Here is a 56,692-nt window from a genome sequence, read left to right on the forward strand (position 1 = left end):
TTCTCTTATAAACCTCATTTTTAATCTTTCTAAAAGTGGAGAGATTGAGAGAGAAAAGAAATCACTATTTTCATAATACTAATTTTGTCCCTATAAAAATAAAAAAAATAAAATGATTGAAAATATAAAAAGGTTATTATGGTAATATAACATAAAATAATTTCTTTTCTTTTCTTTTCTTTTCTCTTAATGAAATCTAACCAAATAAGAATGAGAGAAATCACAATCATTTCTTTTCTTTTTTTTCTTCCTTATCCAAACAAAAAGGAGAGAAATCACAATCATTTCTTCTTTTTTTTTTTTTCTTTTCTCTTATTACTTAAGTAATCATTTCTTTTCTTTTCTCTCATAAGTTTCCAAACATAGTGTTAGTTTTGTTTGTCCCTTTCATGCTCTTTACATTTGAAGAGCCATTGAAAGCTCTCAAAACTCCAACAAAATTCTTATCTCCTTTCCCATGGTCTCTAATTCTAATGTAGCTTGTCATAAACGAATATTTTATATTTAGTTTTGATGAAGAGGGGTAATGCTATACGAACAAAACTTCTATATAGAAATTTCTTACAAAATGATATGGTTTTCTATGATTATTATTATTATTATTATTATTATTATTTTATTTATTTATTTTTCAAGTCAATATACACATCATTAAAAATGTCACATTATTCTGGACGTGTTTTTATGTATAAATTTTCAGTTCATATATCATTAGCACCAAAGGTTTCATATCTTTTTGCTCCTTATACATAGAAACACAAGCAAGTTGGACCAGAGGTCTATTGAAGAATTAAGCAAGAAAATTCTCCTCATGATTTAATTCTTAACATCGGCCCTGTTTGGTGGATTTTTTTAAAGTTAAAAACTGATATTCAAAAAGCAAAAAGCTAAAAGCACCCAACCCCAGCTTTCAAATAATTAATTTTTTTCAGCTTATGTAAGTTATTTCTGCCTAACAAGTTATAAGTAGAAGTTACACTAAACAATTTAGTACAGATTTTTAAATCAAAATAAGTTATAATCACCTTCCAAAACCTGTAACAAATAGTCCCATCATCTTTTTGAGAACATCAAGGCCGGTTTGACAAAACTTATCTGTATCTTATTTAGCTTAAAATTTGAAATTCAGTACTTAAGCAGTTGTAATATGAAAAAGTTGGATGTTTGGTAAAACTTTTCAAATTTTGTAACTCATTTATTTTTTCATCTTAAAAACTTCAAAATAAGCTCTAAAAAATTTAATTTGATTTGATTTTTTTTTTTCCTTTTTTAAAACTGTAAATAGAACCCATTAATTCCAAATTTCCAAATGAGGTATATGGGTTGTTTAGTGCAGCTTAAATGAATTGCTTGTAGCTTATTTTAATTTGAAAATTTATACTAGATTGTTTCGTGCAACTTATACTTATAATTTATTAGGCAGAAATAACTTAAATAAATTGTGAAAAAAAAAAATTAATTATTTAAAATCTGGAGGACAATTGCTGTTGACTTCTATTTTCTGATTATCAATTTTTTTATTTATAATAAGTTGCACTAAAGTTGTTTAGATTGGAATTTGTTGGTGTCATTTTTTCATATGTCAGAGTATTGCGTAAGCAAAAGACTTGTTAGAAGATATTCTTCTTCAATTTCTCCTTATAAGCTTTCTTTCTACACATTTTTTTGTTTTTTTTTTTGTTTTTAAGAGCTTTCACATACTGTGTTTATCATTGCTTCCATTAAAGTTGAATTGTTCTTGGCTTATTCTCTCATTCATGCCTTTTTGTACTTTATTTATTCTGTCTAAACAAGCTCTTCAGATTTTGGAATAATGTCTTGTTCTTTTCAAACTCACTCTATTTTAATGGAAGTCTGATACAGTAGGTCATATTATATATATTTCATTTGTATTTTATTAAATTTTTATGCTTCTAAGTGTATGAAGAAAGTTGTTTTAGCTGAAAATTAGGAAGTGAAAGCAACGGAGGGACACAGTAAAAAATTTCAATTTTGTTACATCACATTTTCTCTCATAAAAAAATACTCTCAATTCCAAAATAATAGTTCATTTTGAGAAATTTAATTTTTTTTGGCAATATAATTATTGCACTTTAAAAAAATTAATTTTTCAAAATTACTCTTTGATAGTACATTTTTTTTGAAAAAGATCAATTGTCATAATTGTATTTTTTGTATTGTTAATTAATGACTTTAAAAGAATGGTAAAATAAGAAATTCATATTATTTTAGTTTTTAATTTTTAAAAATGGACTAATATTTTAGGAAAACTTATTTATAAGTCCTATTTTGGACACTTATGCTATGTTAAGTCCTGTGTAATTTCTTATAGAGTTTCAAGTCCTATTCTGAGTTGTAAATAAATGGTATTAATATACTATTATACACTATAATGGCAAAATTATATATAAAAAATTGAGTGTTATCATAAATCATATCTACATGAATTTGAATTTCAAAATACACGAACAAATAACATTTTCACATTCAATTTAAAAAATCAAAAACCTAGTAATTTTGCGAAACGTAATGTGACACGTTACGTTACGTTTATGCGGTGTCACGTTACGTTTATGTAGGTGTCACGTTACGTTACGTTTATGTAATTCAATTTAAAATATAAAAAAATCTAGTAAATTTGTGAAACGTTACGTTTATATAGGTGTTACATTACGTTTATGTAGGTGTCACGTTACGTTTCGCAAACTTAATCTATGGTAACATTCAATTTCCTATATATGATTTTACCATTATTTATGATATTAACAACTAATAATATTGATGGTATATGTATCAACAAACTTCACACAGGACTTATGGGAACATAAATTTTTTAGTAGGACTATATGTAGTATAAATCTTCCTAATAAGACTTATAAATAATTTTTCTAATATTTTAAGATAATAAAAAATAGAATAAGTAATTAATATTTTAAGAGAGAATGAGTATTTATTTTCCTTTATCTTTTCTCTCTCTCATTTCCTTTCTTCGTCGTTTTTTTCTTGCGAATATACGAAATAAATGGCAATTGGGGAAACTACTCTCAATTCATTAGAAAGTTTTCTAGAATTTCAACATTCTTGAGAAAAAAATATTCAAAACCATTGGTCCCCTACTCTTCCTAGACCCTTCCTCTACCCCACACAACCTCCCCCCGAAACCCTAGCCACCAAAACTCTCTGCAAAAATTAAAGTTTTAGATATTAAAATTTAAGAATAAAATTATTTTTCAGAAATTAAATATTTTTGTTGTAAAAAATATCGTTATTATATTTTTAGCAACGTAAATTAGATATTAGTAATGAATTATTATCCTTTTGGGATAAATTTTTTTGTTTAAAAAAATAAACTATTTTAAGACCAAATTATTGTTCCTAAAAGTCTATTTATTAGTGATATTTTTAAAATTATTGCTAAAAATCTTATTTTTAATTTTTCGGGACGATCTTTTAACGACTATTCTTATGGCAATAGAAATTAGTCCCTAACGCTGTGTTTGGTTGGGGGTTTTGGGAAGGGAAATGGAAAGGGAAATGGAAATGAAAGGAAAAGGAGAAAGAATTAATAGAATTCCAAATCCCAACTATGTTTGGTTGTGTTGGTTATAAAATAGAATTGATGTCCTAAAAGGTATCCTATTTTTTTATTTATTTCTCACCCCCTTTCTTTTCCCATATATTTTTTATTATAACCAAACATAAATAGGATTACATTTCTCATTCCTTTTCCAAATCCCACCTCAAAAACTCCAACCAAACACAGCATAAATGTCTTTTGTAACAAAATTTTGACTTTTAAAAATCAAAATATTTGGTCTCTAAAACTCTTATATGTTGTAGTGACTATCCCCCTAGTCCCTTCCCCTCGTGACCTTACACCCCCTGGCTAGTAAGTGAGAACTCTGGCCCCGTTTGTTTTGGGGTTAAATAGATAGGAGGGGATTAGGATGGAGGTGAGGTTATTTAGTGTTGTGTTTGTTTGTAGAGTTGGGGAGGGGATTAGGATGGAGAAGGTGATATAGATGGAGGTTGGACGGGGGATTGAGATGGAGGAGGTAGAGATGGTATTAGAAAAATAGTGAGGGGATTAGAAATTTTTTTATTTTTTATATATTGAGAATTTTTTTAAAAATATTAATGGTTAATTTTTTTATATATTTTTATTTGTTTTATTATTTTATATAAAAATAATTTAACAATTCTTACACTAACAACTATTATCAAAACAAATATAATTTTACTTGATCCCCTCACTATAAATTTTCTCCATTCTACCTCTGAAAACATACTGGGCCACTGCAGATGTCACATTGTCACTAAAACCGTGCCTGTTTTGAGTGAAAATTTGTCTTTTTTCACAGTTTTCATTTTCACTTTCACTTTCACTTGACAAAGGGGCTTGGGGGTGGAAGGGAAGCTATCAAGGGAGGTAGGAAAGATGGGGAATGATGGGGGTGCGGGTGACGGTGGTAGGGAAGGTTAAGGAGGGGCTTGGGATAGGCTGTGGAGGGTGGGGAGGTGGGGGTAGGTAGGTGTCCGTGGGGAGGGACACTTTTTGTATCCCATACCCGATTTTCGTGGGTTTGAAATTTTTTTCCATTCATGCCATGTATGTTGAAATTTTTGTGAAACTTACAACTGAATCGATAATAGTTTTCCTATCAAAAGAGTAGCAATTATATATATTAAACAAGAAAGTGTATCACAAAGGCACTCAATTTTCACAAAGTAATGCTACACAACCTCTATCATCTAAACATACTTAGCACTAATCATAAACTTCTTCGAACAATCTATTTTATAAACTGGTTTATTTTGACCATAATATAACAGTAGCAGGGAAAGATCACAGCTACATCAGTACATTACATGACCACGACGAGGCGGGGGAGGAAATATTTTTGGAGAAAGTGTTGATCCTTCACTTGAATCATACCGGTACTTGTCATGTACCCTTTTAATATATTTTGAAGCATCCCCATCGATGCCATTCTCTTCATGAATCACATGTAGAGAAGATCCATCATTTCCTTCAAATGGCTCAGTCACATAAGAGACAGGCATTGAGCTGTTACTTGGCTCTCTCGCCATTTGGGTCCCGGGAAGCTGAGACAGTGGTGATGGTGGTGGTGGAGTTGTTTTGAGAGAGGGTGTTCCTCCAAGAGTCATCTTGGCACTAGAGAAAGATGATAGTTTGAGAATGTTTGACACCATTTTCATTGACTTCTCATAGAGAGACTTCTTGTTGTTGCTTCTTCTGCTGCCCTTGTTGTTGTTGTTGTTCATGGTGTCTCTCTTTTTAACTGTTTATAACTGCTTGACAGTATAATTATCACGAAAGAAGATGAGATGAGTGCAGGTAACACTAGCAAACCATAAGGGTATATATAGGCAATGTAAAAAGATTAGGTAATGCACAAAATCTCACTTTGTCCTATCATTTTTCAATTGTGACAGTTAAATCCCTATACTTTTAATGAAATGCCATTGTCCTCTTCCTTCCAAATCTGTTAAATAAACTGACGAAAATTGCCACATGTCAATATCAAAATTAGTTGAAGACTAAGGAATTGTTCTAATGGATAAAATGTTCTTTTACCAGCGAGATATCTGAGTTTGAGTCTTACTATTGTGTTAGGCAATTTTTCCTTTCTCTATTCCCCTCATACTGATTGTGTATAATATATAATAAATAAATAAATGAAACCAATTACTATTTATTGAAAGGTGAAGAAATATAGTGAAATTAGATGTAAAAAAATGTAGCGGTGCAAATGTAATTTACCCATTTTTTCCTCCTGTCCTCCCTGAGGTCTAATCTCTTGTTTGGGTAATGCATAAGTGGAACCTTCTTTATTACAGCCAAAGTAATAATGGCTTTATTTGTGTGAATGATCCCTTCCTCACACTGCTTGACTTTCCTACTTTTATAGAGACTACATGTTATAAGGAGAATCTATCCTCTCTACATATCTATGCTTCACACGTACCACACTATCTTCAACAATAATGTTGCTGTTTTTAAAGGTAACTCTTTATTGCATGTACCACTAAGGGCGGTAACTTAGGAGCTCACTTTTAGTAAGGAGCGATACGATTTTTATTCATCTTTGCTTTTGGCTTTTCTGTTTGTTAGGATTTTAATGGAGTTGGGGTCAAGTTATGACTTAATTTCGTCTTAAAAAAAAATCTATAATTCCTCGTGTTTGATATCTTAATTTTGTCAGGCTTATCTAGGCTCTCTTGTTAGGTTTTACAATAGATAGAGATTCTTTTGATCACGCACAAAGAAGATTACTATGATTAGTTGTCCATTCCTTATTTATTTTTGGGAGAAAAATGAAAAAAAAAAAAAAGTTCTTTTTATTACATGTGTTCCTCCATATGCCCAGTACTTTGGGATTCAAATATGATTAATCTAATTCATAAAAAAGATGTTGGATATTACTGTACTGTGCCTATAGAAAATTCAGCAAAAGAATGTGTTTGTTCAATTACAATTAGACATTGAAAACACATCAATGGACAACATTTTTAGTGATTTATTGATAAAGCCCATTTCTTAAAAATCTTATTCATCCAATTATTTTGTGTTCAAATTCTGTGTCGCTACACTTGCTATTTAACTAATATGAGGTGATATAGCTAAAACACATGACATTGAGGTAGTATAGGATGTGTGTGTAACGTATATATAAGCCTTGTTTGGGATATTATTTTTTTAATTAAAATAGTTAATAACAACAAAATAGATTAAAATAGTCAATAAGACAAAATGTCATATTCAAACTATAATTATTTTACTTTTTTCACTCACAACTATAATCAATTATCATTCCAAACATAACTTTTTGAATCAAGTTTCCAAACGGGGCCATAGTAAGTTGTATAGCTTAAAATTAAGAAAGTTGGAACAAGATTCTTCACTAAATGCTTCTTCCATTACTATGTGGTAGCTAAGCTAACCACATGATTAATGTACGTAGTTGTTTACAAGTACATAATAATGTGTTACTACTACCTAGTTTAAACTAAAGTTTAGTTTTAGAACAAGATTCTTATCTACCACTAGCAGCTTAGCTCGCTCTCTCTCTCCTTCCCACCACTAATCATTTTTTTTTTACTTCTTGTTTCTCTTTATGCTGTGTTTGGTTGGGGGATTTGGGAAGGGAAATGGAAAGGGAAATGGAAATGAAAGGAAAAGGAGAAAGAATTAATAGAATTCCAAATCCCAACTATGTTTGGTTGTGTTGGGAATCCAAGGAGGTAAAGAAATCATTTCTCATGAACTCTCTCATTGTCCTTCACACACAGAATTGTAGTCATGAATTGCAATAGCAAAAAATAAGGTTGCACATGATCAAAGTGCTATTTGTTTTTTAGAAAAAAAAAAACAAAATTAATTAATTTTTTTTAAAAAATAAAAAATCAATCAAAATAAAAAATTAATTTATTATATTTTGATAAAAATAAATATATATATATATATATTAATTTGATAAAAAATTAATCAATCAAAATAAAAAATCAATCAAAATAAAAAATAAAAAAATAAAAAATTAATTTGATAAAAATAAAAAATCATAACTAAACAAAACTTTATTATATTTTCTCGACAAATATATATATATATATATATATGTTATTTTCTTCTAATGTTTCTAATCCAACCAAAAATGTACGAGAACATAACAACCACATCAATCACTAGAGCACAGAACAAGTGAAAACATATAGTCAAACACTAAAATTACATAGATCATCTTTTTTTTTGACAATAATATAAAAGCATTTATGTCACGACCCAAACCCGGCCCTATGGGTTTAGCACCGTAACCGGCCAGTAATCCGAGATTACCGAAGGCCTGCAGAACAGTAATACAGTAAAATAGAGTACAGGGCCTGGCGGAAGCCAATACAGTAAATAAATAGTGTCCACTGAGCTGTGACATTCTGTATGCAAAAAGGCTTTTCATACATTTATACATAAACAGTACAGAACAGTATACACAATATTTACAATCATTCAGACTAGGGACTCGACCCTATATAACAGTACAGTAACACTCAGTCTAAACAGAACAGTAAAACAGTACAGAAGGGGGAATTGTAAAAGACCCCTAAGCCTTAACAGATAGGCTCGGAACCTCGCAGTGAGGCACAAAGGCTGGCTTGACAAAACTGGAGTCTAACCCACGCTCCTAGCTCCGATCTGGTGGCTGAGCACCTACATATATATATATATAAACAGTGAGCTAAAGCCCAGTGAATAACACAATGCGTAAAGGGGTTTAGAATGAATGTCCTTACAGTAATGAAAACAGTTCAATTCAATCAGTATTTCAGTTGTTCAGTACAGCAAACAGTCATATGTGGTACATCCATTAGCATAACAGTAACAGTAGGTCTTAAAAGACCGAACAGTAATGATGGCCATCAGTCAGTAAACAGTAGTGGTTCTACGAGGGAACCGACAGAGATCTCTGTAACAGTAACAGTAACAGTAAACAGTAGGTACTAAGGATGCCACAGTACAGTTCAGAAATAAAGGACATACATTCATTCAGTAATACCAGTTCAGTAAACAGTTCAGTTCAGTATTCAAAGATATCAGTTGAACATATCTTTACACAATTGTTACTCACAGAGTTTGGGCTACAGTAGGCTAGAGCGTGTCTCCCCAGTCGCCAACCCTACACAGTTAACAGATTGAACACACACTAAGCTACACAGTTGGGAAAGATAACAACTTAATCCCTAATGCCTCGGTGTGTTCTACATCTATATCCTCAACAAGATGCCTTAAACTAGGCCTAAGAATGCCTAGAACGGGATGAGGATGCAAAGATGCACATTTAAAAGCATTTTCAGAAAAACAGAGTCCCGCTCGAGCGCATGTTTCCTCGCTCGAGCGGACATGCAACAAAGGTACACGCTCGAGCGTAAACTCTTCCGCTCGAGCGTACTGTAAAAGTACTGGATGGGTGAAATCTCCGCTCGACGCCCGCTCGAGCTTGAGACATGACTCCGCTCGAGCGCCCAATCCTCCGCTCGAGCGGACTGCAAAACAGTGCAGAGAGATGCTGGTTGCTCGGATTCCACGCTCGAGCGTAACTTTCCCCGCTCGAGCGGAAGTGCGTAATCTAGAAAACCCAGATTGCACCTCCAAGCTCAAACTCAAGTTCAAATGCATCAAAGCCGATCCTCTTGGGCTCATTTTCTGGAAAACATTTATAAACACATAAAATAACGTGGCTCAAAGCTCAATTTGAGAAATCAAAGCCCAAGGGTGTTTAATTCAAACCCAATTTCAAACCAATTTCAAATCATTTTCAAGAACAATCTTCAAACATGACATGCATGATCTTAAATCATTTTTCAAAGCTTTAATGCTGTTTCAAAAGAGCTCAAGCCTTCAAAAACAGGATGAACTCATGGAGTATGACCAAAAGATGGACATGCCTGTGAGGTATGATGAACTACAACCTCAAAACTTCAATATATGTACATGCATGCAACACTTAAGCTTCAATTCACCATTAATGACCCAAATCATGACTTAGCTCTACAATCTAACATGGACCATGCAACAATCAACTCAAAACATGAACAAGAAGACAATGGAGCTACCTTTAGTCTTGTAGTTCAAGAAGGGAGCTCAAATATGCAATCTCCTTAACAATTTCTTCAATTACCAAGCAATTTACAAGCAAAATTGAGATGAACTCCACTCCTCTAGTTTTTCTCTCTCTATGGTCGGCAATGAGAGGGGAAATGGCTGAGGAAATGTTGTCTTTGGCTCAAGTGTATGAGTGTACACAAGGCTTAAAGATGTGTGAGATAGTGGCCCACTCAAGGGCAAGACGGTAATTAAGTCCAACTCTTTAATTAGCTTATTTTAATCTAATTTAATCATACCTAATCAAGTTTCAGATAATTATACTATAAAATCACATAAATTATGTTGATCATTAAACATCAATCAATTTTGGATTCGGCCGCCGATAAGGCCTTCCATTAGCAGTTTAAACATATAAGCATGAACAGATAATCATACAGTCAAACAGATAGAATGCAATTTAACTAACATCTACTCAATCAATTCGGTTTCCAATTTCAGTCAGTCAGTTCAGCACTTTTAATCAGTTCAATTATCAGTCAGTTATCAGTCATTATCAGTTCCATTTAGCAGTAATCGACGATTAACGGTAATCAATCATTCATCAGTCGGTAAACAGTATGAGGGTTGTTACAATTTATATATTAGTGGAAGAGCTTCCCCTCCAAACTTGATAAAGTTTGAATTGCAGATTCAACAGACAGACAACAATTTAAATTGAACATAATGATGACTCCAAGAGTTCTATTATGATGATCAGAATAATCTCACAAGCATTACCAAAAAAAAAAAAAAAAAAACAAAGAAATAACATCAATGTATCATAGTGCAGCAATGCATCACAACCACCTACAGACAGCTAGCATCAGCAACAGCATAAGTGCAGAACACCAAACCAAAGCATAAGACAGCATTAGCAGCAGAACATCAAAACCAAGACACCAGACTCATCCACTAATATAGAAAATATAACATCAATGTATCATAGTACAGTAATGCATCACAATCAGAATAACAGATTCATCTACCAAAATAGACTCACCACCAACTAATAGAGTCTACATACAAAAAATTCAAGCCTAATGATATTTTCATAGATTCACCACATCCCCGAAATATTCAAATAAAAAAGTACCAACGAAAGAAAAATAGTACTACGCATCAAAGATTGAAGATCCGAATTTAACAGACAACCAAAGACCTCGGCGTTCAATAGGGCATTCTAGGTATGCTCGAGCATCACTCACTTCTTTAGCAAGAACTTGATACACCTTCATTCGAGAAGCATCACTCATGCCACTAACCTTCTCAATCTCCTCAAATAATTGTCCATTTGTGTAGTTCCGAAGGTTACCACGATCAAGCGCTGCTGCAACTGCATCTAGACCTTCCTTAATTGACCTTATTTCCTTACTCAGAGTGTCACCTAATTTATTCTTTCTCTTCTTTGAGTTAGAGGAACAAGATACTTCAGCAGTTTGGTCATCTTGAGTTCCAATCCCATCAAAATTCTCTGAGAGTGACTCAGTATGATCAGTATTTTCATCATCCAAAAGAATTTGTTGCCCAGCCCAACGAAGTCGCTTTTCTTTTGGACCTATAGCAAAACTCCCAGTTGCTCGATCCTTTTCGAAGAGTTGACATAACTTTTGAAAGTTTTGAATCGGAGCATGTCGAAATTGAGAAGCTTTAGGCTTTGCCTATAGAGAATAGCATATATAATATTATATTAAATAATGATGAACAAATATTGTAATTTTCTAGTACAGAACTACATCAATCTGGCAATTAGATATACCTTGAGGTAAGCTGCCCATACACCTGCTGTAGCTTCAATCAGTTGTGTTGAATGATTATATCCAAATCCACTATCAGTTGTTAACATATCTTTAGCCATTGCAAGATTCCTTTTTAAAGTCTTCAACCGATTCCTTACATGACTGGAATCACAATGTACACTAAACTTGGTACTCACCGCATTGCTTGCAGCTCTATAAGCAGATGATGTAAAACTACCACCAATTTTTTGCCCTTTGAGCATTTGGTCCAAGAGTGAGTCAATAAGAACAACATCCATTTGATTATTCCATTTCAAATGTTTCTTGTCAATTTCTACTGAACATTCTTGGTCACCTTCCACCTACACTCAAAAATGCCATAAAACATATCGGAAGAAGAGCATAGCTAGTAGCAAATTATCACCCAAACAAACGCAATGTTTCACATAATACAATAACAAATTAAAATATAATTCATTCCAAGATAACATTCAAATAATAATAATTAACTTGTCAATTTTTTGTTTTATCAGCAAAAGAAAAATATTATATTGATGTAAAGCAAATGAGTACATAATGGGTACATCACAAGAACAAGAACAAGAACAAGAACATCAAATAACCCTTCTAGCCCCTCTCTGTTTTCCAAAATCCATATTAAAATTTGATTGTCATTGAAGATTTATATCATAATCTCTCCACATGTCAGTAGCTATTCGCTCCCTTAACAATTCTCCTTCCCTACATTCTTCAGCTAAACTTGATCTAGCCACGTTAGATTGCACTTGCGCTCTTCTAAGCTCTGTATCAACCTCCTCAATAAGACTTTCATTGGGATCAACACCCATGAGGTAGTTGTGCAAAATACAACAGGCCAAAACAATATTTGCTTGAGTGTCAACATCATAATATGGCTCTGTCCCACTTCCTAAAATTGGAAACCTTTTCTTTAGGACACCAAAGGCTCTTTCAATTGCATTTCGCAAAGATGCATGACGAAGGTTGAAAAGCTCTCGAGAATTTTCTGGTTGATGAACACTATACTCCTTCAAATGGTAACGAGTACTTCTATATGGAGCAAGGAACCCAGTTTTTAGTTGAAATCCTGCATCTACTAAGTAATATTTCCCTAGGACCAACAAGTAACTAAATGATGTTAGTTTGAAAGAAAATAGATTTATATTCATCAGCATATATACATGTTCAGTGATCACCTTGAGGAACGATCAATTTTTCCATTTCTCTTGTTAATGCATTATCTAATATTCTCGAGTCTGAAGCAGATCCTTCCCATCCCGGAAGGATATATGTAAACTTTAAATCAAAAGAATATGCAGCCAAAGCATTTTGAGTGGGATAGCATTTTCGTCCTCGGTATCTTTGTGCATCCTTGTTTGGCACTCTTACACGAAAATGTGTACCATCAATCGCACCAACACAATCCTGTAAAAATTCATTATTTGTATCCAAACATATAATATTATATACCCTAATTGCATTCATATAACTACCTTAAAATAAGGCCAATACTTGGGATTGTTTCTAATCTCTGGAGGGCAGTTGAATCCATCAGGTTGCTTTAAAAAGATATCTTCCAATGATATAATGGCTTTAAGAACTTGATGAAAATGTCGACTAACAGTCTCACCTGATCGTCTATAAAAGAACTTGATCGTACGGTTCCTCAAATTATGGCCAATTATATGAAGGAATTTTGCAACTTGTTCTTCTACTTTACTTTGAGGATTGTCTCTAAGAAGCTGAGTTCTTTTAAGCATGCTAACTAGTGTGGCAAACGCATCTTTGCTCATGCGTAACTGGCTACGACAATCTGCATCTTCCAAAGTCGTTAGCCGTTTAATTAGGGCATATCTTTCATAATCTCCTTGTTCTGAAATTGACTTCCTTATATGATCACGACAATGAAGAATTGAGACAAGGCTGACAGCATATGAAGCATACATAGCTACACAAGTGGCTGCCCACTTTCTATACTTTTCCCACTCCTCTTGATCATTTATCTACAATTTTTTAATATATCTTGAATTAAACAAAATGTTGATAATAATTCTAATAAATTAAAGAAATTGATATAATATTATAAAACAATGTGAACGATATCAATGTATCAAGATTTTGAAATTACAGGTATATTGCAAAAATAGCAGATACTTCATTTCGTGATAAGATAGTGACAGATGGCTTCAGTAAGTTGTGTACAATGTGTATAAACGTAACTGTAAATTCATAGATTTCGTATTGGTACTTTTAGCCATCCACCTGATTGGCGAGATCACCCAGAACCCACTTAATTACATATTATATTTTCATGTTCTTATGCATCCCCTATTATGTAGGTTCGACTCTCAGGGCTGCCACTCTTTGCAAATGAAACCAGAAGTTAGGTTTATATGCAGTCCACCTCTTCCAGCACTAAATAGTGACCTTTTCCCTTAGTTTTTCAGTGTAAATTGATTCAGTACAACTATTTAGCTACCATTTTAACTGGTGAAGATGCTGAAGCAACTCAAACAGTGGAATTGCTAGACCAACATGAAACAGTTTATTTGTCAACTAAACCATATGCATTTGTTAGCTATATTATGTACATGCCAATATTTTCTTACACCAAACATGAAACACCCCCTAATGTAATTGAAACATACACATGTATAGTGTAAAGCTCTATATAACCTGTTCAGTCATGCAAGTAAAACCTTGAGCTGTATACATTATACCTTCGCTAATTGAAACAACAAAAACTACGAGCTGAAAATCTATTCCATAGGCACATGAAATACAGTTTCCCAAATTATCAAACAAACAAAAATTGAAATATAGGGTCCCTTACAAAGTAGAAGTGTGGAAAACCATTACACAATAGAGACAGTGCACAAATAAGGTAAAATTTGTGCATACGTAAGGTTAAAATAAATGCCCAAATTGAGTGCAAACACAACTCATAGCTAAAATCAGACAAGGTACATATAAATAATAGAGAAATAGACAATTTAAAGCTAAAACCTGTACAGAAGGGTATTGCCCGAATATATGATTAATGTATAGACTAAGCCTGTATTTCAATAGAGATATGTCTTTATAGGCCTCAAATTGCAGTTCATATTTCAAGACTAAAAGCATAGGGCAAAAGGACAATTTGTGGCAGAACAAGAGATTCAGAGTTGATAGGATTAACTCATATAGGCATGTGGCAAGTATGTTAAATGTAGCATGGATAGCATTTGTAGACACTGAAGGGCTTCAATCCTCTAAGGTTCCACATGGAAAATGTCTTAACAATCACAAATTAGAAAAGATTAGACTTATAATGAATTAAACAAGATGTGTGTATCCCTCCTCCCAACAGAAAAGGAGAAACAACAAACATATGGATCCAAACAGAAAATGGCATTGGCAGTGAAATACATGAGCTAAACATTGAAATTTCCATCTTATAAAGAAGAGTAAAATAAAGGATACAAATGTCATACAAAGGCAGCACAAAATGAACCCCACTTATTGTCATAGTATCACTGCCATCTCTATCTTGGCAGTCTTCTGAAGCATTCTAAGCAGGAAAGGAAGCTAATGGATTTAATCCTAATAAAGGCTTCATAAATGCCTAATTCAGGATCACTTGTGAAGATGAAAACTGCACAGAGTGCTACAACTAGTGGTGGACCCAGAAATCATGAGTAGAGGTGCCATGTTAACTCAAAATTAAAACAGTGAATTTGTTATGAAATGAAAACAGAACCATCTAATAGTAATGACATTAGCAAATTCTCCAATATGACAATAGTCATTTATCAAAAATGAGGCATTCAAATGCTTACAATCAACGAAAAAGGTCCAGTTAGACTGTTAAAGGAACATGTGTGGGGAGAACACAAAATCACCTCAAACTCATCAAGGAAAAAAAAACTAAAAAGCATACAACTTCTAAGCCTTGAGGAACCCTAAGCACGTTTTAAAATTCTGACTTCACCATTGTATGCACTATTCTAGTAATGAAATATGTTTAATTTGCCTGTGGTGGTTGAAATAATGAGAAGTTTTCTTACCTAAATGAATGCTTTCTTCAATGACAATGATATCCACTCCAAGAATTCATGTTGGTTAATTATAAACTTTTTTTGGTTATTGGAGGAAAGAGGAAGTCAAATCTGTAACCTCCTAATGAGATACTATACCAATATTTTTTAAATTTATTTTTTCATTTGTTTATTATTATGTTCATAATAGATTAGGGAGTTGTTACTTAATGATGACATGAAGAGGGGCCTCCAAAGCAGGGCCTCCAAAGCATTATATATATCTGAACTTCCTAGATTGAGAAGCAATCCTAATTCCTAAAACATTTAAATTTAAGAGAAATATTATATGTTATTAATTTTTTATATTTTTTTATCGCTTATGTGAATATTTATGCATTAGTTCTTTGTTTAGAAATTATCATTAAATAAATAATGTAAATGAATAATACCTTATCATGCATTCTCGTAATATTGAACAATAAAAAAAAATCCCAATATTATATTGTATGGCTTACATTGTACACAACTTGAAATTCTCTATAATACGTGAAATGATCCATGAACAAGTCTTTTGTGCTTTTCGGTTTGAAAGTCAATTTAAAAATGATTGATGTGTTAAACGCATTTTAATAACAGTGCTAGAGTGAGATTTCTAACAAAAAGAGTTGTTCTATTTTAGGCTGAAAGTTAGTTTGAAACCAAATGGCACAGCAAAACTTAATTGGTTGACATGAAAAACACAACTCTTTTCTAAATTGAAAATTAAATGTGTTCTTTCTAAGCTATGGTTTTTTGTAATATTCTGGGTGAAACATCCACACGAGTAAATAAAAATAAGTAAAAAGTAATTCATGAAATAAAATATTTTTGTTTTGATGTGCATCATTTTTCCCTATAAATTATGAGACCATTTGTAAGTATCTTTGGCATTAAGAAGCACTTGTATGTAACAGATTGCTTTATTGAATGTTGTTAAAATCCACCTACTCTCCACCTACTTCACCCACTTAAACCTACTCCACTAAACCTAACCCACTACACCACTACCACCTCACCTACTCCACTAAACCTAACCTACTCCACTAAACCTACTCCACTAAACCTAACCCACTACACCACTACCACCTCCACTTCACCTACTCCTTACCTACTACACACTCACCCTCTTCTATATATAGGAATCATGAATCAATAAACATCAATCAATAATACATAAATTTTTACATGGTATCAGAGCAAGGTTAAGACCTTAGTATTTCTCGCTTCACCGGCGGGCGGCAACCTCGCCTTGGCCGCCCGCCGGACCTCAACCTATTCCGCTTATTTTCTACACATACCTTGACTTCTTCAACATTTTCTTACACCCCTCCTCCGCTATGTCGGCGGCGGCACCCGCATCATCGTCTAGCCTCTATCGCCGTTCACCTCGCCTCTCACATATCCGTGGTTGTACTCTTACTCGTCGTCGTCGTTGGCGTTTCTGGCGCTACTTTTCTGCTCGTCACTGCTGTTTTTTTCCCGATTTGCTCTCTCTCTCTTAGCCATGGATTTGGGTGTGGGGTGTAGAGCTGTGGCTCTGTTGTTGGTAGCCATGTTTGCTGGCTTGAAGGTTTCAATGGCAGCAGTGTACAAGGTTGGGGACTCCGCTGGTTGAACCATCATTGGGAATATTGATTACAAGGCCTGGGCTGCTTCCAAGACGTTTCATGTTGGAGATGTCATCATTTTCGAATACAATTTTCAATGTCACGTGTTGCAAGTGCCCCACAAAGAATACCAAGCCTGCAGAAGTGTAAGACAGTAACATGCATCTTCACATACAGCTTGGGTAATGTGTAACTGTCAAAAGCACAAGCTTCTTGGACATCCCTCTCTCTCTCTCTCCATGGACCCGACATCATCATCATGCACCCACTCTCTCTCCCTCTCTCTCATCTTTTCCCACTTTCAAACCCACTTTAATCATATCTCTCCTTTCTCTTAATTTATTTCATCCACGTTCTTTCACCCTTTTCTTTTATTTTAATATATATATATATATATATATATTTTTTATTATAATATATTTTCCCTATCCCTTGTTAGTAAGCATCACCCGTTTTCCATTCTCTTATTATTATTTATTTTATATTCCACCACAAAAAAAAAAAAAAAAAAATCACACTGCTGTTTTTCTTATCACCCATCCACAAATATTTTTCTCTATTTTCTTTATCCATTATTTTCTTTTATTTTATTTTTCTTATTAAACAAAACAACACCACAAAATAACACCAACAACATTCCACAACCTTGTCATTTTATTCATATCAGGGGATCAACCCCGATCACACTTTTACATCAAAAAAAAAAAAAAAAAAAAACCCACACAAACAAAAACAAAACTACCACACCCACAGTGGGATTTTTCTTCTCTACTCAGCCGCTGGTCTTTTCTTTTTGCCTCCGTCCTAGGTGGTCCTTGCCGGTGTTGCCTCCGTGCTTCCTAGACCACCAAGCAAGTTGCCTCCTCCCTGCTCCTCCACTACAGCATATGGTGGACCTCCAAATCGAAACATCACGGTGGCCTTCCGCTTCAGCTCCTTGTTTTCTGTCTTTAGCACACTTATCTCTGCTCGCGCATCCTTATACATGCGTTGGAGCAGAGCCAGCTGGGAGTTTAACTGTTGCACCTCATTTGTCCTGCTCTGCAGCCGGTGCGACAGGTTTGTGACCGCAGTCATGGTTTCCACACATGACTTCAGAGTATACTGATTGGCCTCAATATCAGTTTGCACCGCCATTTTTTGCTCCACCAACCGCATCGGAAAGTTCAACGGAGCAAAACTAGAGGTGTTTGGTTGAGGTTCACTGGCCACCGCACCAGTTATTTCTCTTGTGGACTCGTTCAATTCTGAAAAGAGCGTGAGCAGACCACGGGAAGAGGAGGCCATGTTCTGGGTAGCTGGACGGGAAGAAGAGGCCATGTTGCTGAGTGTTTCAGAGATGGGTTGGTTACAGAGTATTACAGAGTTTCTCTCTCAGTAAAGGAAGAGTTTTTTTCAGAGGATTTTCAGAAGTTTTTTGTCTGCCTCAGCCTCAGCATCAACCTTGGTTAAATAGACAGGGCAGCCACGCGTATCGCGCGCCATTTGACGCCAGACGACAAACGGGCGCGCCAGCCAAGGCACTCACTTGCCTCGCCATCATGTCCGGCACATCTTTTTATGACTTGGGCTCGCCTTTTGATGGCACGTCTTTTTATGGATTGGGCACGCATTTTGATGGCACGTCTTTTTATGGATTGGGCACGCCTTTTGATGGCACGCTTTTTGAAAGATTGGGCACACCTTTTGAGGGTGCGACTTTTTAGAGGTCCGACAAGACTCTGTAAACTGTCCCGACATTGATTCCGGTTAGCTCCTTCAAGGGTCCGACAAGACTCTGTAAACTGTCCCGACATTGATTCCGGTTAGCTCCTTCAAGGGTCCGACAAGACTCAGTAAACTGTCCCGACATTGATTCCGGTTAGTTTCTACAAGGGTCCAGCAAGACTCCGTAAACTGTCACAACAACTGTCACAACAGTGTCTGTTACAACGGTCCGACATGACCCCGTAAACTGTCTTCTACATCGGTCCGACATGACCCCATAAACTGTCTTCTACATCGGTCTGACACGACCACACAGTGTCTGCTACAACGGTCCGACATGACCCCATAAACTGTCTTCTACATCGGTCTGACACCGCCATCCAGTGTCCTCTACACCGTTATGACACCACCATACAGTGTCCTCTACATGGTTATGACACCCCCATACAGTGTCCTCTACAACGTTATGACACCACCATCCAGTGTCTTCACCAATGGTCTGATACGACCATACAGTGTCTCTTATCCTCTTTTATTTTTATGTATTTTCTTGTTTTGTTACTCTCTCCAAACTCAAGTTGGTTAGTTCCTATCCCCCTTGAGTTTGCGGGGGGCTGTTAAAATCCACCTACTCTCCACCTACTTCACCCACTTAAACCTACTCCACTAAACCTAACCCACTACACCACTACCACCTCACCTACTCCACTAAACCTAACCTACTCCACTAAACCTACTCCACTAAACCTAACCTACTACACCACTACCACCTCCACTTCACCTACTCCTTACCTACTACACACTCACCCTTTTCTATATATAGGAATCATGAATCAATAAACATCAATCAATAATACATAAATTTTTACATGTAATGATTGTGATACCTATATGCCTCAAAGTGAGATTGTCGTTGTTCAGAAATTGAAGCTAAATTTTTTGACACAAATTACAAGTACTGCTCGATTGAATATTAAAGGGTATTTTGGGTTGCATTTTGATATCAATAGTCATTGTGAAATGTACATCATGCAATGATAATTATCAACAACAAAAATGCATTAATTCCTGATCGAAAACGAAACTGTGTATGTATATTACTAAACTGTGCATATAATCTATGGGTAATTCTATTACTCTGAACAAATCCATGTATCTATAATCTCTAATTCGTAATAAAATATATATATATAGGTGTGTGTATGTATGGAATTTTCAATACAGATCTGAGTTTGATGAGAGGAGAAGAGAAAACGAAAGAGGGGCACCAATACCTGATCGAAACTTTCGGGCAATGAATTATCAATCGAGTTCAGTGATTGAAGATCACCAATTGAAGCAAGATGATGATCCCCGATTGGAGCGATTTTCTGAATGATGCTGCGAATCAGAAATTCCTACCAGAGTTAGATCTGCAATTTCACTTCGAAGCAAAATTGTAAAGCAACTTGAACATAAATAAACAAATTGGTGGAAATCAATAGAGATCTGAGTTTGATGAGAAGGTAAGAGAAAATAAAAGAGGAGCACAAATACCTGATCGAAAAATCCAGGCAATGAATCTTCAATCGAGTTCATTGATTGAAGATTACCAATTGAAGCAAATGATGATCCCTGATTGGAAGGGTTTGCTGAATGATTCTGCGAATCAGAGTTTGCTACCGGAGTTAGATCTTCAAAACTCGTCGATGGTGGTTTTTTGAAGCTACTCATGAATGGTTTCCTGCGAGAAGCCATGAACAATGAAACTCTCTCTCCCCGATAAATTTTTCCCCTCAGTTTTCCCAGTCTTTTCTCACAGATATAAAATAGAATTGATGTCCTAAAAGGTCTCCTATTTCTTTATTTATTTCTCACCCCCTTTCTTTTCCCATATATTTTTTATTATAACCAAACATAAATAGGATTACATTTCTCATTTCTTTTCCAAATCCCACCCCAAAAACCCCAACCAAACACAGCATTAGTATTCACCACTTCTTTATATCATCTTCATGACAAAGTTGTCACAGAATCAATCCTCTCTCTCCCTCTCTCTCCCTCTCTCTCACACACACACACACATTTAAATAAAACAAATAAATTCGCTCTTTTGGTTGAACTGAATAATATGATAAGCAAATCAACACTCTGGGCAAGCAGGTATAGCAGAAACATTTCTTCTTTACAAAGCCAAAAAAAATAAAAAAGGGATATGAATTCTTTAAACTGTTGCATTAAATCCCAAATTTACAACTCTATACCAAACAACTGTCCCCCAAAACAAATTAGAAATAAAAAAGAAGGAAAAACAACTAAAAACCGCTCAAAGATCCGAATAAAAGATGCAACATTTCTATACCTCCCAATCATATCCACCTGTGAAAAAATGATGATTGATGATAGATACACAAATTATAATGGGAAAAAAAACAACAGCGAATGCACAGCCAAGAAACTATGACAGACAAAGGCCGAAGCAAAATGGCCCATTTTTTTTAATCTCAAGACTACTACGATACAGCTACTGTATTTAACTCATGTGGCCTCAAGGCTCCTTGGACGATCTCTTGAACAGTTCTGTTACGGCGACAAACCTCTGACAGCTCTTCGATAGGAATTGTGAGAGGATTAATATCAACCCCAGATGCCACATCTGACAATGCTCCTAGAAATCTCGTCCTCTCCATGTCTGTCACCGCGGTTGATGGAATTAGTGAAACACTATCCTTGGCCCACTCCAAAGCTCTCAACCCATATGCTCGAGTTAGCAATAGTAGGGCATAGATAACCTAACAAAAAAAACAAGGTCGGTGATGTATCAAATATAATAACGTATTTGAACATGGACTCACTTATAAATTCAATTATAATTAGGACTGCAACTGAGCCAAGCCGAGCTTTGTGAGGGTCGAGCTCGACTCAGAAATTAATCCAACTCAAGATTGGCTTGAAACTCGAAAATGAAGAAAATTTTGACTTGGCAAATCAAGCTCAGCCAGCTAATACATTTTATATTTTTAATATATAAATAATATATTTATCATATTATTTAAATAAATATTAACCGAGCCGAGCCGCGCTCATGAGGAACTCAGTTCATTTGCTGCCCTAATTATAACTTCCTCCTGTTGACTTCACAGGCAAATGTGTATCAAGTGTTAAAAAAGAGGACGACTCATTGAACAGAGCTGCTGCTAAAGTGGAGTCTCTGAGAAATAAATAATTTTCTAAAAAAGAAAGTAATACCGTTTCCAGTCGAGAGCTTGGGAGCGCTCCTGTTAAAGAAGCAACCAAAATTCTGGTGATGGTGGCACCTCGAGGCATAATTACATTATCCCTGGAAGGTAGATATTTTTCTCCTTGAGTAGAGTTTGAAATATCAAATACATCGGATAAAAAAGTCAATATGGAATTTGAGGCCTCCCTGCAAGGACAATACAAGGATACAATTACATCAGCTAAAATGAATGGCCCATTTTTTTGTCTATCGACCATATGCACAAGAAGTAGGAGTTTTTTTTTTTTAATATTCTGAAAAAAAAAAAAAAAAACAATTTAGAGAATTGACCCACTTTTCAAACTATTTAGGAAACTAACCTACTTTTTGAAATCGCATTTTCAAAATGCAATTTTGAAATTGAAATTGCATTTTCAACATGCAATTTCAATTGAGAATGCAATTTATGATGACATGATGAAATTGCATGTGCAAAATGCGATTTCAAAAGCAGGTTAGTTTCCTAAATAGTTTGAAAAGTGAGCCAATTCTCTAAATTGTTTTTTTTTAGAATATTAAAAAGAAACTCCAACAAGTAGACATTAAACTAGACAAAAAGAAATGAAAACAAGAACGAAAAGAAAGAATGGTCTTTATGCCTAGATCCAAGTGCATTCTCATTCAAATCCTTGATAATTAAAGCAAGAAGCACTCACCAAATGACAAATGAGCAATGAAAATGGTTTTGGTGGGTCAATTTTACAACAAATTTCAAGGAAGTACGGCTTAAACAGCTACTAGATTGCTTGTTAATGGTATTTCCAAATTATATCCTTTTGTAGTAATTCTCAAACTACCTATCCTAACATGTCAATTGCAAATTTTTTCAGTGAAAAAACAAAGAAAATATTAACACTGTCCAATTTTCATTTTTGCAAAATGACCAAGTCACTGATTACCTTTATGGTTGGTCAAGTCCTAAATATTCTACAAGGGACAGCAGCCTCATTCATGGAACTAAAAAGCCAAAAAGTTACTAAAAAAATCAAAAAGCCAACAACTTATACCAAAAAAAGTCAAAGATTCCCTTTCCTCTCTACTTTTTGCACATCTTTTTGTAAAAAGCCAAAAAATCATCCCAAACATACTAGTTTTTTTAACCTCATATTTTAGTCAAAAAGCCAAAAAGTTACTAAAATAGCCCGTTCCCAAACGAAGCCTAAGTACATCAGTGATGGATATTCGAGAGAAATATCAATTCAATGACCCTGTTTGGTGCAACTTATAGGACTGCTTAGCTTATGAGACAGAAATAAATTAAATAAATTAAAAAAACTAATTATCTAGAAATTGGGAAAAGGGTGTTTTTAGCTTCTATTTCCTGATTATCAACTTTCATATTGCGAAATGCTGCACCAAACGAGACTAATTTATCTTTTTACTTTTGTTCTGCATCACCATAATTTTTTCAAGGAATACTCAACTTTTTCCTAAAGCAACCAGATATCAGTCGGCTTGTATCTCAAATTCCAGTTGGAACTTGTAACACCCTTGTCTGCATATGCATGTGAATGTGTGTAACCCGTGCAAGCAAGCGTGCGTGCACGTGTGTGTGTGTGTGTGTGTGTGTGTGTGTGTGTGTGTGTGTGTGTGTGTGTGTGTGAGAGAGAGAGAGAGAGAGAGAGAGAGAGAGAGAGAGAGAAGCTTAACCTGTGTTGTACTGTGATGCCAATCATGGAACAATCTACTAATGGTGGAAATATGGCTGAAGGGAAAAACATGTGAGGACAATAGCGAATGCACCTCGACGCCAGTAGAAAACAATCATCCACTATGTCCGGTCTGGAAGTGAAGTCCTAAAAGGTTGATTCCTCGGATCAAAATCAACGTCTCATAAATCTTGGAAGAGGCAAAACGTTAGTAATTGAAACCTACCTGAATTCTTGTAAGCAGACATATAGTGTGGCTGAACAGTGATTCAATCAAGATTTTTAAGTAGTCTCCACAAGATGGATCAGACCCGAATATCTGCACATCACAATATTCACTGATTGCTGAAGATAAATAAACAGATAAACATTTTTTTAAAAGTTCAAAGAGAAAGGCATACCTTGATAACTTCACTAGAAAGATAAAGGAAACATGGTTGGTGGTGTTGTTTATATAGGCCTTGTATCTCCTCTAGCATTGCTCCAATTGTAATTCCCATGAACCTTTTAGAAGTTCTCACCTGAACGTAATAGTTTAGGCTCGGTTTGGTAGAGCTTTCTAAATTTAATTCCACCTCTTGGTTTGAGTGTGGTGTTTGATTAGCATTTTCAAAAATGGATTTCACACCCACTTTTGAAAACACGTCTACCTGGTCATCTTCCTAGACGTCCGGCTAGTTAACCGGAACAGTGTTGGTTTTTTTTTTTTTTTTTGGCACCTGTTATTTTTATATTTTAAATAAATAATATTTTCGGAATTTTATTTTAAATTTTTTATGAGCTTTGAATAGAATTTTGGATTGTGAGTTTGGTTATGAGTAGCAAGTTTTTGAATCAAATATTATATGTCACATCAAAAATTTCAAACTTAATTCAAAAATCATAACCAAACAAATTTTCCAGACTCAAATCATAATTCCAAAACTCACAAAATCAAAATACAACTTTATTCTCAAATCATAATTCTAAAACTCTACCAAACGCTACCTTAGTGTCTCTAGCAAGAAACAAGAATAGTAGTGATGTATGGAATCATCAATAGACAACATCCATGTTTTTCTCTAACTTCAAGGATGTGATAGAGCATGTGGGTCCATAAAATTTTAACAACAAAAGTAGGTTCGCCAACAACTAAACAAGATTAATAATATTTATGTGTAAGCTTTTTCTTGGTTCAAATGAACCACCAAATTAGAAACAAGAATAACAAACATAAACACACTAAAGTTGCTACCTGCAACAGATTATCAGTGAACTTGTTTATTAGTTAACTTTGTGCATTCATTCTGGACTCATGCTACCATAGTCCAACTCAGAAAATCAAATTCTTAAATACTAAATCTGAATATTCAGTTCAATTTTGCAAGAGATGAAAGTCTTGAGTTTTATACAATTTTTTTTTTCTTTTTTTTTTTTTTCCATTTCCTATATTTACATGTTTATTTCACAAATTCACATAGCTTTATATAGCAGAGATCATTGTTCAGCAAACTCACAGCATTTTTGCAAGCTCGACAAAGAGACTCCATGGTCTGCACGTCCCAAGCACAACTGCAACATAATCATTTTAAACCATAGATCAACTAATAAATAAATATCAAGTATGCAAGCTTGAAGGAACATTGGCCAAAGCTTAATGGGGCAGCAATTTACAAAATCTTACAGATCAAAGATGGCTTTGAATATTGGCCAAAGCCTTTGAACTGCATCTGTGACAGCTTCAGGGTGATTTACATATCTGCAAAAATGGTTTGAGTTGAACAATTGAGAATAATATTTTGCTGGATTAAGAAAATAAGGGACACAAACAATGGAAAAAATAACCATACCTAAAGATATTTGCAAGTCGATCAATATGAACCGTTAACTCACGAGCCGTTATTTGCCCCAATATGACTGGACCTTGATTAATAATTTCCTGGTTGTTAACCACATTAATTGGTGCATCATTCTACATAAGTAAAATTAAATATTTACTTAAAAAATGAGACTAACCTGTAAAGGTGTTACAGCAGGCAAGCATAACACCTCAAGGGCTTTCTTGGCATGGTCTGAAGGAAGTTCTGTAATAACCACACTGCAGGAAGGTTTTTTTTTTTTTAAAAAAAAAAAAAAATCAAATGAAGCATTTCATTTATCTGGTAATTGACTAAAATGTTTCCAAAAAAACAAGAATACCTTAAAGCTTCAACCAGATGCAATGAGTCTTCGGCAGATACCTTAAAGGCACCTTCTCCAACCATGGCCCTTTGGTATATACGGAAAAGACCATCTAAGGATCCACGAAGCTTCTTCCCACATCCTACAGAAATAATAATTAAGTTTAATCAACACAGCAGAATTATCGTAGGAAAAAACCAAGCTGTTGCTATACAGCTACAGTTTGATTGTAGCTAGAGTGACTAGTAATTGGTAAAAGTGTTGAGAGCAGAACCACATACACTAGACAAGTCTTGTTTTTACAGAAGATGTGACATTGAACGGCTGGAAGTAAAAAGATTAGCACAACACCACTACAAAATTGTTTAGCTGCATCTCAAAAAGCTTGGAGGCATGACTGTTCTCTCAAAGTTGGAACTAGCTAGAAAGTGCATATGAAACCCACAACACAGTCCTAGAGTTGTAGTTAAGACTTTCACATTTAGACACCAATTGTACTACCGCATAATTCTTATAGCCACAAGGCATGCTAAGGTCCTAAGGTGCATGTGATAGTGTATCATCACTACATGCATGACTGATCCAAATATAGTTCATTTAAGTACAATTAGCAGATGGCTTAGTCACAAAACAAAAAAATAAATTCATTAGCAGATGAGAGTCTATACCATTACAGATGTGTCCAAAAGCCAAAGCAGCAGCACCTGCAGTATCTTCAGACATACTCATGCCACTCACAAGAATATCTATGAGCGGAGGCAAGAATGAGAGTCCACTAGGTGCAGCATCAAGCCATTTTGAATAGGCCCCAATTGTTAAGCACACTGGGAAATTAAAAATAAAAAACAGAATATTCATTAGGTTATTAACAATGGCAAAAAGAAAATGTTATTAAGGGCCATGGTTGGTGGGGCTTTTGGAACTGGAAATAAATGCATAGCTCCCTTGCCTACAATTTCCACCAGTAATACCCTTGTCCCCTTCCCAGGGAAGGAAAAAGAATATCGTGATGAATAGTAAATAAGGACGGATAGATTACTAGTAGTTAGAAGTTGCGGTTGATGAGGAAGTTTTGGAAGCAAAGACATAACCTGTGAAAAGGAAACAAACAAGTAAAATATTAAGTTGCAGACAAAAAGACAATTGTGGGTACTTGTATCAAGCCCAATACGTGGCAAGCCCTACGGGCGCCACATCATCAAAGCCATGCCCGCGTGACAGACTGATAAGGCACCATGTCGGCATATCACATGTCTGATATATGGTGAGCCCTACGGGCACCATTTCACCAACACCCGCCTGCATGGCAAACCGCCAAGGCATCATGCAAAACCAAGACTATATCCTTAGCCTAAGCGGGAGCATACACACAAGCCCAAATATGAAGAGTCCTGCAACAGACAGCACCATGGTCCCCGCAAGCCCATGGTCCTTCATACCTCACTCTAAGACCAAACAACAATATAATCAACTCTCGGCTTACCTGGACTTGGATTGATAAGTGTGAGCCCTTGGCTCTCTTAAACATTGAGATACACCCCTGGCCCATTCTCCTACTTGGTCGCCTGGAAGCAAGCAACATTGAGATGGGCCCTGACGCAAATTCACCTACTTGGTTGCCTGGATTGGGAGCAGAACCTAGGCACTACCGCTCGGGATCATTAGAGGATCTTGCACTGGCAGCTGAGGTCATAGGATCGCCAAGATGGTTGCCGTCTTGCCAAGACAACTCCATCTTGACCAAGCTTGGAGAAGAGGCAACAAAGACCTTACACTCATGCCACATGATGCATATATGATACATTGCTCTCCCGCCTGCCATGATACATTGGTCTACCGCCTGCCATCAAATCACAGACAGCAATAAGGCTTATGACACTTCTGGCAGAGTTAGGAAGAACAAGCCACCTGTCCAACAGGTTGCTTGGGCTCTCCATATGCAGCAGGCAAACTTACTTCACCACAACACAACTCCATAATTCTAACACATGTACACAACACACAAGTCTTACACTTAGACACTCATACTCACACTATACACTAGTGTCCAAGGTCCATCACTGCCAACCTCTCCCTCTCCAAGCTTGCCTTGGCCTCCTCCTCTCCACCTCCACCTCCGGTGATCTTGGGCCATTGAAGTGCCCACCATCTTCCCAGAGGTCAACGATTGACTATCTCCAAACACACCTCTCACCCACAACAATAAAAAATACAGGATTAAAAACCAGGAACAAATAGAGCCAGAAAATGTATAAATTAAATGTCTTTAATAGTCATGCATCTCATAGAATCTTAGATGTAGTATGTAAACTGACAAAAGGAAACATTAAATATTTACAAACGGGAAGTTAAAAGCAATAATGCACCGCAGTGGAGAAAAAAAATCACGTGGTGCCAGCCTTCATGTCATAGCAAGAGAAATTTGAAGGGCATTCAAACCTGGGGCATTACTTCAGCTTGTGTGACAGAAACATAATCTGATATAGCCCGGATACAATATAAAGCAGCCTCCACTGGACGCCAATCACTATGCCCGTCATTTCCACAACTACCTACAGCCTGAGATAATTATTTTATAAGAAAATGTTCAGACCATGGCTCACAAAATTCCCATGAAACAAAGGTCAACACAATCTACTTAGAGATTACTACAACCATCCATTTCATTGCCAAAAGGAAAAAAGGGGAGGGGGAAAAAGGAAGAAGCAAAGAAGGGGGTATAGTGAAGAAACAAGAATTCTTTAAACATCTACTCCTATGCAGAAGCATTCCTTCAAAAAAAAAAAAAAAAAAGACAATAAAACCAAACCCAAAAAAAAAACAAAAAAAAACAAAAAACAAAAAAACAAAAACAAAAGGGAGGAGGCTCAGCATGGTTTAAAAAACTTCCTTAAAGGACCATTATGGTATTAGGGAGGCTCACCAATGTTGAGGACATTAAGGAAAGGAAAGCCAAAATTGATGTAGCAATTAAACAAATCATGAAAGAGCATAATGATCATGATTTTAAAGCCAAGGAAGTAAAAACATAAAATAAAAAATGATCTGACAATGCAATTGAACCTTTTGCTCTTTGCAAGAAAAGGACATCCACAACTTTCCAGACATTCCAATCAATGAGTTTATTTTTCCAAATCAATTCAAGAGAGTTACTGAAGTGATGAAAGAGTTGGAACTTTTGGTTTTCTCATTGTCGGTCAAAAAATTATCAACTTGAATGGATGCAAGTCCAAGATTTTGATATGAGCAATGCTAGGGACTCCAAAAAAACTACCAAAAAATTCTACACAATACTCACGTGTGGGACTCACATCATATGGCAGCCACACCCATGTGAGTATTGTGTAGAATTTTTTGTAGTTTTTTTTTTGGGTCTCTATCATTTTTGTTTTTATATCCCTATATTTCAATACAAAACTCGAGGTCAAGATATTTTGAATCTGAGGAATAACGATGTCAGGCATGGAAAGAATAAAAAGTGTGGATCTAGAATTTCACTAGTACACCTAGGGAAACCCAACAATTTCTAACGCTGTCAATGGAAACCCAACAATTTTGTCCAAACCTTAAACCTTCTCCAAAACTCACTCTGAGGCTTCTTCAATGATGCCAACTTTCCTCCCCTTGTGGATATTGGCCTTGCCTCTTCAATTCAAATGTAGCCCATCAGGCCTAGCTGCGGACAAGGCTCTCCTCCCATTCTCACAAAAACTCACGACCCACCTCCTTCACCTGCTGCAAACAACTACCCACACAAACCCCCCACTTCCTTCCCAACTTCCCCCTAACAAGCCCCTTGCTCTAGTTCACTCCTGCCCTCCTAACCAAATCCTAACCCTTCTATTTTGAGAGAATCCCCCACAACCCCAGCAGTCGTGAGTGCTAATGAAATTAACCAAAATAACTGGCACCTATGAACTTGAAGACAAAAATTATGCAATATTTCAGCCAAAATGTACAAAGCTATATCTCGAAATTATCAATTAATTTTTGATGAACAAAAACTAATGCTAAAAACCAAACATAAGTCATCTCGAACTACATAAAATCAATTTGAATTTAAGCTACCTGTGACCTTGTACAATGAGTCAAGAATTAGAAGTTAAACCATTAGAAATTCCAACAGCAAAATTTTACTTCAAATCCAATCCCAACATTGTACACAAAATAAAATGAAGACTTCTTCGAATCAATTCGCAGTATGAAAAGCACTTTATAGCATCAAAGAAAATAATTGCACACCTCAACAAGCTTCACGTAGAGAATCTTCAGTGTAGCTTCACCTCCTAATACCAATGCTGCATCAATTAAGAGATCCACAACATCTAGCAACATCACGGACTTTATTAGTGTTTGCAAAACGCTGAATGGACTGACTTCCCAAAATAAAATTAAAAATGAGCAAATCATAAAAGAATCATGATTCATGAAGATACTATCAATCACATAAAATGGGTAATGAAATACCAAAAAGCATAAAAGTATAGGGAGAAATCTCTTGATAAGGGATGAAGGTCAAAATCTTCTCACGATAATTGTTTGCAGATCAGATTTTTGCAGTGCGTGAACCAACAAGGAACTCAAAAACTTTGTTATATTAACATTAATATAGCTCAATAGTGAGATAAGTTGTTCACTTCTCTTCAGGTTCATTGCATAAAGGATTTGTGGTAACACTTAGATCAGTACAGGATTATTGAACGGTGGATGCTTCTCTGAAGATTCACAAGAGTCAAATTTCTGTCAATTGGAACTCTCCTATAGGGTTCTCAAGCTTAAATCTGATGGGTTCCTCAGGGAAATTTGCACCAAACCTGTGTAGGACGAAACTTTAAAGGCGAGTTTTACTTGCTCCAAACCATAGGCCTAGGAACAACTGAAAGCAGAGGTTGTTAGTATGCTTGAAAGTCCAACTGAAGCAGCTTTGAAGAGTCACTTTTTTCCTTCCCATGAACCACAAGTATGGGGGTCATTTTATCAGTTTTTCTTGGAGGATGAGGGAACTCCAATGGCACACCTTTCTTTGTCACATGGTCGATACATACTAAGTGGGAAATATTTACCTCAAACTTGTCTTATAATCCAAAGAAGAAATGGAAGAAACAGACAAAGAAGACCAAAGAAATTGATTGATTTAGAGAGAGAGAGAGAGAGACTGTCATATAATAGTTCACTTGGAAACCAGTATAAAATGGTCTCAAATCTACTTTATGCGATTAGTGCCAGAAACCTTCCCTCATGAAGAATATATCATTAAAATAAGACAATAAGTACCTTGTAGCTGATCAACTCAGCATTCCAGTGGAAGCATGTTAAGTAACTTAAGACCCTAACGGAAACATCGAATCTAACTTGAGAGACCAAAATGATGAGAAGAAAACCCCTTATTTTAACAAAATTGATTAATTTAATTGGTTAATTAATTCATCAATTAAGAAATATCAGACATTGACACGTGCCTTTGTATGGAATCTAAAAGAAAAACAACACTAAAATACTTCCGGAAACAGCATTCAACATAACTTCAAACAATGTGTAAGGAATGCTATACGCCAATCAGTAATTTACCCACTATCACACAGTTAATCAATACCATATCTAGTTTGTTTGAAATCCTTAAGGTCCTCCTTTGATAGGTCTGCATAATCGTGGGGATATTGGACTCTGAAGCTAACCTGCAAGCAGGAAAAAATAAACAAATAATTAAACCACAACTCTCTGGAATTCATTAGCACAATATCAGAATATTGCACATCCCAGTTGCCTCCGGTTAAGAAAGTTCTGTTCACTAAGAAATCCCACTAAACGTTGCAACTAAGAATATGAATTTAGTTCCACTTGTTCACAAAGAAAACCATCCCTGGCTAAAACCCATAGTGGCAATAATAAATATAGCAACAAAGAAGAAAATCCATGTTCTTACACTCTTCCAGATACCTGCATCTCCTCATGACAAACAAGAAAAAAGAAAAAGGAAAAACGAAAGAAAGATGGATAACATTTCTTCCCACATTATCTAAAAAATTACCCATAAAAAATAATTTATTCCTATAACATCTGGACAACTCAAAATAAAATTTTTGGACCACTAAAACGATTTGTTTGGAAAAGACAACTACTGAACAGAGTTACATAACTATTCAAAAATTGTTTAAAGCCGATACTAACATTCAATGAACAAACTTGTAAGAAGACTCACCAGGGAAACAAGCGATTCATATGACGAACGGAAAACCAGCAGCCTCCTATTTCTCTCTGCTTCTTTTGATGCTTCATGACCAAATGGTATGTAGGAATCCCTGGGAGATTAGAAACATCATATCCAAAATTTGTCATTTAACACCTACTGAATTGAAAACTTCAGAAGGGCTTACCTTTCAATCAAGTTAATCTGAAGATTGTGCCAGAAGTTGAACGTCATAGAAGCAATATCACATTCAGGGTATAAAGCAACTTCCAACAAGGCATCCACTATCAACATTGATTCATCAGATCCTAAGAAAAATGTTGTTTTGACCAAAGAGGGAAGTACTTCAGAGACTGCAAAAGATTCGAAGTTCTACACAAAGGCAGGCTGAAGATGTATTGCAAAGTTGCAACTCATGTACTGCTAGTAATCTGGAGCACAGGGGCATCCTATAAATCTTGGAAAGAGGCTTAAATAAAAGGAGAAGACATACCACTTGCAATCAATTCAAGATATGAATCACCCATGTCAGCAAATAAACGAGCAATGGCTTTCACATCTTCCTCATCCTGAAAGTAAATATATAATGGAAAAATAAAAGCTTTTCATTATCGCTATTACCAGTATAATGTTTCGAATAAAAAACTTTTCTTTGTAATGATATCAGAAAATCAGTGACAAGACAAAACAATAATGAACATAAAATGGCGAACCCTTACAGGGATTGCTCCGTAGACAATTTTCTTAAAATTGCAACTATACTTTAATAATGTCCCAGTTTTATGAAGGCATTGACCTATATATAAATGCACCCGAGACTAATAAATAAGAAGTCTGGACAATTCTAACAAGATGGTGTGTCTGTGTCCGATACGTGTCCTACATCAACGCTTGTTGGACACTTCCTGACACAGACATGTCCGATTATTTTTTTTAAAACAATTTAGACTCGAACATCATACACTTGGGGAAAACACATGTTCATCGCTTAAACACACATGAAATAAAAAATATTTATAAAAAAAAAGAGTGTAAAAAAGTAATCTCATTAGCTGTCTATTATAGACACATGGATCTTGCTACATGGGATCAAATCCACAAAGGATTTCAATATCACAAGGTTTTCATGTCAAAACCAAGAGCAGAAAAGAACCAAAAGGGGAATGAAAGGGATTCTACTCTGTGTACTGTGGTTGACAAGAAGATACCCGATAAGTCATCTTTGGTCTCCACTCTAAACCTCTCTTTGATCTTTCTTCTATGTCTCCTCTTTCTATACGCTTTGTTTTCTGTCATTCTGTTCTCTCTCTGCTGTCACAGATAAATCAGAGATTTTTGGCCTCCTGATTGTTCAATTTATACTTTAATTTTAAAAAATATATATGGAAATAGCTGCCAGAGCTCCGTTGGATTTTCCGAAACTTGCCCTTGTGGCAAGGGAAACGGCAATAGTTTTGGGCTAAACATAACAAAATAACTTTGTGTAGGTCAAAACCCTGAAGTTTCAAGATTCTATACATGATTCGTGTTGGTTTCTGGGGAAACCGAAAAGTTTCGAGCGTTTCAATAGAAATGAAACGAAATTTCACTCTACCATGGTTCCAACTTTCACAATTTGCTGCCCAACCTACCATCCACAAATAGTAATAATAAACAAAAACAGAACTAATGGAATTAACCTGCATAACCTTATACAGTTTGAGGGAGAATGGAAGGGGCTCTCTCTACCGCTTTCACAGGAAGCTCTACTCATCCCTATGGTTGGCCAGCAAGCATCCAAGAATAAGGAAAAAGTACAGAACTCTATCAAAGCAATACCTTTGAAGAATCTCTAAGCCGCGACTTAAGGCTCATAACTTGAGGCACAATTACTTGAATTAAGGGCATCTGTGCAGAAACACCACCTGAGTTTCTTGCTGCTGTGTAGTGTATCAATTCAGAAATTACTGCAAAAAATATTGAAGGGAATAAACAATGCATTAGAAAGAAGATAAAAATTTCTTTTGTAACAGAATATTTGTCTAGTGCAGAAGAAATTAGAGCCACTCTTAACATTTAAAACACAAACTCTGGTACATAGAATATGAGTATCATGAAAATAACTACATAAAATCTGTCTACCGTCAAGAAACCAGGTAGAATTGATGTTACATAGGAAAGAGTGTAAAACCACAATCTGGCAGTTTACTGGCATAAAGAAACTAACTTTGAAATGTTATGTGTATGCCTCACAAGCAATTAAAAAAAAAAAAACTAGACAATGCCGCCCAATTAGTACACATTAATGTGACACATTAATGCCTCACGAGCAATTCTAGAATAAAAAACATAACCAGAGTTCTCATACTCTATTGAGAAAGATGTAGCATGAAAATCACTTATAAAATGCTTAAGAATACCAACGGAAACAATAATGATAACAAAAATGCAACAAATTAGTTTGTAGCAATTATATTACCATTCACGGATGCCTCTGAAAGGATATCAGAATTCAGGCTGAAGAGAGCTGTTAGCACCAATGGGTGAGTAGCAAGTGTAGAAGCAGGGATCCTGAAATGAACAAATAATTAAATAAGTCCTGAGGAACCCTATTACATAGACTCGGGTACGGAAGTTATGCAAAATGAACATCAAAATCAGATAAGAATTTAGAAACTCTGTATCAAGATCCAGAAATACACGATCAGGAAGCAGTTGATTTATCACGAGAAACACACACACACACACACACATAGAGAGAGAGAGAGAGAGAGAGAGAGAGCAATCTCCATCCCAAGCTAGCATACACTTCTGAAATCTACCACTACTCTCAGATGTCGAGTTATCTAATTTTCTAATCCATTAAGAAAACCTTCTTCACCAACTTCGCAAAATGCACAAGCTACCAAAAAAAATCACTTGTGCCTAAAGAAGCTTTTCTATTTAAAATAAATAAAAATAAAAATTTCTACATTGAATTGAATTCCCGTGACTACAATATACAGTACATATAGAAATTACTATTTAAATAAACACAATCATAAATTTATATACATCCATATAGTATCTTGTTTGAGAATTGTCTATTTTAGTAGACTTTTTTGGTTTTTTACAAAAAGATGTGTGAAAAAGTAGAGAGAATGATGTGGCAACTTGTAGTGGTTTTTTTGGATATTTTAGCCTATTGACATTTTCTTACATGGTTCCAAAATTCATGACATTCAGTACTGCTACTCAGCATACAAAAGAATATATAAATGTAGCACAAAATCTACTATATATGCTCTTTGTAAGAAACAATAATATAATAAAGAGAAGGGAAAAAAAAAAAGGAAAAGATATTCTACCATGACACCAAAAACAAGACCTAAAAAGAGACAACTGCTTCAGAAAAAGATGGAAGCAACAATAAAACATAAAACCCATTTAGGGTAAAAAATCCAATAATGCTTCAGTTGGAGAGAAGGGAAACGAGGCAGTGTAAAAGAGACCTCTAATTTCCTCTAAAGAAGAGCCATAGCAAGAATAATGCTTCTAAGTTATTGACACTCCCTATGTTACATGGACTCGGGTACGGGTGTCGGGTGCGGGTATGTATCTAGAGGTCGGACTCATCAAATCATAAATTTAAGGATACACGGGCTCGGCAAAAAAATGTTATATTTTTATATTTTTAATCTAATATGTGAGATAAAATGGTATTATATTTAACTTATAGTGTCAAAATGACATTTATAGCAATTATACAACAATATGTACATATAATAATAGTGTTATATACAATTATATAAGAAGTATCCGTTGAAAAGTATCCGACAGATATCCCATACCCTTGTCCGAGTGTCGGGTGTCCGACACGGGTACTTGATTTATTTTGAAGAGTCCATGTAACATAGGACACTCCCCATTTATATCAAGTGTGTTCCTGCCAACTGAACCATTTCTCCTTTCTACCTGGCAATTTTATTTTACAACCTAATCTTAAGAAAAGGGAAGAAAATAATAAAGAAAAAAATCAAAATGTTTCAACACATAGTAAAAATGTCCAACAAGCAATAACATTTTGAAACCACAAGCAGTTAAGAATTTTAAGTTTTAAGATCTCCAACCATATTTTTATTTAAAAACCAAAAACTTTAAAAATTGAACTCCCCTAAGAAATTCAATCCATTGCATTATTCACATATCTGTAACATCCCCTCATTCCAACTTCTACTTACTTCTATTCTATCACACATAAGACCTAACAGCAATAGATGCACATCTCCTAGAATTAGTAAGGGCTAGAGACTAGTTTTTTTTTATTTATTCAGCAACAAAGACAACTTTAAGATTTGATCACAGAGGGGCAATGATCCAACAAATGCTTTGAAAGCTATGTTTCTTATGTAACATCTAAAAATCTATTCTCCCATTCCTTAGAAAGTCAAAAGTGTGATGCCCCGATTCTACACTATTGGTTGCAGTCAAGGGAGAGTCACTAATGAGTCTTATGGTCAATAACCAAGTAAGATCCCAGATCGCCGGAGGAGTCAAATTAGCCTCCCTTCTAAGTCCAGCTTTCTTAGGCAGCGCACTGCCCTTTTGACAGATCTTAAAAGGCATAGACACAAAGTCTCATAAGCAACGATAAGGTTCATACATAGAATATAATTACATAACAACCACAAATATACTTAATCCAAAAGATGGTTCCATTACATTACATCCCAAAAGAAAGCTTAAATCTTCACATGGGTCTTACAAATATCCAAAAAGAAACTTCTAATTTTTCTAGGATAGCCAAAAGTCTTCGAAGGTTTCAAGCTCGTCGTCTCCAGCTATGAGTTCCTCTTCGTCACCTAGCATGATACAAAGTAAGCTTTGAATGCCCAGTAAACACACACACACCCCGCCCTTTTTTCCAGTCCAATACACAATCACAATTATAACATCAAGTAGTAAAGCATGATACTCAAATGAATAAATAAAGGGTTAAGTTAGGAGTTAGCAAACTAGAAATCCCCCAAAGAGATTTCGTCCTCCCAACCACAAGAATCGGATGCGGATTATTCGGTATACCCCCTCTTTTGCTGCTTTATTGCAGAACTAACCTCGGATACCTACCAACGGTTATGTACCGCGTAGCGCCAACCGCAGGGCCTCAAAAGAGACAGTTAAATAGGGCCTTGCGCGAATCCCTCCTTACACCAAACCACCTAGGGTCCGAATACAACCGCTCTGTTCAAGGGTTCCGAAAACCACTTGCGCAAGACTTTAATCTTTCAAATAGGGAATGCATCCCAACAATCCATATATCACATATTCTCATCTTTTCATTACTCAAATGTTCAAAAACCCAATACCCTCCCTATTAGGTTTCCCGTTGAATTAAATGTTTTAAATCAGGATTAGTCCAACTTATAAGACAATAATATCCATGTAAGCATGCATTCTTAAGATGAGAAAGGTAAATAACATAGCCACAACACATAATATCATGCCAAGATATGATCATAAGCTAATAAGCAATCTCATGAACTCAAGGGTATAAGACATCCACACATAACAAAATCTCCAGGTTCAGTATCGCATAAAGATTAAAATGAAAGGTCTATTTTAGATCCTTCACAGGACTAGGCCTTCCTATGGTTCGTAGGGAATTTGATCTAGTTTCTAGAACATTTTTCGGAAACGGGATTACTTTTCCAGATTCTAAGTTATTCAGAAAATATTTCAGCGCTGTCCAGATTCTGTCCAGATCTATCGGCTGTTACGAAAATTTGATTTTCTTGCAAACCGCTTAATGTTTTTCGATGAAACCAATTTTAGTTGAAACCTAACTCCTCAAAAAAGATTTTGACATGAAATAGAGCTCCAAAATAATTTTATACATTTTTTTAGAATTTTTGGAAGTGGGCTGCAAAAACAGATTCTAAGGTACCATGCCCAAAACAAGAAGTTTTATGAGATAAGGGTTCTACCAAGGGAAAGTTTTTGTTTCTTTTGTGAAGAAAACATGCTAACTAACATATATTTAACTCAGAAAATTTTCTTGAAAAAGTGCCCTTGGAAAGTTGAGAGATTGGCATTAAAAAAAGATGGTTTTGTGCCAAAATGGGAAAAATACAAGAGAGATGGAATCAATACTCAACCCTTAGCATTTTTAACATAACAACTCATTAATAACAGATCTGAAAACATTATTTAGAACCCTTAGAGACATGCATTAAAAAAAGGAAAATGAAAGAGAAGGTTGTGTTTGTGGCTTACTTGCTACTTTGCACAAGAAGGCTCTCTTCTTCCTCCTTCTTCTCCTCTAGACTTCTCCCTCTTGCTCTCCTCCCTCTCTCTAGCCGAATGTGTGTGTGTGTGGGTGTGGTGTTTGTGCTTTGCCAAGCTAGGAGAGGTTGGTATATATAGGCAATTTTGATATAAAATGTCCTAAAAGCCCATTAGTTGGAAATGGATGAAAACTTTAGGATTTGTTTGAAGTTTAAAGGAATAGAAGTGATTTGGGGGGGGGGGGGGGGAGAGGGGGCTTACTCAAGGATTAAGCAACACTTAGTTAAAATGGAACTAGTTTTGGAATTTGCATCCTATGTCTAGGGCACTAGGTTATGTTTTTTTCTAGAATTTCATGATGATATATTTTGAAAATGGTCTCCTCACTTTCTCCTAGAAGGGCCGGCCATAGGGAAGGGTGGAAGGGCCATTTTTTTATTAATTTTGGTCCTAGGGCACACTCCTCAAGGTGTATATATATATATCTTACATGATTAATGGTACTTCAAGGTACAAGGTACAAGTACTAGTTTTTGGATAAGTTTTGAATTTAAATAAGGAGGGAGGGCTTGGAGTTAAATACATGTAACTTATGTAGAATTAAATTAGGTTAGGGAACCTAATCTGGCTAGGGTAATTCCCGTTTTGGTAAAAATAAAAATAGTAATGCTAACCGACAATATTCGAATTAATTCAAGTAACCGAGGGGTTTTAAGAAAATAATTCAAACATTAGGGTTTTTAAAGTGAATACATATTTCAGGGACTTCACAAAAAGTGATCTCATATATACTGCACATTCAATTCTCCAATGTACTACACCAAGTTAAAGATGCTCTATTTGACTGGGCCTCAAAACTTAGGCCAAGTTTGGCAACATCAAAATAATCCATCTTTTTATCTTTTTTCCATCACATCACCTCTCTACTTTTCTGCACATCTTTTCGTAAAAAGACAAAAAGTGCACTTATTTAGGTCATCCCAAACAACCCCTTAATATGCTCAGAAGTCATAGCCTTCATGTTCCAGTAACACCCAACACCGACTGCTTGACTTCTTGTAAAAGCTTATGACACAGATGCCTCCACCATGCAGCATCTAAGCTGAATAATGCCATAAATAAATAAAAAATAAATTCCAACACGCATCCTGTGCTATATGCGCAACACAAAGTAGTTTCATGCTAGGTTGACTTGCAAGTGATAATGTTATTCTTGTTCAGGAACTCCTTAACAACCAGAGCAAAGTCATAACAAATGACTGAAAAACCAACATAACTGTTATCAAATCCTTCCATTTCTAAGAGAACCAAATTTCAAACAACTGAAATACACACCTATGCCTTAACCGAAGCCAAGAAGAAAATGCCTCAAGAACCTGCCAGGTAAAAAAAGATGAGAAAGCTATATGAAAGTTATTCGGAAGCAAAAAAATAATATTTCAGAGGTCAAAGTCATCAAATTACATACCAAATCAAACCAAACTAAGGCTTGTCCTAATTAAATGGGGTTGACCACAAAAATCCTTTTTCACCATTCTGCTCTATCCAGGGCTATATGCTCTATTAAATTAAATAAATTCATATATGTTTTTACTATCACATCCCATGTTAGTTAGGTCTTCCTCACTCTCGAACATTTTCATTTATGATGATTATATCACTCTTCCTTACCATTACATCTATAGGTCTTTGTTGTTACACATGACCAAACCATCTTATTCTATTTTCTCTCAACTTATCATCAATTAGAGCTACTCTTACTAGTTCACAAACATATTCATTTCTAATTCTATCTCACTTAATTTTACCACACATTCATCTAAACATTCCCATCGCATCTATCTACCTTATAGTTGTTCTTGTAAGTTTTCTGAATGTTTTTTTGTATATTCAGTTGTATTTGTAATACAAGAATACATTGGTTTATATAACAATGTAACCCTAGAACGAAAGAAGAAATACGAATTATTCACTCAATCCCTAATATATATGAAATATATATATACTACCATATACACATAAAATCTAATATTCTCACACCCCTGCTCAAACTCAAGGTGTTTTAGCAAAAAAAATGAGAGTTTGGCAAGAAAAAACTGAAACCGAGCAATGGTGTGAGTCTTGGTGAAAAAGTCAGCAAGTTGCAAAGCCGAAGAGACAAAATGAAATGAGATAGAGTCAAACTGTAAATGCTAACGGACAAAGTGACAATCAATCTCAATATGCTTCGTCTGCTCATGGAAGACAATGTTATGGGCAATCTGAATAGCACCGCGTTATTGCAATAAAGAGAGGTCAGAGAAGACTGAGGTACACCCAAATCAGAGAGGAGACAACGAAGCCAAACAATCTCAGCAGCAGCATGAGCCATAGCACGGTACTCAGCTTCAGCAGTAGAAAGAGCAACAACAGTTTATTTGTTGCTTTTCCAAAAGATTAATGAATCGCTAAGAAACATACAAAAACCAGACGCGGATTTGCGATTAGTGACATCACCAGCCCAATCAGAATTAACATAAGCCACCAATTCCAAAGAGGAAGTAAATGACAACAGCAAGTCCTGAAATATAGTACCTTGAAGATAGCAAAGAATCCAAATCAAAGCAACTCAATGTCTAGAACGAGGAGCATAAACAAACTGGCTAACCATATGAACAGCATAGGCAAGATCAAGGTACGTGACAGTTAGATAGACTAAGCAACCTACGAGCTCTTGATATAAAGTAGGATCATCCAGAAAGATACCATCAGTAGTGTTAAGCTTCACATTAAGCTCAATGGGGGTATCAGAAATCTTAGTGTCAGTAAGACCGTTATGGTGAATAACCTCATTTGCATACTTAGCCTGAGACAAAAAGTAGCTTTTAAGAGAAGAAGCTACCTCAATACTAAAAAAATACCTTAAGAGGCCCACATCTTCTATTTTGAAGGTGCGGAAGAAATGCTGCTTGACCTTAGAAATAGCAGAAGAGTCAGAGCCAGTGATGATTATATCATCCACACATAGTAACAGGGCAATAAAACCAGCAGATGTGCGAAGAAGAAACAGAGTAGAATCTTGAACACATGGACAAAACTCAAGCTGAATGATAGCGGCCTGAAAGCGATCATGCCAAGCACGAGGGAATTGCTTCAAACCACACAGAACACGCCGAAGACGACAAACCTATCCAGAGGAATAAGGAAGGAAGGGGGTAGGACGCAGGTAAACCTCCTCAGTGAGATGGCCATTAAGAAAAACGCTCTTGACATCCATCTGATAGAGAGGCCAATGACGAACAACAGCAACAGAAATCAAAGTATGAACAATAGTCACCTTGGCAATAGGGGCAAAGGTCTCCTCATAATCAATACCATACTCTTGGGAGAAACCTTTGGCAACTAAGCGAGCTTTGTAACGCTCAAGAGAACCATCAGAGTGAGTCTTGACTTTATAGACCTATTTGCAACCGCCTAGATTTTTGCCAGCAGGCAACAGAACTAACTCCTAAGTAGTAGTTTTCTACAAAGCAAATAGCTCATCCTCCATAGTTCAAACCCAATTAGGATCCTAACAGGACTCCTTGTAAGATTGGGGTTTTGAAAAAGAGTGAATAGCAGACAAAAAGGTACAGTATGAAGGAGAAAAACATGTTTTAGCAAAACCGAGCTTAACTACTTGTTTACGGATACGAAGAGGATACTTATGGTTAGCAAGATTAGAGTCATCAGAAGGAGGGGGGTCAGCAGTAGGAGTAGAGACAATTAATGGAGGAAGAGCTTTGTGACGAGAATAGACTAACAATGGAGGAGGAAAAGAAGCAAGTGGGGAAAGACGGGGAGGAGAAGAGGAAACAAATTCATGGGGGTTATGCGAGAGAGACTCATCAGGTGGGGTGGGACAAGGAGAAGAGGGAACAAACTCATGGGGAACAGTAGAGATGTACTCATTAAGAGAGACCTCAGAAGGAAATTGATCAATATGAACCAAATCCTCTTCGGAAATTGGGACAGTGAAAGGAGGAAGTTGAAAGTAGGTAGATGTTCAAGAAAGGCAACACGGCGGGAGACATAGGCGACGGGAAACAAGGTCATAACAGCGATAACCTTTTTGAGTGAGACTATAATCCAAAAAGACACACAAGATAGACTGGGGCACTCAATCTGGTCTTATCTTTATGGGGTAAAAGGATAAAACAAGCAGACCCAAACACAAGGAGGGAGTAATTAGAAAGTTGAGAAAACAGAGCCTCATAAGTAGATTGACCAGAGAGAAGGGGAGTAGGCATACGGTTGAGACGAAAAGCAACAATAAGAACTACCTCACCCCAAAACGGAGCCGAAACAGAGGCAGAGAAAAGGAGAGACGTAGCTGTCTCAAGGAGATGACGATATTTACGTTTAGCGCGACCATTTTGGGCAGGTGTATCAGTACAAGAAGTCTGGTGAATGGTATCTAAATTGGCCAAATACTCACAAAACGCAGTTTTAAAATATTTCTCACCCAAGTCAGACCGTAATAATTTAATAGTAGATCCAAACTGTATAATGACCATAGACTGAAAGTTATGGTATATTTGGTAGAAGTCAGACCTATGTTACATGGACTCGGCACTTTGGGGTGAAGTACCCATATCGACACGACACGGGTGCGGGTGTGGGATCTGTGTCGGATTCGCTTGTTCTCTCTCGGACACGGCTCTTTACAGACAACAAAAGAAATGAAAGAGAGAGCAAGAGAGAACCTGGTTGAAGCTCCATCCAGTCGATCCAGTCGAAGCTCCATCCAATCGAAGATCGAAGACCTCCAGTCGAAGCTCCATCTGGTCAATCCAATCGAAAATCGAAGCTCCATCAGTCGATCGAACAGTCGAACACCCCAGACGACTTCAAAAAGCCTCTCTCCCTCTCTCTCTCTCTCTCGCGCGCCTTCTCTCTCTTCCTCACGATCGCGACCAATCGCTTCTCTTTTCTCTCCCCCTCTCTCTCTATCGTCTCTGCTCTTGATTCATATCTATTTGTATCTATCTATATATAATAATAATAATAATAGTTAATAACTATTATTCTTAACAATAGTTAATAACTATTATTATTATATATTATATAATAATTATTATATAACATATAATATATTTATAAGATAATGTATACTTATATATATATATTAATAAATAAATAAATACATGTATGTAAAATAAAATAAAATAAAATTAATTGGAACACATAACTATTATTTTTATTTGTTATTTATATAATATAACTCATCTTCATATAATAAATATATATATATATTTTTTTAAAACTATTTAACGTATCTCCGTACCCATATCCAAATTTGGATACATATCCACTTATCCTTAATTTTTAATTTTGAAGTGTCCGACCCCTAGATATGCACCCGCACCCGATACCCGTACTCAAGTCCGTGTAACATAAGAGTCAGACTTATGAGTCATGAGATAAACTAAAGTATAACGATTGCAGTCATCAACAAATGACACATAATATGCAGAACCCCCTTTAGTGAGAACAGGAGAAGGACCCCAGATATCAGTAAACTAAAGAAAACGGTGTATCAGATATAGAAGTACTTTTACAGAAAGGTAAGGCTATCATTTTGGCAAGTTTACACCCCCAACACTCGTTAAGTTGACTAAGAAAAGCTTTACCCAATATACCTGACTGAGCTACAGACCGTAAACGGTCAGCAGACAAATGCCCTAATCTAGAATGTCATAAATAGAAAGGACTTAACAGAGAATCTAACTGAAAAGAGGAAAAGGCAGTCGGAAAGATAGTCATAGGTAGATGCAAACTCTCCACCACATAGAGGTCTCCAATTCTACGGCCAGTCCCAATCTGCCGCTTGGACATCCGATCCTGCACAGAACAGATAGAAGAAGAAGAAAAGATAGCATCAAAATTGGAGGCATCAAGTTGATTGATAGATAATAAATTGACAGATAACTGATAAACATATAAGACAAATGGAATAGAGACAGAAAATATAGCAGACAGTAGGACAGATCCAACAGATATAACAGACATACCAGACCCATTAGCAGCATTGACAGTAATAGGAAAGGGAGAAGGAGTACAATTTTGAAGTAACAAGAGATGAGGAGTCATATGATAAGAGGCATCAGAGTCAAAAATCCAGACAAACGAAAAGATACCCGAAGAAGACCTAAACAGACCTGAATGAAGAGAGGAAACAACTGAGGCAGACGGGAAGGGCTGGAAGGTAGACAATATATGCTGAAGTTGAGCAATCGGAGCACTCAAGGAAGCCAAGTCAGGATCAAGAACCGAAGTGGATGCAGTATAAGTAGCAGGAGCCTGAAAATTACTCAAAGGAGAAGGGCAAAACTAGGTTTGAGACTGCTGAGAAGATGAGGCAGACAGACATCCCTTCTTGGGACAGTGATACTTCCAATAACCCTTTTGATGGCAAAAGGCACACTCATCTGAAGCTAGTGACCTATTTTCGGGTCTAATAATCTTATCATCTGACATTACTTGCAATTTATCATCAATCATTGTGACAAATTCAGGACAAACACAAATATTATAAAGTGATATATTCCAATCAGCCCCAATAGACTAATATTCCCCAATACACTAGTTAACAATTCTTCTGACTAGAACAAGACAAACTAGTGAACTATAAGGCAGAGGGTTGAAGCCAAAGAGAGAAAAGACAAACCAAACAAAGAGAACAACACAATTTGGGTGTCGTAGCCTGTGTGAGACACACAACCTAGGTCTCCGACTGAACCAGAACCAGAACTAGTGTAACCAAGAAATGCGAATCAAACTGCTTCAAAGTGTGAAGAAGAGAACCCTAGCGAAGGCCTTGCAACGACATTGTGAAGAGAGAGAAAGGGCTGCGATGACCTTGCGAAGAGAGAGAAACAGCTGCAACGACCTTGCGAAGAGAAAGAGAAAGGGCTCTGATGACCTTACAAAGAGAAAGAAACAATTGCGACTACCTTGCAAAGAAAGAAAGGACTGCGATGGTCGATGATGACTTGCGATAGGGATTCTAGCATCCAGTCGTGGCTATGATACCATGTAAGTTTTCTGAATGTTTTTCTGTATATTCAATTGTGTTTGTAATATAAGAATACATTGGTTTACATAACAATCTAACCCTAGAACAAAAAAGGAAACATGAATTATTCACTCAACCCCTAATATATACGAAATATATATACTACTATATATACATAAAAAAATCTAGGATAAATTACAAATACACCTCTTGAGGTTTGATTAAAATACGAATTGCCCTTATGATTTTGAAAATTACATTCCGCCCCCTGAGATTTTTAATTTCATAACAAATCACCCCTTTTATTAATGAATCATTAAGTCAATTAACAGTTTTTAATGATGTTAAAAATATATTTCAATTAATAATTTAGGTAATTTTATTATTTTATAGGAGAGCAATTATGAATTTCATTTTTTTAGTTAATTCTATTAAATAAAAAATTCTAACAATGAGGTATTTATAATTTTTCAAACTACAGGAGGCAATCTGTATTTTAAGCAAACCTCAGGGGGTGTATTTGTAATTTACCCTAAAATCTAATATTCTCACAGTTCTATAAAATTTTCCTTTCAATTTTGTTGGCATTCATTGATCATATAATAGGTCAGACACACTCCTTCACTTAAGCCAACCTAATTCAATTCTATAAATCACATCATCACCAACCTCACAATCCTTTTTAATAATAGAACCTAGTTAATAAAAATATTCAATAAAAGTTCTCTAGTTTTCAATTTTCACGTCTCCATTATTTTTTCTTCTTCTTTTTTTTTTTTTTTGGATCAACAACAAAAACTTTATTGACAATCCAAAAAAAGCGAGGATGAGGCATCCTCTTACAAAGGACAATGCTAATACATAAAATGAAACCCGTAACAAGCTAATCCCGAGCAAAAACCTACATATCACACACTGCCAACCAATCTCTAACTAACAAAAAAAATGGGACTCCCTTAAATAAAGAGCTGCTCGACACCCAAAACGAAGTTAAGTGACGAACATTATCCCACAAACAACCCACCTCTCGGAACTTATCTTCAAACAACCTCACATTGTAGAGCACGATCGTCTGGTTCTAATACATCGCAGGGTGGGAATCGACTCCTCTCCTTAATCGCTGAGCATCTTCGAAGTCCCTCATCTCCTACTAACTCATAATTTGTAAACCGTTTGGCCAAAATAACCTGATCTCCCTGACTACACGAACCCAACCCCAAAACCTCCAGTGGGTTGGGAAGAAAAACCCTTAGGCCTTCAACAAAACTTGGGCCCCTCTCTTTATGAGTAATAGCATTAATTGGAGTCCCATTAAGGGCAGGACCCGTAACATTCTAAAGATGAATATCATTTGGGCAACAGTTCCAATCCACAACCATAGTTATTCTTACTTGAAACTATCAAATCTTGGGCTAAGCCCACTCCTTGGCCAGGCCCATTAATATTTAGTCCCCCAGACTGATTGCCTCACTACAATGCTCTTATTAAAGAAACATACTCCTTAAGCACCATAGTAATCAGCCTCCTCAATACTTTTTGCAAAAAACAGAGCCTTGTTTAATTGAAAAGGCCTTAGAACAATTGAAGCTTTAAACGATCGATTTAATTCCTTCTCAATCTGTGCCCACTCATTGAAGACGTCAATTCTGGTGCATACCACCACCTTGCGCATCTCCAAAACATAGTTATTGCCTCCCAAACTACCTGATTTAGACTTAAGCACATCAGCATATGAAACTCCTCTGTTTGCCCCTGTTTTTTGATAAGTAATCATGTTCACATATGTGTTTCCTCTACGAGTCCTTAATAAAACCTGTTTACTTTGATGTTGTCCTCCCTTGTCTTTAGTCCTTATCTCTCTTTCATCATCCTTAATCCTGAAGTCTCTATGGATAACTCGTTCAAGCATCTTGGCCATTAACATCCACCCCTGACCCTCAACCCTTGCTGGAATGATGATGTTACTTCTTTTGACCCCAACCTCCCATTTTGACATCTTAACAAAGACACCACTCTTGTTGCTGAATTTCTGAAGACAAAAAACTGCTGAACTACTTGTGTACTTTGTGAAAAAAGATCGATCACTGCGCTTACACCAAAACCTGTCGCAAAACTTGTACTGCCCAAGAGACACCCCCCAAATCCATCATATTGTAACTTCTAAGTCGATTACTCTCAATGATCTCCACTAAACCTCCTCTAGATTCATTATCCACCTGAATGATAATGAGCTTCTGGTCGATTCGTAACTCAGAAGCTCCCCCGCTATAGACTCTCAATCTCGCACTCTCACTCATTCTCTCTTTTAAGTGACTTTTGTACATCTTTTCTTTTGATCATAAAATTTACTTACCAAAGAAAATGAAAATTTTGAATTGCGAATTCTAACATTTTTTGGCCTATTGATGTAGCCATTTGGTCAAGTGCCGGGATTTGAAGAGGGAGATTTGAAGCTCTTCGGTATGATTATATGGGATTTTCACTCAGTCTATTATTTTTACTTCTACTATCATTAAAGTTACATTTCATACATTCAATTTTATTTATATTAATTTTAAACTTTACTGAGTAGGTGTTTGGCATGCACTAAAAAAGTGCACTTTTTTTGCATACATATACTTATTTTGGTCACATCAATCAACATCTCCTCTTTACTTTTCTACTCACTTTCTCTACTTTTCTACATATTTTTTTTAATAAAAAGTCAAAAAGTGCACTTATTTAGAACATCTCAAACCATCCTTGACTCGAGTACGTCTCTCCATATTTCTAATTTAGTGTTATTCCTTCCCCAATTTCATCCACTAGAACCTATGTTACATAGACTTAGGTGCAGGTATCGGGTGTGGGTGCGTATTTAGGGGTCTGACACTTCAAAACTAAAAATTGAGGATATGTGGATATGGATCCAAATTTGGATACGGATACGGATACAGATACGAGGATGCGTTAAATAGTTATTTTTTAAATATATTTATTATATGAATATAAGTTGAATTATATTTATGTAATATTTAATTAATTAAATATATTTTTTAACAATGAACAGTAAATAAAAACTCATTCTAAATATATTAAAAAAATTAAATTAATAAATTCAAACATTATAATAATATTTTAATTCATTCTCATATTATTGAATCTTCAAAACACAGACCAATACAACTAATGGAGTGATATTCTTGAATTTGTAAAACACAGAGACTAATAAAGGTAGTGCATTGATATTTTTTAAAACACAAAGTTATATTATTTAAATAACATTTATTATATTTTAATTTAAAGTTACAATAAAAATTATATTTTATTTTAAGATAGAAAATGAGAGAGAGAGAGAACTAGAGACGATCGACAGACGAAGAGGGAAGATGATCAACAGACGAAGGAAGAAGATTGATTGGTAGACAAGGGAAGGTCGATCGACAGATGAATGGAAGAAGAGAGAGATTGAGATAGAGAGAAGAGAGTGAGATCATAGCTCTAATCGCAGATATGCCATCTTTCTTCGTAGTCTGTATGCCGTATCCACTGTCTCCATGCTATATCCTGGCCAGATTCCATACTTGTACCCGTGTCGTGTCGTGTCAACATAGGTACTTTGCCAAAATTGACGAGTCCATGTAACGTAGACTAGAACTATCTTCTGTGAACAACATACACTCTCTCCCGCAATTTCATTGTATAACTCAATAATTTAACGCCTATATAGTTGTTGCAATTTTTGATATCTTTTTTGTTTTTTATATATAGGTCCCAAAATACTTTTTTCTCTACTTGTCAAGCATTTTTCTAGTGGCAAAATGAATGTAGGTATATAAAACATATACTCCAAGAAAAAACAGTGCTACATCTAGGCAAGCAATAAAAGAAGAGCTCCCACCTGCTCCTTAAGCTCATTAATATTCAGACAAGCAGTCAAGATATCAGGACGAGCTGCTATCTTGTAGTCAAGGTTCTGAAAAGCGGTTGCGGTCGCCGTAACGGTGGCGGTGACGCGGTTGCGGTTGCGGGGTGTAAAGGCCGTAGTGTAACGGTTGCGGTAATCGGAACCGTGAATTTTTTTATTTTTCGCACAATTTGAAAAAAACTTACCGATACGCATATTTTTTTTCCATGATCATATTTATTAGGTTAAAAATAAATATTGATCAATTTTTGTAAATTTTTAAGTATGATGCAATATATTTCATATTTTTAAATCACTATAAACTGAGTTTTTTACATTTTATTTTAATAATTAATGACTTTATATTATACAAAAAATCAATCACTAACTATTATACATAAAATAAACAATGACAAAAGTAAGAGAATAAATAAGAGCCTAAATATATATATATATATATATACATATTTTAACCAAGCCAAATAGATAATGACAATAGATAATGACCACACTTATTATTATTATTATTATTATTTTCAAACAATATATAAATAGACACACACAAACAAAATGGTTTAGTGATAATAACAGCTGAATAGAATAGCATAGGTCTTACAATTTCAACAAATTAATAACATGTTCTTCATCTTCCCTCTTCTCTCTCTCTATCTCTTGCTCCTCCATTTTCTCTCTTTATCTTCTCTCTTCTCTCTATCCCTCTTCCCTCATTTTTAGCTTTTTTTTTTGTGTGTTTTTTCGGAAGAAACAGTTTGGAACCGTTACGTAACGGTGCTGTAACAGCCGTAACGGCCTGTTACGACCGCTACGGCAGCTGCTGCGGCCGACACACCTGTGAATCTCAATCACACTGCAAAAGCGGCCGTAACGGGTGGCGGTAACCGCCAAAACCGTTACGTAACGGCGTTACGTAATGGTTGCGGCCGCTTTTTAAAACCTTGCTTGTAGTTGAATGTTTCCTGATAGTGAAATAAAAAAGTCGTTAGGAATTTGTAGTAAACTATAGAATCCACAATATGATTACTGTCAAATGGATTATGGACCTCAATAAATTCAGCAAATTAGCATCTCATCTTGAAGGAATCTTATGATAACCATTGTAATATGTAGGAGTAGGACGTATATATAATGGACAGAGTGTTGCAGTATGTACAAAATTTCACTGTTATCAAAAAATAATCCAGTACTTAAAATCTAAATTAGAGGCCTGAAAGGCGGTCCAGAACTTCGAGCATATTTAAAGGCCTGAAAGATGGTCCATAAATAAAAGCCTGAAGATAGTCAAGAACTTAATACTTACTACTGTCACCCACAATGCAATTTCTTATCAGTTGTCTTGAATCAAAACATGGATGATATAAATAGCATTCATCTCTGATTTTTAGCTAAATTAATTCAAAAGACAGTTAAAAGTCCTGAAAAGTTGTTTCATCATAGCCTAACTCGTTGCTCACAGCACATTCTCTCAACTCAAAGTTAATGCTTTTCCTACAAAAGGAATTATTTAATCCCCAATCAAATCTCCAAGTGCAGTAGTACCCCATAGAAATTCTACCTGGAGCCCAATGAGACAATTCTTTCAAATTTTAATGATCTCATCAACAGATAAATAAATTGCAAATTAGATAATTCTTCTAAATATAACTAGATTTGTGTATACCTCAGGCAAAACTCTGAGCAGCTCAAGGAAACTTGGTATGCATTCGGGATGAGAATTCATCTCATCTCTAAGCCAATTTACAATACCGCCATCACCCCAATCTTTTGCAGGGACATGAACAGCCAATGCAGCCACCGCAAGGCTAATCTACAAAGTGCCAAATTTATCAGGATATTCTCTTTGTATTGTACCTTCCATGTTGTGTGCGTGTGCCCAAGGGTGCATGTGATTGCATGGAGAAAACTATAATACCTGGGTTCTAACTTTAGGAGGGCCTTTATGAAATGTTTTCAATAAGCTCTGCATTTAAAACCACCATGCATTGAAATCCAGCAATCAGTACAAGGAAAAGTTTTGCATCACATACATCAATGAATGTATGCATGCATTTGAAAAAAAGAAAACAAGTTTCCAGGCGCTAAACAGAAGACAGCAGCAGATAAACAAAAACTCATCTGACGTTAAGAGGAGTGGAAAATTAGGGGAAGAAGAGGTGGGGGTTGAACTTATTTTCATGGAAGTACTTTCCAAAAAAGATATGCACCACCACAAAAGAACACAAATGATTTCCATGCACAAGACTGAACAGCAGTGTCTTGTATCTTTTCAGATAGCAAAACCTTGCTCATTACATAAGGATTTAAAATACAAACTGCCCTTGCCTCACTGTCACCTGTAATCCTCGCACTTTTTTATAGTTGTTGTGAGTGAATACTACTATCGATTAATCAAAAAAGAAAAGGATGGAAGCATATGCTTAGTTTATTAAAGGATCTATGTAAAACATCACTTTCAGTGCCCATCAACAATGGGATGCATTTTCCTGTTCAATTAGCAAACATGTTAGTTTCTAAGGATCCCCAGATAAACAATAAGATTATATAGTGAAATGGCAACACCAACAAGTCTATAAGTTATTTCAATTCTGAACCAGAGCCTCCTAGAATTGTAATAGTGTAAATACTCACATTTAAAGAATCCCGTAATGGGCAAAAAGCTTCAGAAGGCAGCTCTTCAAAATCTCGTTGTACCTATCAATTAGATGCAAAATGCACTGTGTGAAAAGAAAGGCTGCTTTGATATTCAACAACCAAAATTAAAATTAACAAATGCAAATGAAAACACATAATCACAGGTCAATATCATAACACAACAGTAAAATTTGGTATCTGTGCACAGATAATGAAGAAGAGGATACCTTGCTTCTGAGGGTTTGAGAACAAAAGATTAAGGTTTCCTGATTGCTACTAGCATCATGAAGTAAATTATCAGAGACCTAAACAAGCAATAACATATTAGTAAACCTCATCAAATGGAAAATGGGGAGAAGATCAAAGAAAAGAGAAACACAGTCAGAACTAACTTGACAAGAACAAATCAAGTACTACAATAAAATAATGTATCAAGTAAGCACATCCAATGGTTCATATATTAGAATACAAACCAAAGCACAAAGAAAGATATGCATATTAAAAAAGAAGATCCAGCCAGTCTCATCAATGTTGAACCAACCACATGTCGGCCACACACTGACCAAAAGGTATTTTTGAAGGATTTAAGCGTAAAGAAAAAAATCAGCTGAAAAAAAAAAGATCTTTGCAAATTGACAGATTGGACATTCAAGAAGTAGCATGCAGTTGACGTTGACTTCAACTATAGAGAACAAAAGAATTTATTTACTCTCTCTGATGCATAAAAAGAGCCCATTATCCAGTGTGGCTCCATTAGAGTGGTTCGCAGGCAGGGCTGGACCGGACATAATCGTAACTTTCAGCATTGTTTCCACAAAATGGGTACTCTCAAACTCAGACCCGCATTCCCATGCTTGGCATCCTATAGTTCCATTATGAAAGGTGTATAGCCACTTCTCATACCAAATCTATTGTTGTTAAATTCCGTTACAACCATTACCTAGTTCACACAAAGTGAGCAAGGTCCCAATGAAAAGCAAATTTCCGTGCCTATTCTCTACAGCTCATTATACCAAAGAAAGCTTAGACGATAGAAGAGTTTACTTACTCCAGTTTGTTTTTACTGTCAGTCCAGCAATAAAAAGTAACTTGATACTCTTAATTTGCTGCCAACGCGACAAGAGTGCAATTCAGGATCAGATAACTTGAGATCAGCACACTCAAGCTCAACAGCTTGGCTTGTCTAGATTCTCCCAAGTGTTTTAGATCTCATCAAGATCTTAGAGATCTTGACTAGAATCTCAAATATTGAAGGACCTGGAGCTAAAATCAGAGGAGATGCGCTGACCCTGTTGGTCTCAACTAGCCTCCTCTTTTTTTATTTAATTAGCTAAGTCTCCTCGTCTGACATGAGAAATGCTCAAGGTTGAAATTGTCAATTCTTTTGTGTTCTTCTTTGATGTATTTTTCATCCATTCCATATTTCTATGATCCATAAGCAGTAAGCCACCCAAGCATTGATCGCCTTTTGATCACAGAAGGATTGGATAATATACAATGCATACGCACGAGTTTCATTTTGAAGTTGTCATTTTAGATATAGATTCATGGAAATTGAATTACCACCCAACCAACCAACTTGACCTCTAATGTTTCATTCTTTTGGTTCTATCCACATAGGCTTACTCATAACAACTTATAGTTACAATTGTCTCCATTCAATAGTATTTTTCTCAATTCATCGTCTTTGTTGACAAACAAGGATGAGATTGTCAACTAATGCTCCACAAAAACCACTCAAATAAATCATAACTAGGCCATTGGTTCTGGATATATATATATATATATAAAGACCTAATGCAAGAGGCTCCTGCTATATACAGCCTTACTCTCATTTCCATAGAGGTTTTTTCCATGACTCAAGCCCACACCACCAGGGATGCTAACGGTAAGCTATATACAAATGATGACCTCGTTGCTTAGCGCATAATAGAAAGTTAATGGACCTTGAAAAGGAGGTATATTATCAGATGGGTGCTCTTTGTGGCTAATGCATAAGATAATGAAATAGTCATTCCCCATTGACTTCAGAAGACACTAAGTACCTAAAACATGGAGAGAAACATAATATTGGTGAGAACTTCCAAAGTCTTAAAAACTGCATTAAGTCACCTTGTCTAGCATTGGCTTGTCTAATATAATCCATTCACAAAATCTACAGTTTATCTGATTAATCATCATGCTCCACCAATATTAACGAATTAACTTTTCTGGACAAATATTATCGAAATGAGTCAAACAATCTCTATATGAAGCCAGCAATATGCCAACTCTCTACCTGGTCAGTTGGAAATAACTCTTAATTTTGAGATGCTTCGATTTCCAAAAGGAACCCAAAAAAATATGGGTAAATAAGGAAAGCAAAAATCTCCTAAGCTAAGCAATTAAATATTTGCATTATTCCCAGACAAATGGTGATTTTCACCAACTGTAACGGTCAAAATTTTATTTTATTTTCTTTTCTTTTCCAGCATTTTCCGGGAAACCCAGAATACCCAGTACAGGTCTGACCAATGTGGGGTGCCAACAGGGGATAGATGGGCAAAAACCTAACCTCAAGCAAAATTCACAAAAGTAGCTGGAGATTTGAACTGAACTCGTAGTAATTCTTAGTTAGATATATGCAGAACTCAAAAGAAGCCCACAATTTGAATTCAACCCACAAATTCGTTCCACTGGACCCACAAACCCACATCGATTGATGAGAGAAAGAGCAAGAGGATTACCTGCCAAGCATCGAGGGTGCGTTGGAAGTCTTGAAGCCAGCGATCGGCTTGCATGCAAACGGAGACGTCTGGGTGGTGGTAGAGTGCGTTTAGGGCTTCTTTAACAGTGTTCTGGTTCTGGAGCTCCATCGCCCAAACACACACAGAGAATCTAAAATCTCTATCTATTGTGTAGATTACATATATATATATATAAACAGATTGCATCTACATATAGCAGCACATCATGATGTGATTATATGAAGAACACGAGTTGGACAAGTAAAAGTAGTACAAGTGTGTAGTGCTTTTGCTTTGCGCTGATCCATATACAAATTTCACTATACAAATTTACTATAAAAATAATGGGGTAAATTACCAATACCGTCTTCAAAAATTTGTTTAAAATACAGATTATTTTTTATAATTTAAAAAATTATAATTATTTTTTTGTTAAATTTTTTTATTTAACAAAATTAATTAAAAAATAAAATTCATAATTATTTTCCTATACAATAATAAAATTAACTAAATAATTAATTGAAATATATTTCTAATATTATTAAAAACTATTAATTTACTTTATAATTTATTAATAAATTGACAATTTGTTATGAAATTAGACATCTTAAGGAGTGAAATATAATTTTTAAAATTACAAGAGATGATTCATATTTTAATCAAATTTCAGAAATATAATTATAATTTATTCAAAATAATTTGTCACTATCATTTAGAATATGAAGGTTATCTAGGCCTAGGACTATAGTACACGAAAATTTATTGGTTGATTCAAGGCGACACGTGATTATACCTTTCATCAATCACAATTCATCACATTTTTCATATTTTTTAATTATTCAACACAAATTCATGCTTCTACGAATCACAATACCGCTAGAGCACCACTTGATGGTGCTCCAAGACCAACCAATAACTTCTCACAGTATACACTCTTCGAAGGCGTACATCATTTTCATCTTATAAGTAAAGAAAAAATTATATAATTTCATATTTTTTGAGTCATAACTAAAATTAAAAATTCAAAAAAAAAAAAGAAGAAAAAAAAAAGTCAACTCTAAACACTACATGAGATATAACAAAATATCTCACTAATTCTAACTAAAATAATGTCATAATTAAAAAAAAAAATTATCATAATTAAAAAATAAAATAACATAATTAAAGTCTACTCCTTTCAAAGGGATGTGTATAATAAAATTCCTTTTGTTTTTACCATATCATTATGTATAGAACTTTTATAGTATATATTTTTTGTTTGTACATGACCAAAATATATTTTTTATTACAATTTTATACCAAATCTTTTAATTGTATAATTTTATTTCTTAAAATATGTGAGTTATTAAACTTTATCCACTCACATTATCATTGTTCAAAATTAATAATAACATGAAAAATATTGTGTAACTTCTCAATCAGATCATAATAGGAGCTACTAATAATTCCAGTCTATTTACTTTAGCCATCACTATTATTTTATTTTTTTGTACCAATTTTACCTTAACATAAAAATTTCAATCCTATCTCACCTTAGCAACTCTACATACTCTTGTCGGCCATCTCCAATCCTTTCTCCATACTCACTTACTTTGTCTCTTTCATTTCTGACGCCTTTATCGTCATTTGTTGTTTTGAGCTATAGCTCGTTACCCATCTCATTCCTATTTCTTCTTACTCTTTTTCATTGTGAACTAAACCAAATCTAGATCTAGAGATTTTAGATTTAGGATTTGCAATAGAGAAAAGAAAAAAAGAATGAAAAAAAAAGAGTTAGGGTGGTAGCAATGAATAGTAATATGGAAATGGACTAAGGGTTGTAAGGGAGATGGAAAGAGGCTAGAGAGGGGTTGTAGTATGAATGGAGGTCTGGAAGGATCACGGAAGGGAGCGGTGAGCTTGGGAATGTGGGGTTGGGGGTGCAGAGGGAGGTTGCAATGGTGAGGGTCCAGAGGATAGATTTGGGATTGTAGTGAGTGCTCCAAAATAAAAATAAAAATAAATTGAAATTGGATGGAACATTTTTTACTGTGTTAAAAAATAATTATAAATAGATGATTTGGAATATTTTTTGGACAAAACTACCCTTCTTTTTTTTCTTTTATTATTA

General features: G+C 35.4%; 1 protein-coding gene across 4 annotated transcripts; it reads right to left on the reverse strand.

The window, feature by feature from the left end:
* Positions 1–20,932: 20,932 nt before the first annotated feature.
* Positions 20,933–54,906, reverse strand: LOC114316905 (transportin MOS14). Of its 4 annotated transcripts, none has more exons than XM_082922552.1 (26): positions 54,583–54,906; positions 52,084–52,161; positions 51,854–51,916; positions 51,138–51,185; positions 50,886–51,032; positions 39,621–39,661; positions 34,501–34,592; positions 33,861–33,988; positions 32,536–32,611; positions 32,230–32,350; positions 32,055–32,154; positions 31,449–31,530; positions 30,098–30,180; positions 28,295–28,414; positions 26,895–26,946; positions 26,524–26,679; positions 25,874–25,997; positions 25,691–25,772; positions 25,525–25,613; positions 25,359–25,433; positions 25,192–25,246; positions 24,097–24,216; positions 23,922–24,014; positions 23,697–23,842; positions 22,016–22,193; positions 20,933–21,558 (listed from the first exon to the last, which is right to left on the reverse strand). In XM_082922552.1, exons 1-26 carry the CDS (start codon positions 54,787–54,789, stop codon positions 21,280–21,282), a joined length of 2,835 nt encoding a protein of 944 aa, XP_082778678.1. In that variant the 5' UTR covers positions 54,790–54,906; the 3' UTR covers positions 20,933–21,279. The 4 variants fall into 4 exon arrangements, with proteins under 4 accessions (XP_082778678.1, XP_082778681.1, XP_082778679.1 ...); XM_082922555.1 differs by having other exon boundaries at positions 50,886–51,027; positions 54,583–54,894; XM_082922553.1 differs by lacking the exon at positions 51,138–51,185 and having other exon boundaries at positions 54,583–54,868.
* Positions 54,907–56,692: the final 1,786 nt, after the last annotated feature.

Source organism: Camellia sinensis, chromosome 4 (assembly GCF_055761805.1).
Source record: "Camellia sinensis isolate YWXY chromosome 4, ASM5576180v1, whole genome shotgun sequence".
NCBI lineage: Eukaryota > Viridiplantae > Streptophyta > Magnoliopsida > Ericales > Theaceae > Camellia > Camellia sinensis.

What these genes read in the sequence shown, in the direction of transcription:
- LOC114316905 (XM_082922552.1), bottom strand. Translation starts at nt 54,789, where the DNA reads ATGCAATCTGTTTATATATATATATATGTAATCTACACAATAGATAGA. An exon ending in TTTTGGACACATCTGTAATG is followed by an intron (nt 25,998 to 26,523) that starts GTATAGACTCTC and finishes TTATTTCTGTAG; the next exon opens with GATGTGGGAAGAAGCTTCGT. An exon ending in CATCTGGTTGAAGCTTTAAG is followed by an intron (nt 25,773 to 25,873) that starts GTATTCTTGTTT and finishes ACCTTCCTGCAG; the next exon opens with TGTGGTTATTACAGAACTTC.